The sequence below is a fragment of the Leuciscus leuciscus genome (genome assembly GCF_965113295.1).
Source record: "Leuciscus leuciscus genome assembly, chromosome: 5".
Classification (NCBI taxonomy): Eukaryota; Metazoa; Chordata; class Actinopteri; order Cypriniformes; family Leuciscidae; genus Leuciscus; species Leuciscus leuciscus.
Window position 1 is genome coordinate 16,087,596 of NC_138729.1, and position 72,089 is coordinate 16,159,684.

The window sequence follows — 72,089 nt, forward strand, 5'->3', positions numbered from 1 at the left end:
TTTAACCCAGCATAAAGGGTTGATTTTATAAAAATAAAAATATATATATATTATAAAGCTTTTTTAGTACTTACAGATTACAGTTTTTTCCAATTGCTAACACACAATTTTGCAAACTAGGCTGGTTTTATCAAAATACTTCACATTTCACAAAACCACACACCCAAACTGCAAAATATCTAATATATCCTGCAAAATGAAGTACTGCAACTAAAACTACATATAGCATTATCAAAATCAAACTTTTGCACGAAATGGCACACACTTCATTCATATTACCAGATTTTTGTCTAACCAACTACACACTGTTGCTGGGCATAATGAAAAGCACTCTCATCTTTAGTAGGCTATACTTTGCCATAATAATACTAAAATAGTTCAAATTGTAGAAAATTCTTCAGATGGTTTACATGCACAGAAATATTTGCAGATACACACATGCTGTTAAAACATTTAAATTTTTTATTTTTCACCAAACAAGTCAGTGCAACATATGCACAGCAGATATATTAACATTGGACTGAACAAAAATATGCTCACAAAAAAACAGTAAACTGAAAAAGATTGGTGTTTGGCCAGGTGGCAGATGTATTGGCCAATTAGCTCATGTAGTGTCATTTTGAATGGCGGTGTTTTGAAATGGGAAACATGTGACTTCATGTCAGATTGTTGTGTCTTATGCAGAAAACCATGTTCAGTGCATTTAAAAAGTGTGAAACACTTTCAAAAACATGCAACGTGTGTAAAGCAGTTATGTGTGCAGTTATGTGTGTTATGTAAAGTAGTTATGTGTGCAGTTAAATGTGTTTAGATTTTTGGAGACTTGAGTAGAGGTTTTGCTCTCTGTGTGAAAAAAAACTGTAAATAATCTAAAACAGTGGTTCCTAACCTTTTTAGCCTCAAGTACCCCCACAACCACATTAATAAGGTTCAAGTACCTCTTCATCAACACCAAACCAAAGTAAATGCTGTGTTTATATTTTAATGCAGTTATCATAATTACCTAATTTGCCAATTAACCAGTTTTATTGATTGAAATTCAGACTTTTGAATAAGAAACACAATATTTGAAAATGGACATTCCAGCACTTCAAATTTTATTTTGAATATGATGACGAAAACATTATTTATTAATTCGGTAGAAATTGTCCCCATTTGTAAAACTGAAAGTTTCAAGATGTAGGAAATTAAATATTTGATGGAAAACACTTTTATTTAAAAATAAAAAGACACGAAAACTACCACTATAACCAGTAGATGGCAGCAGAGTAGCACTTATTGGCTCATATTAGCCACTTCCACTCTCCAACCCGTTTTGCGTTTGAATTTATTATTAGAAATCATAAAATCACTAGGATTAAAAATCAGTTGTCAGTTAAATATCTGATCAATAAGCTTTTTAAAATAGAAAGGGTCACATCCAATTAGTCACTTTATTTAACGTCACAGTCAGTTATGGTGAAATAAAGAGTGGTCACATAGCTTTATGTTTGACCCGTCAGATTCTGTGACCCTACTGTACTACTGTAGATTTATCAATAAAATAAATAAAATAGAAAATAGAAAGGGGAGATAGTCACAGATCAAATTAGTCCCTTTATTGAACTTTACAGTCAGTTATGGTGAAATAAAGAGCTGCCACATATTTCGGTAGCTATGAATTTGACCCGTAAGATTCTGTGACCCTACTGTATCTATAGATTTATCAATATATGATCAATATGCTTTATAAAATAGAAAATGGGGGTGGTCACACATCACATGAGTCACTTTATTGAACATTACAGTCAGTTATGGTGAAATAAAGAGCGGCCACATAATTTGGTAGCTATGAATTTGACCCGTCAGATTCTGTGACCCTAATGTATCTATATATTTATCAATATCTGATCAATATGCTTTATAAAATAGAAAATGGAGGTGGTCACACATCACATGAGTAACTTTATTGAACATTACAGTCAGTTATGGTGAAATAAAGAGCGGTCACATATTTTGGTAGCTATGAATTTGACCCGTCAGATTCTGTAACCCTAATGTACTTATAGATTTATCCATATCTGATCAATATGCTTTATAAAATAGAAAGGGGAGGGGATCAAACATCACTTTTTGGTCACATATTTTGGTAGCTATGAATTTGACCCGTCAGATTCTGTGACCCTATGTATCTATATATTTATCAATATTTGATCAATATGCTTTATAAAATAGAAAATGGAGGTGGTCACACATCACATGAGTCACTTTATTGAACATTATAATGTGTTAATTATAAGTTATGGTGAAATAAAGAGCGGTCACATATTTCGGTAGCTATGTGTTTGACCTGTCAGATTCTGTGACCCTAGTGTACCTATAGATTTATCAATATCTGATCAATATGTTTTATAAAATACAAAGGAAAGATGGTCACACATCACATGAGTCCCTTTATTGAACATTACAGTCAGCTATGGTGAAGTAAAGAGCGGTCACATATTTCAGTTGCTATGTGTTTGACCCATCAGATTCTGTGACCCTACTGTATCTATAGAATTATCAATATCTTATTAATATGCTTCATATAGAAAGGGGAGGGGGTCACACATCACATTAGTCACTTTATTGAACATTATAGTCAGTTATGGTGACATAAAGAGCTGTCACATATTTCGGTAGCTATGTGTTTGACCTGTCAGATTCTGTGACCCTAGTGTACCTATAGATTTATCAATATCTGATCAGTATGCTTTATAAAATACAAAGGGGAGGTGGTCACACATCACATGAGTAACTTTATTGAACATTACAGTCAGTTATGGTGAAATAAAGAGCGGTCACATATTTCAGTAGCTAATAATTTGACCAGATTCTGTGACCAATACTGTATCTTTTCACAGAGTTATATCCATTTACATTTACATTTACATTTACATTTATTCATTTAGCAGACGCTTTTATCCAAAGCGACTTACAAATGAGAACAATAGAAGCAGTTAAACTAACAGTAGGAAAACAATATGCAAGTGCTATGACCCTTCTCAGTTTAATCCAACGCATTGTTTTCTTTTTCTTTTTTTGTTTCTTTTTTGTTGTTGTTATAGAACAGAATAGAATAGAGTAGTAGAGAAAGTGTTAGTATTACTGGATCAAGTGCTGTCGAAAAAGAAGCGTCTTCAGCCATTTCTTGAAAGTGGCTATGGACGCAGCAGCTCGGGTTGAGTTAGGCAGATCATTTCACCAGCAGGGAACAGTCATGGTAAAGGTCCGAGAAAGAGATTTTGTGCCTCTTTGAGATGGCACCACAAGACGTCGTTCACTTGCAGAGCGCAAGTTCCTGGATGGCACGTAGGTCTGAAGTAAAGAGTTAAAGTAAAAGGGAGCAGAACCAGTGGTTGTTCTGTAGGCAAATGTCAGTGACTTGAATTTGATGCGACTGCATCAAATGATGCGAATTGATGCGAATTGCAACTGGCAACCAGTGCAATTTTGTGAGGAGAGGAGTGACGTGTGCCCTTTTCGGCTCGTTAAAGACCACTCTAGCAGCGGTGTTCTGGATCAGTTGCAGAGGTTTGACTATGCAAGCTGGAAGACCAGCCAGGAGAGCGTTACAATAGTCAAGTCTGGATAAAACAAGCGCTTGGACAAGGAGTTGAGTAGCATGTTCTGATAGGAAGGGCCTGATCCTCCTAATGTTGTACAAGGCAAATCTACATGACCGGGCAGTTCTAGCAATGTGGTCTGTGAAGTTTAATTGACCATCAATTACCACACCAAGGTTTCTGGCTGACCTAGATGGATGACGAGTCTAGCTGAATGGTGAAGTTGTGGTGAAGTATTGGGTTGGCGGGGACCACGAGTAGCTCTGTCTTCGCAAGGTTGAGTTGAAGGTGATGGTCCTTCATCCAGCCAGAAATGTCTGTCAGGCAGGCTGAGATACGATCAGCTACCGTCAGATCGTCAGGCTGGAATGAGAGGTAGAGTTGTGTGTCATCAGCGTAGCAGTGATAGGAAAAGCCATGTTTCTGAATCACAGATCCTAGTGATGTCATGTAGATGGAGAAGAGAAGTGGTCCAAGCACTGAGCCCTGAGGCACTCCAGTAGCTAGATGTTGTGTCTTAGACATCACAGACCCCTCCACGATACCCTAAAGTACCTACCTGAGAGGTAAGACTTGAACCATTGGAGTGAGGTTCCCGAGATGCCCTTCATCTTTAGGATTGACAGGAGGATCTGGTGATTAACTGTGTCAAAGGCAGCAGACAGATCCAGTAGTATGAGAACTGAGGATTTGGAGGCTGCTCTTGCCAGTCTCAGAGCATCAATTACTGACAGCAGGGCAGTCTCAGTTGAGTGTCCGCTTTTGAAACCAGACTGATTGTTGTCCAAGAGATTGTTCTGTGTAAGGAAGGAAGAGATCTGGTTGAAAACAACTCGTTCAAGTGTTTTCGCGACGAATGGAAGGAGAGATACTGGTCTGTAATTTTCCAGATGTGCTGGATTTAGACTGGGTTTCTTAAGCAATGGGGTTACACGAGCCTGCTTAAATACTGTGGGAAAGGTACCAGGTGTGAAGAGAGGTGTTTATGATGTGTGTGAGTGTGGGTACAACCGAGGATGAAATGGCTTGAAGTAGGTTAGTGGGAATAGGATCAAGCGGACAGGTAGTAGGGCGATTGGAAAGAAGGAGATTGGAGACTTGGACAAATATCCATTTGTAAGGCACAAACTATAGGATCTCCAAAATGTTTTGGTAAATATAGTAATAGGAATAAAGATTAGCCTACGTATATCAGACAATGAGAATATTTTATACAAAACGAAACCATTCGGAGTATTAAAACTAGTCTCACTTTAGACTGAAGGCAGAAGGTCTTGACTCTCATGTAATGCAACCAATCACAGTTTGTTTTGCTCCACGTCGTGTTGAGGGGTGTGAAAATGTAAAGTTAATAATGTGCAATGTACAAATAATGTGCATCTTATAAATCAGTGGTTCTCAACTCCAGTCCTCGGGACCCGCTGCTCTGCACATTTTGTATGTCTCTCTTATCTGACACACTCAAATCAGTTCATGGAGTCTCTCCTGACGAGCTGATGATCTGGTTCAGGTGTGTTAAATAAGGGAGACATACAAAATGTGCAGAGCAGCGGGTCCCGAGGACTGTAGTTGAGAACCACAAGAACATTGTCCAAGTTTACTGCAACAATGGTGCTGCAAACTTTACAAACTTTTGAAAATCCAGCTTTAGTTGATCCTGGTAAGCGAACATTGTCACAGTTGTAAACACGACAACTTTCTTCTTCCATGAGGGGGTCTGGCGTCACAGCATTTGTTTCCAGTCAGACCATTAAAGAATGCGACACACACTTCTCCCGGACATATCCTGTAGAATTCAACCAACCAGATGAGGACTTTGAAAATCCTGAAGTGTTTCTAGTTAAGTGTGCCATAGCCTATGTATCAGACGTTCAGCCAACGGTCTGTGGGCGTGACTTCTGAGGCTGAGACTATAGCGCCTGTATGAAACTACCAATTAAATCAGTATCAACCCATCTTTGCACTGCAGAGTTAGCAAAGAAGTTGAAGTTGCTTTTAGATTACACAGTTTAATGCTGCTCAGAGGGCAGTAAATATAGCCTATTTACACAACAATTGCACAACTAAATGCCCATACGCAGCCTACTTGCGCCTAAAGCGCAACTTATGACGAAAATTGTGCACATTTATACGAATTTGATTCTGGGCACTGCTTGTAAATCAATATCCCTTTAACGATGCACCGTAACAGTAAAATAAAATGTTTTCTTTTCTAAGGTATGTTTATAAAAGCTACTTAAATGTCCTGATTGAAGGCCTAATCCTGGCTTACTCTAAGACCTGGGGCCCGTTCTTCGTACGTTGCTTAAAACATCCGAGATCAAATGAGACATCCAAGATGATATCATCGTGGTAATCATGATCTGGCTAATTAGGTTCTTCGAACACACCTGCCGGCTATGATTAGTATCGCTGGATTGAGTTAGTGAGATAATTGCGCGTTCATGCGCTGGTTTAAAAGGGGATATGTATCGATAGTAGAAACATTGATCAGCAACGCCAAAGCGCCAAACATTGGCTGCTCAGCGTGGCCAAAGAGCGCGCTAAGTTTTTCTCCTCAGCAGAGCAAGAACTAATAGTCGAAGTTTATTCCGAATTTTAATGTTTAATTAAAACGCCAGGGAACACCTCAAAGTCTGCAAAAGCCAGGAGAGAGGGCTGGCAAAAAGTAGCAGACAATTTAAATCCGTTAGAAGTGGCCATGTTAGATGTCTTTTATCACTTAATAGCCTATATATTTGTATTTTAATAATTGCATAATTACTTTGTTCATTGTAATGTCAGAGTCACCACACTAGAACATGGAAACAAATAAAAGTGAAGTACAAAAATATTCTACATAATGGTAATTATTTTTTGTTATATTATAGTCTCTTATAGGTTGTCTGTTTATAAAAGCAACCAAGAAAAAGGCAAAAAAGAAAAAAAAAAGAAAAAAGAAGATCTTAGTAGCCTACACTGTAAAATATTTTTTGCTGCATTAAATTAAGGCTGTATAGTCATTTCAACTGTTAAATCTTGAGTAATGATGAATTGCTTTGACTTGTGAAAGTGAAAACTGATAAACTTATGTTAATGTACAAATATTTTGCCATGAGCATTTTTCCCGAGTGTAGTTCATTGTAATGACATTGTGTTTTCCTCTTTTGTGCACTTTTACATAATACACCAACACTTGTATCTGTTCCCAAGAAAGTGGTGGCTGAAATATGTGGACATTTTCTAACTTTCCAAAGGAAAGAAAGTATAAGACTTTGTAATGTCCATTTGTTTCCATTGCACTGGACAGTGAATAAACCCTCTCAGATAACTGTCATGGACGAACTAGCCTACCTGCAAGTGCATAAATAACTTTACTTAATTTATACTTGTATACTTTATAGCTGCAATATAAGTTGCAGGATTCCACATCTACAGAAAGGCCTACAGAAGAGTCTGCACAGACAGAGGAGACATAGGCCTACAGGTGGGCAGTGTATAGCCAACTTTTCCTTTTTATTTGTTACATGAGGCATGTGTCTAATGTCTCTTGTTGCAGGCACTTGACCACTGGCTTTTCTTTACAAAGAACAATTGAAATAAAACTCAAGGAACTAAGCATATTTGTCTTTTATTAAACATTTAATGAAAAGTTTTTTTTTTCTATATCAATAGAAGTTCTCGCAGAAAGTTTGTCTGTTCACAGACACGTCTTAATATCCCGGCTCTCTGGTCAGCAACGCGAAATGTCGCTCCACGCACACGTCATCAGAGTGCTGTCTCTTACCGGATAAGTAGTTTGGATGTCTCCATGGCAACACCTCTCAGTGAGCTGCATGGAAAACGTGGAGTGGACTCCAGTCTTCTACGGCCAGTGCAAAGATTTGTTGCATCATCAAGTAGCAAAATCGAACTCTTAAATGCACAATCTATTACAAACAAATCATGCCTCATTCATGACCATATCCTGGAAAAATCTCTGGATTATATGTGCATTACAGAGACTTGGCACCAACCAAATGCCTTTTCTTCTTTAAATGAGAGCTGTCCCCAAGGATATAGCTACCTCCAGAAAGCTCGCAGCACAGGGCGTGGTGGCGACCTGTCAGTCATCCATCGCAGCGATCTGGAGCTATCTCTGCAACCATTACCTGAACTATCTTCATTATGCCTTGCATTTAAATGTAAGTCCCCTTCCCCTGTGCTGTTCCTCCTCATCTACCGACCACCAAAACCAAACCCATCATTTATCACCGAGATGTCAAATCTCCTCACAACTTTCTGCACATCCTCAGCCGATGTTATAATTTTAGGTGATATGAACATCCATGTTGACACTCCCTCCTGCCGTTTTGCAGCTGAATTTCTTCAACTACTGGACTGTTTTAACTTAAAACAACTTGTTGGTGTCCCCACACACACCAGGGGGCATACCTTGGACCTGGTCATTACTAACTCTGCCCCTCTCACCAACCTGCAGGTGTATGACCTAGGTGTCTCTGATCACAAGGTCATTTCTATGGATTTGCCATCCCCATCCAGCCTCTCCAAGCCTAAGTGGAAAATTTGTTTCAGAAACCTAAAAAACATCAACCCAGAACTCTTGGCAGGAGACTTTCAGCATCTTTCGACACACTTTTCATCAGCTGACGAAGCAGTGGACTACTACAACAGCCATCTAAGCAGCCTCCTGGACCTCCACGCCCCTGTTAAAACAAGAACAGTCACCTTCACCCGCTCAGCACCCTGGTTCACAGATGGGCTTCGTAAGATGAAGGCAGCAGGGCGGGTCCTCGAGCGGCGTTTCAGAGCCTCTGGCCTCACTGTCCACAAACAAATCTACCGGGAGCAACAACAAAAATATGCACAGTCCCTCAAAGAGGCAAGGTCACAGTTTTACTCCAGTGCTATCAGAAACAGCCCAGGAAATTCCAAGCAGCTTTTTTCCACTATAAACCACCTTCTCAAACCACAATCTCCCCCACTTACTGCCACTACAGAAGAGCAGTGCAATAAATTCATGGATTTTTTCACGTCAAAAATTGCACATATTCGCTCTGTCCTTTCTGGTCCTCCTACCCAAACTGTTCCCCCAACATATACCGTCCCCCAACCCCTAAACTGCTTTCCTGAGGTTTCATCAGAAGAGGTGCAGAACATCATCAGGAAGATGAAATCCTCCACCTGTCCCCTGGACCCTCTCCCAACCTCCCTGGTAAAAACTCATATCACTTTCCTAAGTCCCCTGATCACTGCTGTTATAAATCATTCCCTCAAAACTGGTCACGTTCCCCCTGTCTTAAAAAATGCCATTATCACACCACTGCTCAAAAAACCCACTCTTGATCCGGAAGTCCTATCCAACTATAGGCCCATCTCCAATCTCCCCTTCATATCAAAAGTACTTGAGAAAGCAGTTGCCACCCACCTTCAGGACCACCTCAAACAAAATAACCTCTTTGAAAAATTCCAGTCAGGTTTCCGCTCTGCCCACAGCACAGAGACTGCCCTCGTTAAAGTCACAAACGACCTCCTCATATCATCTGATGCTGGCTCTCCTTTCCCTCCTCATCCTCCTGGACCTTTCTGCTGCATTTGATACTGTCAACCATGGCATTCTTTTAAACCGGCTCCACCTCACTACTGGACTAAATGACACTCCCCTCAGTTGGTTCAGATCATACCTCACAAACCGGACAGAATACATCTCCCTGGGCCACTCCAAATCAAATTCACACACAGTTACTTGGCCCCATCCTCTTCATTCTTTACCTCACCCCCCTTGGCCAAATCATCAGCCGTCACAAAATCTCGTTCCACTGCTATGCCGATGACATACAGCTCTATGTACATGCCACAGCTGAAACCACACCCTCACAGTCATCCCCATCAAAACTCAACACCTGTCTGGAGGAGATAAAGGTATGGATGGAGCACAACTTCCTTCAACTCAATAGCTCTAAAACCGAAGCCATCCTGGTTGGCACTCCTCACCAGATCAAATCATCATCATTCATAACCAGCATCACCTTTTCTGGCACCAACATTCCCCTCTCATCAACAGTCTCTAATCTTGGTGTAAAAATGGACTCTCAACTCACTTTTGAAGCTCATATAAATAACCTATGCAAGACCTCTTTCTACCACCTCCGTAACATCTCCAAACTCCGCCCCATTCTCACCCTCTCAGATGCCGAAAAGCTGGTTCATGCCTTTGTCTCCTCCAGACTGGACTACTGCAATGCACTTCTCATTGGGATTCCTAAAAAGAGTCTGCAGAGGCTTCAGTACATCCAAAACTCTGCAGCTAGGATCCTGATGAGAGTGCGGAAACATGAGCACATTACCCCCATTCTTCACTCACTCCACTGGCTTCCCATCTCTACCAGGATTGAGTACAAGGTTTCCCTCCTCACACATCAATGCATCCATGGACATGCCCCCCCCCCCTACCTCAAAGAACTTATCAACTCACAAAACACAACCCGTTCCCTCCGTTCCACTCACTCAAACCTCCTCCACATACCCAGAACCAGACTCAGGACAATGGGAGATAGGGCCTTTTGTACTGCTGCCCCACATCTGTGGAATGCCCTCCCTGACTCCTTGAGGGCACCTCAATCCACTGACTGTTTTAAAAAAGGCCTTAAGACATTTCTTTTTAACAAAGCTTTTGGTCCCCTTTAGATGTTTTTTTAAAGAACTGCTTATCTTTTGTTTTAAACCTGTAGCACTTTGAGATCTCTGATGAAAAGTGCGTTATAAATAAAATGTATTATTATTATTATTATCACCTATGAAAAAATGCAGTTCTGTTAGGATCAGCATAAGTGTATGTAGGCTAATACAGTGAGCTTGATATTTAATTGTGGAACTTTTCTTACCACTTTCAAATAATGTGCATAAATGTGAATCTCTGAAAATTCTTAAGTCATGCACAGATCCTGGCCATTTTGCTTTCACATTTGTGATATGGAAGATTTTAGTCAACTGCCTTTTTTTCATTTGATTTAATAGGGGAGACCGGGGACAGTTGCAACAGTTTTTGCATTTCTCTCAATTACTCAGAGACTATTTGGACTAGACCAACCAAATTTGTATATATTAAACTTGCATCTGTCTGCTAATTACTAGGGATGCACGATATGAAAATTTTGGCCGATATCGATATCCGATATTAATTTTTCTGTTATGGCCGATGACCGATATTTACCGATATCGATATGTGTTTTTAAAAAATGTTTCTGAGATGATAAAAGTTTGTACATACTGAATTTCTTCCTTTATTTTCAGAATGTATTTTATTTCCAAATAACAAGGTTACAGGGCTACCATAAAACATAAGTAACCAACTTTTACCACTTATCAAGCATGCCAGTATTCATGGCAACATGTTTTCAGCTCTGTGCACTCCAGTTAAACTCAAATTTGAGAAAAAGGCTAAATCAAAATATCCAACACATATCCTGACTGTTCGTGCACATTTTTATGTAAATGTAAATGTCCAAACCCTGAAACAAGGTTTCTACCAAGCAAACATAAAAAAAAAACAAGTCAATTTTAAGACAAACAAAAATGAGAACTGTGACATAACCGTAATTCAAAAGACATGGTGGTCTTTGTACATTCTCCAACTTAAAGCAGCAACAATTTACTCAAAAGTGAATGTCCCAAACAAACAGGGTTTCCACCTAACACTGTGCAGTAAGTTATAGTCCAGGCCTACTTCATTACCAAAGGCAGGGTTTTTTTTTACAAATAGAAGCATTTCTGCTTTCTCACACTGGATCCTGTTTCTCTTTTCATCAACAATATGTGATGCAGCAGAGAAGAGACGTTCGCTGTCCACACTTGTACATGGAGCTGAAAGGTACTTGCGCGCTGCTTTAGCCAGGGCAGGAAAGCGAGACATGTTGCTTTTCCAATACTGCAGTGGGCTCTCATTTCTGGGGATGAGGGGCTCACTCAGATAGCCATGCACCTACAGGAATGTAGACAAGTGTATTACTATGCATGTCTGATCAATTACCAGCAGTCTAGACATTACTGTCCTCCTCCCCTTAAGAGCTTTGATGAACTTTGCTCTGAGGAGATGATCAGTGCTTAAGGTCAACCTCAAGGGGGCAGAGAAGCATTACTAAACAATATTCTTTATAACAATTAGCTTTTTTATTTAAGTAAATGTGTTATTTTAGTAACTCTATAGAATTCACAGCACGTTAATAATAAAAAAGAACTGCACAAAAGACTTCGTTATTTGAATTAAAGACTGGGTCTGATAATACTATACCTGCACACTTATGTGGCTTGTCAGGCCTGCCTGCTGTTCCATGGTCGAGTTTTCCTCCAGAATTTCATCATGCATGTCAAGCAGCGACTTTCCACCCTCGTCACTTGTTCTTATCTTCTTCTCTTGCGGTTCTTCTGTGTCCGGTGTCTCCGTAGCGCTGTCGCTGTGCGTCATTTTGTTCACTTGCTGCTGGAGCGTCTTTACCGCCGCTTGCTTGGTGACTGTGTCAAAATAACGGTCTTTGTACCGCGGGTCAAGGATCGTTGCCAAGTAGTAAAGCGGCTCAGAGAAGGCGCTTCCAAATCGCTCGTTCACAGCTTCCAGTAGTGTGTGCTTTGCTGTGCGGACCCCACTGTCTGTGTCAGCTGTCTTGCTCAGCAAACGTTTCAGTGCCACAACAGACGGAATCACGTCCGCAGTAGTAGCCTGATGTGAGCTGATCTCCCTCGTTAATTTTTCAAATGGAGTGAGAAGCGTGGTCATGTTTTCAATGAGGCCCCACTGATGTGCACTTAAACACGCAGGCAGCTCATGATCTGCTCCATACACACCAAGCGCGCGCTTCTGATCCAGTAGACTTTTCATCATAAGAAAAGTACTATTCCACCTGGTCGCCACATCTTGTTGTAGCATCATGGTTTTCATGCCTAACTCTTGCTGTATGTCTCTCAGCCGAGAGGTAGCGAGTTGAGAGTGGCGAAAATGTCAGACTATTTTCCTCCCGATCGCCACACAGCCATGCAGCCCAGGCTTTTAACGCCGCACTCCTCCATTGCCTTCTGCATATTCCGCGCATTGTCACGAAGCACAACATGTACATTGTCTTTTTTAATTTTCCACGTAGCAAACATGCAGTCGAATGCGCCGGCGATGGCGACTCCCGTATGCGATCCTGCAAACTCGTGCGCATGTAAAACAGCTCTCTGCATTTCAAAGTTTTCATTAATCCACTGAGCAGTAAGGCTCAATATACTCATCTGACTTATATCCGAGCTCCATATATCCGTCGTGAAGCTAATGTCAGTCACATTGTCCAACAATTTGTGGATATGCGTGGCCACGACTTCGTACAAAGCAGGGAGGGAGACGTCGGAAAAGTAGCGCCGACTTGGCAGACTGTAGCGGGGTTCAATATGCTCTATCAACCGCCGAAATCCCCGGTCCTCCACTATGGAAAAAGGCTGGTCGTCAAGAGCAATCATTTCCATTACCTTGTCGGTTATTGATCTGGCTTTTATGCTGTCCTAGGCAAATTTCTTGGTCTTGTCGAGTACCTGCTGTATCGGACTCCCAGATGCAGCTGCTTTCGTGTTTGCCTGCTGCTAATGTTAGCTGCATTATTTTCCTTCAATTGTTTGTGTAGGTCTGGGTGGCGGTTTTTCAAATGACATATTAAATTTGTGGTGTTGAATGACTTGACGCGGCACCCTCCTCGCATTACCTCGACTTTGCAGGTGTTGCAAACTGCTTTTCGAGTGTCTTCTTTCGACACCATGAAAAACGCCCACACCGCTGACATTTTTTCTCCTCTTCAGTTCAACATCCCACAATCATGTGCTGCCTTTGACACTAACACTGTCACGTCTCACGTGCCCAAACAAATTCACACGACCAAATCCCCCTCCCCCTCCCTCTCCCGACACAGCAACTAGATGGATACATCGGTTGTGGTTATCGGCCCAATTTTACTCATCGGACCGATGCCGATAGGTTAAAAAATGACGAACATCGGCCGATATCGATATTTATGCCGATATATCGTGCATCCCTACTAATTACCCATTCCATTTAAAGATGATTATATATGACATATCGTTCACAGTATTTATTTGAATGGAAGAAGTCAGATGTTGCAACTGACCCCAACCCAGGGGACGGTTGCAACACAACCCAGGGACGGTTGCAACATGTTAAAAATACCTTAACTTTCACTAATTAACTTAAGCTTTTTGTCTCAATGAGCAAAGAATTCTGAAAATATTAACTGTTTTAGGCCTACTATAATATTATAGTATTATTTATTTCAATAATATTATTGTAGCCTATTATTTATTTATTTAGTCATATTTATCAAATAACAGTTATTGAGTTTTGTTTGTTCATGTGTAGAACATAGGCCTACATAGATTCAGTGTGCAGGTGTTACAAATGCTATTCAATCTCTCCATATTTCAGTGTCAGACAGGAAGAATTTAACAATTTGCAATGCAACAAACTTTTATTAAACATGCAATTTATAACATGTTGCAACCGTCCCCAACCCTATCAGCCATGACAGAACATCATACGCCTGCTAGACACACTGACTTTGACACATCCTAACCATGTCACTTAGAAGTCAACAAAACAATAATTCAAACGAAGTAAGTTTTGATTAATTCATACAAAATTTCAGGACAGTATGACAAAAATATATCTCATGAAAAAATTACTTTCATACCTCCAAAACAAGTTTTGTTCAATAAATGCAGCAGCAGATGTTGAATATGTCTACTGTCTTCTTGGTGGGTGGAGGGTCTAACTGTGCATGTGCAGTATGAGTGTCATCACTCTAGCTTGTTTCTGATTGGAGAAAAATGACATGTTGCAACCATCCCCAGTTGCAACTGTCCCCGGTCTCCCCTATTACTAATCTGGAATATTAAGAATCACAATAGTAACTGGGCTGCACATTTACATTGTGACCCCCCTTTCTGTTCACATAATCCCCTTCATTGAGGCCTTGATGGCAGTCTATAGTCTATGGTACCAGTCACGTTAGTGAAGCCTGAATGACATATACTGTAATCGGCATGGTCATGATTGCATGATCTTCATAAAAAATGATGATAGCCTTAAAAAAAACTGCTTTAAAAAAAACTGCTTTACAACATTGGGTCTTAATTAGTGGCTTGGAAATAGCACAAAAAAAACTAAAACTTTTTTTTAAACCTAAAAGCGGCAGGTAAACTCTGAATGACACGACAGACAGCACTTTCCATCAAGTTCTCCGCATCTCCAATAGTGTAAAGGAAAGAGCCACTCGCAAATAATCTTACGCTGCCTTCACACTGGCAGTTGAAATCAGCTCCGTAATACGCAATACGCCCCCAGCGGACGTCGTACACAACGGTGAAAAGCGTCGGAAAGCTTCGGAAGCGAGTAGAACAAAAATGGCGGAAAGATTGGAAAGGCTGATTCTGCCTGTTTCAGAATGTAGATTTCTTTATGATCTCTCGGATGAGGGTTATAGAGATACTAATAGGAAGTCTGCTGCGTGGAGGAAAGTTGCCGAGGAGGTGGACATGTCAGGTCGGCAAAATGTGATATAGTGGTATAATGTGAATAGTTCAATGTATGTGTTGCAATGGAAAATGAATAGCCTAAATAAAATAAAATATTTTAGTTATTTTAGTTATTAAATACATGCAATTGGTTGATGAAAACATTTGTTAAAATTAAGATACAATTTATACAAAACGAAATTCACTTTAAAGAAAGGCTTTTTACGAAGCAAAAAAACGATATACAAAACTTGAGTGGTAAAAACCATGTCTTACCGATATATTGCGCATCTTATGATCCTATATATATATATATATATATATACTCACTCTATATGTTTCTTTTGTCAAACATTTTTGGGGCCAGTCAATGGGTAATAAAACTTCACGATTGGTAATGATACATTGTTTATTATTGCAAATGTTTATTATTGGCTGAGAAAAAAAAATTACATGCAGTACATTATTGAAAAAAGATTGAGAAGCACTGCTATAGGCTGTGTAATTTTGTTTAACTTAAAATGGGCTGAACATTGTCTGTGCTTTTCAGTGGAGGAAGTGAAAAAAAAGTGGAGGGACCTCCGTGATGCCTTTGTGCGGTATAGGAGGGAGGACCAGTCCAGGCGGGTAAGCGGGGCTGCTGCCTCTCAAAAGAGGCCCTGGCGTTATGCCCAGATAATGTCCTTCCTCCTGCCGTTCATCACGCCACGGAGGACAACCTCCAACCTAACTGAGACAGAGGTAGAGTCCCAGGAGGGAGAGGGAGAGACCCAGGAAGGAGAGGGAGAGAGCCAGGAGGGAGAGGAGAGAGAGGGAGAGAATCAGGAGAGAGAGGGTGAGAACCAGGAAAGAGAGAGAGTCATGAGCGTGTGCCCACGTGAAATAGAGAGCACACCAGACCTGTCAGGGGAGCGCAGGCGTAGGCGACGGGTTGTCTCTAGCCCCTCAGCATTTGAGCAGAGGATTGCCACTGCAATTGAATCTGCCAATTCACCACAGGAAAAAGAGCCAGACCAGGCCTTCTTGGACAGCCTGCTCCCCGCCCTAAAAAGGATGTCTCTACAAAAAAACGCTGCTACAAAGCTAAAAATACACCAGCTGATTTATGAAGCTGAATTTGAGTGTAAGTATTTATTCTTACACTGGCATTGATAATGTGTAACATGCTGCCATCTCACCTTTTAATTTTTATTTTGTTTTTCAGAATCTGGTGCATCTAGACACAGACAGACACAGACAGACAGACACACACACACACAGACACACACAGACACACACACACAGACACACAGACAGACACACACACACACAGACACAGACAGACACACACACAGACACACACCATTAGTATAATATCATATCAAATAAAGTTCACTTTAACTATTATTCAGTACTGTGGTTTATTTTTGCAAGAGAGAGAGAGAGCTAAAAGGGACAGCGACACACACACAAACACTAATAGAAAGTGTTTGTAGAAAGTGCACGTGATTATTTGAATTGCAATTTATGACATTGTGGTTGGCCCTTAAAAGGGCCTTTTGGTCATTATCAGCATTTATGATACAGGATCATGTCGGTGGACACCTCCCGCCTCAGAGGAAAAGTAGGTAGTATAGGCCTCTCTGACACGAACTGCCTCCGCGGTGGAATTATTGGCACCTTGTCGGATGACACTGGGCAAGACAACACTGGGGGGTGGGTTGGGCGCTCGATTCTCCCTTGGTCTATAGGGGCGTGTTGGGGCATCACGGCGAAGAAGGTTGTGGAGGACACAGGTTGCCTTCACGCACACCTCCACATTGTGTGGATGCTGCCACATCACTCTATGATAGATCCTGAACCTGGCTGCCAGCACACCGAAGGCTTGCTCTACCACCATTCTTGCCTGAGACATGCGGTAGTTGAACATCCGACAGCGTCTGCAGAGGTTCCTTCCAGGATATGGACGCATCAGGTGACGGCGCAACGGGAAGGCTTCGTCCCCCACAAAGGTGTGAGGAAGTGGCCCGAGATCCTCTGCTCCAGGGATGATGGCATCTTGTGGGACTCCCAAGGTGCCTTCCTGGAGTGCGCGACCAAAGGCAGACTCCCTCAGTGTGCCTCCATCACTCCCGCGACCATAGGCACCCACATCAATAATGCGGAAGCAGAGGTTGGCATCGACAACCGCAAGGAGCACGATGGAGAAGGTCCCCTTATAATTAAAAAAAAGGGAGCCTGAATTGGGTGGTGCGACGATCCTCACATGTTTCCCATCAATGGCCCCTATGCAATTGGGGAAGTCACGGTTAACCAGGAACTGCTCTGCAATTTCACTAGCTCCTCCCAGATAGCCTTGGCCACCTCAGGCACAATGAGAGACACAGTGCTCCAGCCCACTCGGAAGCGGTAGGGGAGGGAGTGGTAGGAGTCACCAGTCGCCAGGTGTCTGAAAGAACATAATTAAAATATTCATAATAATTATCATAATAATACATATATACATTTATTTGGCGGAAACCTTTCTAGATACAGAAAGATTTTACATGTTTATGGGCGAAAAGAAGAAAATGCAATAGGTTTTAGCTTCATAGAAATACAGTTAACAAAATAGACTATAACAGTATTGAAATAACCAAATGACTTGATGATAAAAAAGTCTAAATATTTTCCCATTTATACAATTCCATCATGTAATCAGTTCTGTGTGGTTTTAATTGGTTAAGTTAAAAGAAAAAAGAAATACTGCGCTATGCATAGAACAAGAAAAAAACGACAATATGCCTATTATCTATAATGATGTGATTATGTGTAATATCAAGGAGACAAACTAGAAACTCACCTTAGACAGATGGCTAGGCGTTCTGCCGGACAAATACATCTCCGAAGCCGGGTGTTGATCCTCTTGATCCGTGGACCAACACGGGGAGGATTTCGTCAAACTGACAGCGCGACACCCTGAAATACTCCCTGAAATCCTCACCGTTGTTCAGACGCAGCTCACCCACCAGGCGGTGAAACTCCCCGTACTGATTCCTCTCCGCCAGGTAGTATTTTACCCACATAGATCTCTTTTTTTTTTGCTTGCGTCTCCAGTATAGGAGAGCAACAGCAAGAGCATTGACAAGTCTACGATTTGCCATAATATAATTTTCTGGCTGTATGTGAATGAGCGGGATGATGGAAAATGGCCACAATATTGAATTGTACAATATTTAAATATTGAATTATTTAATTGTATTAACTGCACAAATTACGTTATAAAATCATTAAAATAATAAAATGACATGACAACTAATCGTTATAAAATCATTATTTATTTTATTAAAAGTTAAGAATTCAGGTTTGTTTATCAGTACCATAGCAACGCTAACTTCCGCTGGAATTGTCGGATAGGAACCGTCCGTAGCCTTTCGCAAGAGTTCAATTTTTTTAACGCATCCGGATGGCCAACGGACACGATTTTTTTCGCACCGCACTCGTTCGCACCCGGTTCGGACCCATTCGCATGCGGTCTGCGAATCTCCATAGGAAATGAATGACTTCCGGTCGTTTCGCTGCCGTATCGGAGCTGATTTCAACTGCCAGTGTGAAGGCGGCGTTAGGGCAATGCAAACAGTTTGTGCTGTAGTTAAAGCCCGACTCCGACAAGTCGAAAATAAATGTGCGTTTCCAACAAATTAATAATGTAAACGACAATCTCACGAGTCACGAGAAAAAATATATATCTCAGAAAGTGCACTATCGCGCTGCGCTGGACTTCCCGCATCAGCTCTGCTTATGAAGCCGCAGTCTAATCCTGTTAACATGAAATAAACCTGCTCCCGAGCAGGTTTAAGATTGCGCACCTGTTGCTATGACAGCAAGTCCAGGATGAGCGTTGAAGAACCAAACAATCCAAGATCATGCCAAATCGCCAACAATCAAATCCAGCTAACTGAGTTAGCGACGTACGAAGAACGGGCCCCTGTTGATGGCTAAGGCCACACTGAATAAACATTTCATTTGAATGGTTCTAGTTTTCTCTTTATAAAATTTTTTGTAAGATAAATTGATATTTCGTTTGCTCTAAGAGATTGTTTTTTTGGTCTGTTTATTTATACATTTCTATGTAATTATTTTGTTTCTTTAAATAATATTTACCTAAACATTGGAAATGGAAGTGCTACTTTGTCTCTTTAGCGCGCGTTAAACATAAAAGAGCGACAAAGCCAATAATCATTCAGTTCTAGAGTGCACGCTACTGAGTAAATGAAACCACAACATAGATAATGGGTTTGACATTTTATTTAATTTTGTTTGAATGTGTACATCTTACCCGTGGTTCCGCCAGCATCCATGACTGCAGCATGGAACAATTTTGGAATTAAAAGGGGGTGGCCTTTCCTGGTGTCCTTTATATATTCAGTTGGGAATTATGGGAAATGTAGTTTTAGGGACAATATGTGTTGGGGTCGTGTGTTAATTCGAATGTGTTTAAAGGATATTTTTTGTGTGTGTATGTTTAAGTGTATTTTCATTATTGCTTTATGGTAAATGTGATTTTATGTTTATTTGAGTTTATGTGTATATATAAATAAATATATATATTTTCCCCTTTAAGTTTGATGTAGCCTAATGGAATTAGAATATTTGTGAGACCCCTGTAATTATAAAAATGGTTTGGTCTGGTTTGTTAAAGGATTCATTTTCTGTGGCTGGGTTAGTTCTGGTGAGGGATCCCTAAGAAACATCTGAGACCCAGAACTCAGAATGATGTCCCATTTATTAGTCAGTGTTTTTTTTTTTTCCTGCACAATGTTTGATCAGTGCTTAAGTGTTGCAGTCGATAAAATAACACTTTGTTGACTCTATGAATGTCTCCTGAAAATGTTACACCTGTCTTTGAAACAAGGTCTACAAGTCTTAACATTATCTTTGGTCTCTTAAAGCCACACTAAGTAGAAATTGTGTTTTTGTCAAACAGCGACCCCTAGAGTCGCTGTGGAATACTTGCACTGTCGTAAATTATATTATAACATTTTTACATGATTGCAGCTAAATTACAAGTAAATAGTCTATAGTCTAGGCCTACTGTATAATTTAATTTGTGTTGTTTTTATTGGAATGTAAACATTACAAAATGCCAGATAACATCAATTAAGTTAAATGTACGTCGCATTATTTCATAACATTGGCCGTTATGATGTCATTAGACATGATTATTGCAATTTATCATAATAGTTTGCAAATTGTGCTCGTTTACACTATTTACAACCTCTACGTTAGGCTTATTTATGATAATTATATGAGATATTGAAAGCTGTTCTCATGATAATCGCTGGCAAACTAATTCGTGAGGCTTAGCTATCTGATTTATCAAAACGATTCCATTTACACCTGGGGCCTATACCATGAAGCCGGTTTAGGTGGCTAGCCAGCTATGTTTCAGTTTAGTTTCCGCCAACCCTGGGTTTTAGGTACTATGAAAGTAGCTTGGCTTTAATCGGTGTTCGTTGCCATGGTATCTTACGCTGCACGGCTAACCTGGGGCTCGTTCTTCGTACGTTGCTTATTACATCCGAGATCAAATGACACATCCAAGATAATATCATCGTGCTAATCATGATCTGGCTAACTCGGTTCTTCGAACACACTTGCCGGATAGGATTAGTATCGCTGGATTGAGTTATCTGAGATAATTGCGCGTTCATGCGCTGGGTTAAAAGGGGACATGTATCGATAGTAGAAACATTGATCAGCAACGCTGCTATTGGCTGTTCAGCGTGGCCAAAGAGCGCGCACAGTTTTTCTCCTCAGCAGAGCAAGAACTAATAGTCCAAGTTAATTCGGAATTTTAATGTTTAATCAAAACGCCAGGGAACACCTCAAAGTCTGCAAAAGCCAGGAGAGAGGGCTGGCAAAAAGTAGCAGACAATTTAAATCCGTTAGAAGTGGCCATGTTAGATGTTTTTTTATCACTTATTAGCCTATATTTTTGTATTTGAATAATTGCATAATTACTTTGTTCATTGTAATGTCAGAGTCACCACACTAGAACATGGGAACAAACAAAAGTGAAGTACAAAAATATTCTACATAATGGTAATTTTTTTGTTATATTATAGTCTCTTTTATAAAAGACAATGTTAAATAAATGGTTGGCTGTTTATAAAAGCAACCAAGAAAAAGGCTGAGCAAAAAAAAAAAAAAGAAGAAAAGATCTTAGTAGCCTACACTGTAAAATAATTTTTGCTGCATTAAATTAAGGCTGTATAGTCATTTCAACTGTTAAATCTTGAGTAATGATGAATTGCTTTGACAAAACTAATAAACTTATATTAATGTAAAAATATTTTTCCAGAGTGTAGTTCATATAATGACATTGTGTTTTCCTCTTTTGTGCACTTTTACATAATACACCAACACTTGTATCTGTTCCCAAGAAAGTGGTGCTGAAATATGTGCAGTAAGTGGACATTTTTTTTATAACTTTCCAAAGGAAAGAAAGTATAAGACTTTGTAATGTCCATTTGTTTCCATTTCACTGGACAGTGAATAAACCCTCTCAGATAACTGTCATATGGAGGAACTAGCCTACCTGCAAGTGCATAAAGAACTTTACTTAATTTATACTTGTATGCTTTATGGCTGCAATATAAGTTGCAGGATTCCACATCTACAGAAAGGCCTACAGAAGAGTCTGCACAGACAGAGGAGACATAGGCCTACAGGTGGGCAGTGTATAGCCAACTTTTCCTTTTTATTTGTTGCATGAGGCATGTGTCTAATATCTCTTGTTGCAGGCACTTGAACACTGGCTTTTCTTTACAAAGAACAATTGAATTAAAATTCAAGGAACTAAGTATATTGGTCTTTTATTAAACTTTTCATTATATTATAATGAAAAGGTTTTTTTTTTTTTTTTTTTTTTTTGGGCAATGTTGTGTAATATGGCACATGCAGCAATGTCACAGGCCCTGTCAGGTGTGCAAACCTCAGACTTATCAGACACTGAAATCTTCCCTTTAGTTAGCCAAAGTTCATTTCATTGTGTGCCCTTGTCCTGGCTAGAGCTGCATTGTAACTGGTTTGGGTCAGGGAATGGGGTCATAAAACACCTGTCTGCAGGCAGGAACATGTCATAATCACCTATGAAGAAATGCAGTTCTGTTAGGATCAGCATAAGTGTATGTAATACAGTGAGCTTGATATTTAATTGTGGAACTTTCCTTACCACTTTCAAATAATGTGCATAAATGTGAATCTCTGAAAATTCTTAAGTCATGCACAGATCCTGGCCATTTTGCTTTCACATTTGTGATATGGAAGATTTTAGTCAACTGACTTTTTTTATTTGATATAATATTATTAATCTGGAATATTAAGACTCCCAATAGTAACTGGGCTGCACATTTACATTGTGAACCCCCTTTCTGTTCACATAATCCCCTTCATTGAGGCCTTGATGGCAGTCTATGGAAGCCTATAGTCTATGGTACCAATCACGTTAGTGAAGCCTGAGTGACACATACTGTAATCGGCATGGTCATGATTGCATGATCTTCATAAAAAATGATAGGCAAAAAAAAAAAAAAACTGCTTTAAAAAAACTGCTTTACAACATTGGGTCTTAAAAACCTAAAACTGTTTTTTAAACCTAAAAGCGCCAGGTAAACTCCGAATGACACGACAGACAGCACTTTCCATCAAGTTCTCTGCTCCAATAGTGTAAAGGAAAGAGCCACTCGCAAATAATCATAGGGCAATGCAAACAGTTTGTGCTGTAGTTAAAGCCCGACTCCGACAAGTCGAAAATAATGTGCGTTTCCAACAAATTAATAATGTAAACGACAATCTCACGAGTCACGAGAAAAAAATTTCAATCTCAGAAAGTGCACTATCGCGCTGCGCTGGACTTCCCGTATCAGCTCCGCTTATGAAGCCGGGATCTAATCCTGTTTACATGAAATAAGCCTGCTCCCGAGCAGGTTCAAGTTTGCGCACCTGTTGCTATGACAGCAAGTCCAGGATGAGCGTCGAAGAACCAAACAATCCAAGATCATGCCAAATCGTCAACAATCAAATCCAGCTAACTGAGTTAGCGACGTACGAAGAACGAGCCCCTGCTCCGGGGCAGGTTATGTTCTGGATTCAAGATCTCAGACTGAAGTTTGACCAATCAGCTGAGAGCAAAGAAACATATAGGTGACGTAACTTATTCCCAGTGTCTGTTGCAATGACTTCACCTTTTCTTCCAAATCCGGTGGACATCTCAGCGCAAATTGTTTGACGAGCACTTCGTAGAGAGAGTTTTTTTCCAGACAAAATCCCCTTGCCTTTCCTGATAGTTATTTGTATGAAAGATACAGATTTTCCGCGGAAGGAATGTCTTATCTTTGCGAACTTCTTGAGCCGCACAAAGAATTTAACACGTCGAATTCATGCACTTACTGTAACGCAAATGGTATTGTGTTGCGTTTTTTTTGCATGTGGTAGGCTACATACTTGCACTGTGGGTGACGCACAGTGATATATTTACGCACATATATATTTTTATATTTTGTCTTTATCTGCTGCCAAGAACATTTGGAGTTGGGGTTGCATCTAAAAATCAATGAATATTAATCTTTCTTAGTACATACATGCACATTTTTTATATATTATAAAAATAGGCTATAGTACACATATAGGCTACACATACATATATACATAGGCTACATACATTTACATAAATATAGAACGTATTTGTTTAACTTACACATTAACGATCAGCAATCTTTCTCCAACAGTTTTCTCTTGCTTTGGCAGCAAGAGACCGTATTGTTTCGAGCTTGAAATACATATTTAAATTCATCGTAATTCTGAATGATTATCTCTTGCTCCTCCGCGGAAAAATATATCGCTCTACCCGCGATTGGTTGTTGAGTGTCGACGTCACTCTTTTATGTGCACGCGCGCATGGAGTAATCATAGCTTTAGGATCAAAGCCTGAGTTGACAGAGAAAGTTGATGAGCTGCATCATGGTACCAATAAAACCTGATTGCATCGGTTTGGTTTTGTCAACTCAAAACTAATACTGTAACCCCGAGTTTGTTCAGCTACCTTCATGGTACAGGCCCCTGGTTCATTTAATGGAGTGCACGTCACCGAGATATGAGCTGCATTTTATAGATCATCAGCTAAAATTTCTAAATCAAAGATCGCAATAAGAGAGAGCAGTAACAGCCCTGGTAAGATCATTTCGTTTCTTTACTTTTAATGATGAAGATTGTGTGATAAGCGTCTGCGACTTACTTTCACTTTGATTTGCGATAGTTTGCACGTTGGCTTGATGCAGTTGCTCATCTGCGGTGATGCGTGTTCCAGCGCGTCGTCATATCTGGATATAACATAATAGCCTATACAACGCTCTCACACGTTTTTATTTTATTTTTTTTTAGCATTTTTGGGAGGAGCACAATTTACATATGTGGTTTCAACAACCATATGCATTTACACTTGTCCAGTTTCGTCTGGAATGCGTCTCAGATCTCCTCCTGAAGTGGTTTGAGGGATCGGATTCAAATCCGTCTCAAATGCGTTTCGGAGGGCAATTAAACCTGGACTTTTGCGAAAATGCATGAAGTGGCCAGGTGTAAACAACCCCCATGACAAAAACATACGCACGAAAGCCGAAAACAAACGCTGGTTGGCCTCTCACGTCCAAATTTGACGAAGTGGTGGGGGAAGTGACGTATGCCGTAAAGCAGTCGAATTTTGTAGTTCTTTTTGTGCTCTTGTTACTACCCGAACACCGAAGTTACATAGTGCTTGTAAAAGTGATACAGACCCTGTCAGGCTATGGCAGACGTGTCATTCAACCTATTGTAAGTCGATGTACCATCACAAGGATCTTGGAAATATATAATGAAGGTTGAAAAGTTACATAGTGTCGCTTTAAAGCCACACTAAGTAGTAATTGTGTTTTTGTCAAACAGCGACCCCTAGAGTCGCTGTGGAATACTTGCACTGTCGTAAATATATTAGCCTATATTATAACGTTTTTACATGATTGCAGCTAAATCACAAGTAAATAGTCTATAGTCTAGGCCTACTGTATAATTTAATTTGTGTTGTTTTTATTGGAATGTAAACATTACAAAATGCCAGATAACATCAATTAAGTTAAATGCACGTCGCATTATTTCATAACATTGGCCATTATGATGTCATTAGACATGATTATTGCAATTTATCATAATAGTTTGCAAATTGTGCTCGTTTAGGCCTACACTATACAACCTCTACGTTAGGCTTATTTATGTCCTGATAATTATGTGAGATATTGAAAGCTGTTCTCATGATAATCGCAGGAATCAACGTCAACAGCGTCGTCTGATATCCCTCAGGACTACGTGATAAATACACCTCACAACACCTGAGTTCAGCTGGCAAACTAATTCGTGAGGCATATAGTTATCCGATTTATCAAAACGATTCCATTTACACCTGGTCACATAAATGTATTTTTGCGAAACGGATTTAAATTCGATCTTCAATTCTCGTGCTATATGCAGATTTAATGGAGTGCACGTCACCGCAATAAGAGAGAGCAGTAAGCCTGATAAGATAATTTCGTTTCTTTACTTTTAATGATGAAGATTGTGTGTTAAGCGTCTGCGACTTACTTTCACTTTGATTTGCGATAGTTTGCACGTTGGCTTGATGCAGTTGCTCATCTGCGGTGATGCGTGTTCCAGCCATTGACTGTAAAAAAATAGGTTCCAGCGCGTCGTCATATCTGGATATAACATATAACCTATAACACGCTCTCACACTTTTTTTTATTATTTTTTTTTTAGCATTTTTTGGGAGGAGTACAATTTACATAGGCCTATGTGGTTTCAACAACCATATGCATTTACACTTGTCCAGTTTCGTCTGGAATGCGTCTCAGATCTCCTGAAGTGGTTTGAGGGATCGGATTCAAATCCGTCTCAAATGCGTTTCGGAGGGCATTTAAACCTGGACTTTTCACGATCGGATAGCTATCCGATCTGAGAAAACGCATAAAGTGGCCAGGTGTAAACAGCCCCCATGACAAAAACATACGCACGAAAGCCGAAAACAAACGCTGGTTGGCCTCTCACGTCCAAATTTGACGAAGTGGTGGGGGAAGTGACGTATGCCGTAAAGCAGTCGAATTTTGTAGTTCTTTTTGTGCTCTGGTTACTACCCGAACCCCGAAGTTACATAGTGCCAGTAAAAGCGATACAGACCCTGTCAGGCTATGGCAGACGTGTCATTCAACCTATTTTAAGTCGATGTACCATCACAAGGATCTTGGAAATATATTATGAAGGCTGAAAAGTAACATAGTGTCGCTTTAAGTTATACTTTAAGTCACTTGATGAGCACAACATTTTATTCCATACTATTTACTTTCTAAATGCATATTATGGACCTTCTAGGGAACCATATGCATATTGTGCATAGCATATTTATATATATATATACATTTGCATTTGCGATTTGTGAAAAAAGCAGAGGGGGGATGTTTTTGCTTATATTGCAGCTGTTAAAGTATATTTTATAGAATAATTATAAACTTTAATGAAACGATATCTGAACATTTTGACAAATAATTTTTTAATCCATTTTTACATTAATTCAGAGCGAATTACATTTAAATAGAGCAAGATTTTCACTCTAATGCCCTTTCCTTTCCTCATTGGGAAGTACTCAATATTTGTTCCCTCAAGCTTTCTATTGACATTATTCGTATCGTGACTGAGGCAAGTAGCCTACAGAGTTTTGGTTCATTTCTGTGACGCGCTCCAGTTCATGGAGACCAAGACAGCAGAAAGCGCATCCTGTTTGTTTTCTTTATTTTACAAAAGCACAACGTTTTGTTGTTATTGTGAAGTTACACAAATAAAAGTAGACCTTTTGGGAGAAAATGTTTTCGATTTGAATCCCATTTCCTGCATTTACATACATTTAGGGACTATGGTGATACAAAATCCAGGAAACAATTTGATTATAATGATAAATTCTACCAAAAAGAATAGTAGGCTACTAAACTATGTATAAGAAAAAGATGTCTTACTTACTTTATTGTTTAATAGGGGTCGATCGCCAAGACTTGAGAGAATCATTTTACAAAGTCATAAATGTTTGCCATTAATGTGTTGTGTCTAACTTTTAATTAGCCATTAATGTGTTGTCCAACTTTTAATTTAAGTGAACTTAAAACAGTCCTCACATAAACCCATAATAATGTCATATTTACCTGTGCCTTGCCCTTTCCTGTCTAACAGGTATGAACTATACAGAAATTGAATAAGGTTATAAAACAGTCTGCACTGCATAAATTACAAATGAAATAAAGATTAATGCTTATTAAAGCTACAAGCGTTCTTTAGTCAAGATCAGTTAGTCATTTTCTCTGTTCCCTTAGTTCTTTGGTTATCTTTACTGATGAATTAGTGGCTGCTGTCACTTTAAAATATGCCGCTGACAGGATCTCACACGTCTCATTCTCTCACTACTCTTTACTTACATTTAAGATTTTATTTAACTCTTCTTGTGATGATACTCGACAAAACGGACATTTTGGCATTAATGTGCGTGTTATTGTTCGTTCAAGTGCGAATGAGAACTCGAGAGAGACATGTCCCCATAGGAAATTATGCCTGTGCTTATGTGTAAACTTACCCTGATTTGTTGCACAAGCTGCTTTCTGGAATACCCCGTCGGGTTCTAACTTTATTGAGAACAGGAATTTTAAATTGTGCTTGGGTACAGTACAAGGCAACTGTGTCTAATGTGAGTATGCCCAGTGTTGCAAGTCTGTCACTAGCAAAAAGTGTCAAAATTCACTTTTAGGAATATTCTAATAGGCTAATTTCCCTCTGAAATTAATGTAAAAATTTAGCTAATTGAAATGGCTTGAATAGTAAGTACAAAATGTAGAGATTGATTTATAGATTGACTGGATTGTGAATTGTTGTCAATCCTCTCAATTATAATTTCAAGACTTATTATATTTATTTTATTATTCATCAATATAAAATGGTCTGAGTAACAAAGCAAATTAATTATTTGCATTTTAAATGCTTTTACAGCATGAAAAAAATCAGAACTGTCAACAGTTTAATCGCGGCCAACATTGTGTGTCTCTGTGGGTCGGTCGATTCGGTATAGGAGCTCAGCAGGGAGGAAGTATCCTAGGTACTCCACTGTGTTTGGGGTGGTATCTGTGTAGTAATGGCCCCCCTCACCATGGTGACTGAAGCCATGGGTATGCTCCACTCTCAGGTCAAGACCCTGTGAATTGTGCACAACAGAAATTAAATTGGGTACTACAAACTTTAGCTAATATGAAATATTTAGCAAAGATTAAAAATAATATTGTCAGAAAAAAAAAAGGAAGGTATGACATTGCTACTGGGTTGGTACTCACTGGGTCTCTGGACACCATGACAGTTTGAAAGATCAATGGTGCACTGACTTCAAAATGCCTGAGCCAGTTATCGACGTCCTTATTGGTGTTAAGAGGGCAGGTAGAGAATTCACGTGGCTTAAAGACAGAGCAGTGAAAAGTTTACGCACACATGTAAGGAACTTCCATAATTTATGTTGTAACATTTTAATAAAAAAATTAATCATAGTTCAAGTAGCTATATAAACGTGTACAGATTTTAACAGTAACTGCTTTCACCAAAAAAAAAAGAAAAGAAAAAAAGAATCACAACATTACATCTGAAAACGGACTATGTCCAGTTTTCCATTCAAAACTGTTGATCCATTCAACAGTTTGGGATCAATACGATTTTTTTTATGTTTTTGAAAGGTCTGCTCACCAAAGCAGGATTTTCTCGTGTTTGGAGAATGAATGTGTTACAGTTATCAGAATTAATTTTTTTTCTATTTTGTAGAGTTCATCTCCAAAAAAGATCTCCACTTTTCTTGAGATCAACTCTACGGAAGGAATTTCTGTATCTAATCTTTTGGAAACGCTCAAAGCTTATTTGCATGGAAAATAATTTCTCGTTCTGCTTAAATCAAGAAGTTGCGTAATAAAAAGCTCTGTGAACTCTATGAACAGATTGGTAAATTGGACCAGAAATATGTACAACATCCAACTCCATTATATATTGAAAAGGCTTTTGTTGTATCTTCTTTCTAACTAGCCATACTAAGCAGCTTACTTAAATCATGACACCGTTTCTATAAGTTTGGTGATAATAAGCCAGGAAAAGCACTTGCATTTCAACTTAGACTTCAATTATTCAAACAATAATTTTTTTACTCTTCTTTGTACCAGTCAAACTCCTTTAAATTTTCTAATCTTGACAATTTAAAAAAAAAAAATCTCAACATTTTTATCTCAACATACTACAAATCAATAGTGAATCAAAAGCCAAATTTGATGATCCTATTAGTCCGACTAAAATTCTGAAAGCCATTACACAGAGATTTTTTTCTCCTCAGCTTTCCACACTGTTTCTCTCAGTTTTTGAAGAATCCCTAACAAGTTACACCTCGTCTGGCTTTACTTGTGCCAGAGGCCCTGATCTCTCTCGATGAGGAGAATGCTTTAGACTTTTTTGAGTGGGGCTATTTATTTTATACGTTTAAAAAAATTGGGTTTGGTGATAAATTTGTGAGTTTTTAATGAACAAGAAAAATCCCTCCCTACCCAGCTAATTTCATTGGTTGTGCAGACCTCCTGCAGTTTATTCAAATAGAAAAAAATAGATATACAAAACTTGGCAATACAGAACAAGCAATTAAGCAATTTGGCAACCATTTCTTTCATGCTTAAAAAAAATTCAGTATGTACTGTAACCCTTCCCATAGCCGCCGATTTAGGTTTCTGACGATGGGTGCCCACCCTCCACAACCCCCAGCCCATTTAAAAAAACATTTTAACATGCTCATTAATCAATACTTTGTACTTGTTCATTTTTCAAGAGTACAAGTCTTTTTTTCGGTGTGATGGCATGATGGCGGTGTGTCTCGCAAAAAGAAACAGGCAGATTGCAAACACATTACCTACCAAACTAAAACTCATCTTCATTTACATGAGGGTTGTCGCAAGTCACTCGCTCGCTGATATACACGATGAGTTTTTAGTTAAATTAGTATACTTAAACTGCAATTTATCGTTGTGAGAAAAACAGACAGCACAAGCTTTTGAGTCAGGTTGAGTCAGGTTCTCATCCCGTTCTCCTCCCAAGGCGTCATATACTGACGCTTTTGACATTTCGTCTACATCGAACGCACATGGCACCCTTTAGCGTCAATATGAGACGCAGATAGATATGGGCCAGAAGGCGCCTCCTAGCGGTCTAACCCTAACCCTACCCCAGACCTAAACCTACCCATAACCGAACAAAGCTCTGTGCGTGTCATATTGACGCTAAAGGGTGCCATGTGCGTTCGATGTAGACGAAATGTCAAAAGCGTCAGTATATGACGCCCTAGGATGAGAATGCGTTGGTTTAACACTAAATATAATGGTAGAACTGTATAGAGTGGTGCAGGTATCACATTCGTGCCGATGTCAATGGTTCTTTAAAAATAGGTTTTTGGTTAAAGGGTTCTGAAATAAGGTCTGTGGTGAACAAGCTCAAGACAATTTCACATTTTATTCTACAACATAAAATACATCAGTATTACCCCACTCATGATTTATTAAAGTTGTTAAGTGTCTTGAAAAAGACGGTTGCTAAGTGGCTAAATGTGACTACAGAAGCTGTCGGGGACATTAAACGTCATCACGCCAAACAGGTATACAGCCTCGTTAAGCTTATAGTTGTGGTCTTATAAACAATTCTAACTCAAACTGTCAGGGAAAATGTTTTAAATAACTGAAAGAGTTGTCGGAAGCTTAGTGATAGTGACGTTGAAGTCGTAGGACCGTGGTGTAGTTCATTAATTGCCTACCTTTAGCATTTTTACTTCTGGCGACTGCATTTAGGATTCAAAATTCATACAAGTTGTGTTCATCTGTGAAAATTATCTTGATGGACAAAACACGTAAGTATCATAAACTTTTGTTGATCAAAGAGCTTGTTTTTGCGATAATCCCAAAGCCTATGTAAAAATCCTATTGGGTTTGTGTCAAGGGAACCAGTGTGATGCTAACTGCTGATTGGCCTACAAAGTGACGTCATACCTGCACCACTCTATTATGACCGTAAGGTCCCAATGTGAGATCCACCAATCAGAAAGGTTCCCAAATCTCAATCGATTTTTTGATTGGTTAAAATTAATGGAGAATATTTCGTGTTTTTCTGTGGGTGCTCGGCCATTATGCGCTCGAGCTCTCGTGCACCCAAGGGATCAGCCCCTATGACCATTCTCTGCATTTGGTCCCTTCTGTTCTCTCTCTCATCCCTGATCTATTAATAAACAGAGAGAAAAAAGAAAGAATTTTTTTTTAAAGAAATTGTATTCTGTTTTCCAACTATATGGTAATAATCGTTTACATAGGTGCATCATGCATATGTCTTTTTGTTGTTTTTCTCAGTATTGTTTCAATTACTTCTTAATTTTGTCTATATATATTATTATTTATAATTACTGTTATTTAAATGTATATATTTTAATTTACTATTATTATTTTCATTAATATTGTATTTGAGTGTCTTGGTGCAAGCATTCATAATATTTTTTTATTGTGCCTGACTCAACAAATGTTGTATTGTCTTTTTTATTTTTGTAACACTTTGATTGAAAAGTATCAATAAAAAGAGTTTTTACAGATGTGTTATAAATTAAACCAAGCTAGGATGTTCAACAAAACTCAAGTGATCTGCAAATTATCAAAGCTCATAAAAAATTATTCACAAGTGAAATACAGTTATTCAAAGAAATGCTAACAACTCCCTAAAATCTTAAAGGGTCACCCAAAAATATTAAATCTGTCACCATTTACTCACCTTCATGTTGTTCCAAACCTGAATAACTTTCTTCCTTCTACAGAAGACAAAAGTTGATATTTTTAAGAATATTGGTAACCAATCAGTTTTGGTGCTCATTTACTTAAATTGTACAGACAAAAACACTGAGATGTTTTTGTATTTATAATATATATCTTCTTTTATGTTCCACAGAAGACAAAACTCAGGTTTGGAATGATATGAGGGTGGGTAAATGATATCAAAATCTTTAGGTGAACTTAACATATATGTCCATAAAAGTTTAGATAATTTGTTTTATTGTTATTGTCTATAGAATTGACAATGCTGTAAATATAGAAAATAGTAATATAGTAATTTACGAGGCTGTGATAGTCATCCATTCAAATTACAAAATCCAATAATTACTCAAATGCATATTATTTAGAAACTGCATGTGCTAATGTATTATTTTTACTATTTAAATTTCCATAATCTTGTGCATTATAGACCCTACAAATATTACATTTTTAATTATTACCATGATATGGATCTTTGCCTTCCCCTTTTGTATGACAAAAGTTCCCCCCAGGGCCATGCTCTTCTCCCCATAATGTTCTTCCATGGTCTTTCTCATGCAGCTCACAAGACTGTCCTCTCCAGTCCTTCTGCAGGCTCTCACCTCAATGACCTGCAATTGTAGTTATTTCAAACCTTGTTACATTTAAAAGTTTGAAGTCAGTATGATTCATGACTTCTGAAGGACTATGTGACACTGAAGACTGACGTAATGGTTGCAGAATATTCAGCTTTGCCATCAAAGGAATACAATTACAAAACTTTAAAATATACTCAAATATAAAAACATTTATTTTACTGTATTTTAGCTCAACTATTTTTAGCCATGGTGAGCATAAGAGACTTCTTTTAAAAACACTTACTGGCCCAAAACTTTTGAATGGTGGTATAAATATTCAATCAAAACATTTGAAGTGTTTTTTTTGAGGGGGGGTTCCTTTAATAATTATCAGTAGCACACTCCTAATAATCTTTTCATTACTTATAGCCATTATTAAAGGACAATCTCCATGTAGTAACTCAATAAAAGTACTGAGGTTGTACAGAGACGCAAAGTCCCCATGGTTCCTTACCTTTCCAGGTTTGCCCTCACATGCATAAAGGTTTGCAAGGAGGCCAAAGTCACAGTCATGAAACCTGTCACTGTACTTTTCCTGCAGACATTTTCCATCCACTGGGTTGATGGAGGAAAAATAACTGCCATTGACTGCAGGTCTCCCCTCAGCTTCAGTCAGCACCAGAGGCATTAACTAGGAGAAAACAAGACAATATAGTGTTAAAAACCCCATTGAACTCTTTATTAAACCAACAAGAAAAATAGGTTTTATAGTGATATTACTTTTATTTATTTATTATATTTTGCTGGTAGATACAACAGTGTTTTGAATTGTAGCACTACGTAGAAGTAAACATTTTCATTTAAGAATGCCACTGCAAATTAACATCAATTTAAACATATTTGTAAAAGTGCTAAAAGGACCGTACAATTTTTTTTTTTTTATTCTAATGTGGAAAAACGTACTCGGTTACTAACGTAACCTCGGTTCTCTCTAGAAGAGGGAACGAGTACTTGCGTAAGATATCTTACGCTAGGGGAAAACCTCTTTTCCTCGAGATATTGAAGCCAAAAATTATCCTTAATTTTGCAATAATGTAAAACGCATTGCAGCAGCATGCAGACATGGGCGAGACAGCTCGCGCGCCCATTGGCTGCTCTGCGGCAACTGCATCAGCCTATCGATAGAGGCTCCTCATGACGTCAGAACCAATGAGCCATCTTGCATTACGTCATGTCCCGCCAAAATCAGGTGGGGCCAGGGCTATAAATACGGCCCAGAGAGGCTGGTTTGGTCAGTTTTTTCATCGCTGAAGCGAATCAGAACATGACGCATGCACGGCAAGATACGCAAGTACTCGTTCCCTCTTCTAGAGAGAACCGAGGTTACGTTAGTAACCGAGTACGTTCTCTTACGAGAGGTCTCTCGTACTTGCGTAAGATATCTTACGCTAGGGGAACACAATGTAAAACGCCGTGCGTGCTTGAGACATAACACTAAAGTCCCAAGGGCAGGTGCCCGGGGCTCATACAGTGCCTAATCACAAGGGACTCACAGAGAATCCGGGAAGAGGGGCTAGAATAGCATCATTCCTGTAATATGGAGCTCTGATAAGAGCATGTTATATCAAGTGTTCCACACAGCCAGGGCGAACTCGGCCTGGACTGGTAAATATGGGGGACTCACGCACTGCCCACAGGAGTATACAGACGATCCGTGATCGACGCTCTAGCAGTTTCAGCATCCCGAGCCGATAGCATCGGGCGGGCAATACTGAAAAATTAAACCGAGAGCAACCTAGCTTGCAAAGCGGGAACCTCGAGGTTATAAAACCTTATAAATGTAGACGGGGAGGCCCAGCCTGCCGCCATACAGATATCTTGCAAGGCAATCCCACTGGACCAAGCCCACGACGAGGCCATGCCTCTTGTGGAGTGCGCTTTGACACCTATCGGGCATTGCAGGCCCCTGGATGTGTAAGCTAGCGCTATAGCATCAACTATCCATCTGGATAGACTCTGTTTTGACGCAGCTAGTCCCTTAGAACGTCCGCTGAACAAAACAAAGAGCTGCTCTGTCTGTCTGAAAACAGATGAGCGAGACACATAGGCCCTTAACGCCCTGACCGGGCAAAGGAAGCCTGCGTCCCCTTCCTCTTCAGATACCGGCAGGGCCGACAGGGAGATCACCTGTGCCCTAAACGGTGTATTGAGGGATTTAGGAACATATCCGTGCTTTGGTTTGAGTATGACTCTCGAGTCATTCGGCCCAAACTCCATACACGTCGCGCTCACTGAGAGCGCTTGCAAATCCCCTATGCGCTTCACTGAAGCTAGAGCCAGAAGAAACACTGTTTTGAAAGACAAGAGTTTCAGGTCTATTGACTGTATTGGCTCGAATGGGGCACCTTTCATGGCTTCCAGAACCGTGGAAAGGTCCCAAACGGGAACTGAGGGTGGTCTGGGAGGGTTCAGCCTCTTAGCTCCTCTAAGGAAGCGAATGACCAGATCGTTCCTTCCTAATGACTGGCCAAGCGGTGGTTCAGCGAACGCTGCTATGGCCGCCACATAAACTTTGAGCGTGGATGGGGTTCTGCCCTTATCCAGAAGCTCTTGTAAAAAGGAGAGAACCTTTGGCACCCCACAGCGTGTGGGTGAAGTGCCACTCGCTGTACACCAGCTAGTGAACACAGACCATTTGAGGAATAGAGCCGCCTCGTAGATGGAGCTCTAGCCTGCGTGATCGTGTTTAACACTCCCGCTGGGAGGTTAACGGGTACCCGTTGATGGCCCACGCATGTAGGGACCAAAGCTCCGGGCGAGGATGCCAGATCGAGCCGTTCGCCTGCGAGAGGAGATCCCTCCTCACCGGTATCGGCCACGGGGCGGTACTCGTCAGCTGCATCAGGACTGGAAACCAGACTTGGTTTGTCCAAAATGGGGCGACGAGTAGCACTGGGCATCCGCTCTCCCTGATTCGCTCTAACACCTGGGGTAGGAGCGTGACAGGGGGAAACGCATAGAGCGGGCAGCGGGGCCAGACGTGAGCCAGCGCATCCCTGCTCTTGGAGAAGAATTCCTGACAATGAGCGTTCTCTTGAGACGCAAATAGGTCTATTTCCGCTCTGCCAAATGTCCGCCATAGCATTTTGACTGTCTGTGGATGTAAAGACCATTCTCCTGTCGGCAGATTGTTTCTGGACAGTCTGTCTGGTCCCACATTCAGATGGCCGGGCACATGCGCTGCCCTGAGCGAGCGCAGATTGTGCTGAGCCCAGACCAGGAGGCGTTCCGTCAGCCTGTGAAGGATTCTGGATCTGATACCTCCTTGGTGATTTTTATAAGCCACCACTGACATGTTGTCCGAACGGACCAAGACGTGGTGTCTTTTTATCTGGGGACAAAAGCGCCTCAGCGCGTTGTCGACTGCCATCATTTCCAGGCAGTTTATATGCAGAAGCTTTTCCCGTTCCAACCACTGGCCGAATAACGGTCTGCCCTCGAGCAGCGCTCCCCATCCCGAGGTTGAGGCGTCCGTAGACACCACCTTCACACTCGAGGAAGTCCCCAGGCTTACACCTGACTGGTACCAGTCGGTCACTGTCCAAGGTTTCAGAGCTGCGACGCATTTCTGATCGACCTTGAGGCGCGCGAGACCGGAGGTCCAAGCTCTGCGCGGCGCGCGCTTTCAACCAATACTGCAGCGGGCGCATGCGAAGCAGACCCAGCTGAAGCACTGAGGATGCTGAAGCCATGAGACCCAGCATTCTTTGAAACTTTTTGAGCGGGGCTAAAGCGCCGTGGCGAAAAATCTCTGTCATGCGCTGAATACTTAGTCTGCGCTGCGGCCACAGCTGTGCTGTCATAGACAGCGAGTCCAGATCTGTGCCCAGAAAATATATTTTCTGACTGGGACTCTTTGCCCAATTGACTGTGAGACCTAAATTCTCGAGGTGATCGAGTAATATGGTCCTGTGTTCTATGAGCTCCGACTGTGATCGAGCAAGAAACCAGCCAATCGTCCAAATAATTCAGCACTCGTATGCCTCGGAGCCTGAGGGGTGCGAGCGCTGCATCCATGCACATCGTGAATACGCGAGGTGCCAGGGATAGGCCGAATGGCAGGACTGTGTACTGATATGCCTGGCCCTCGAAGGCGAATCTCAAAAATCGCCTGTGACGTGACGCTATTTGTATTTGAAAATAAGCGTCTTTCAGATCTATCGACATGAACCAGTCCCCTTGGCAAATTTGCGAGAGGATTTTCTTGGTCGTGAGCCTTCTGAACCGTCGTTTCAGAAGTGCTTTGTTTAGTCGTCTTAGATCTAAAATGGGTCTGAGACCCCCGTGTTTTTTTTTTGTTTTTTTTTTGGGTACCAGAAAATATCTGCTGTACATGCCCCCTTCGCTCTGAGCTTGTGATAGGGGTTCTATAGCCCCTTTTCTCAGTAACTTCGCTATTTCGGCCCGAAGTAGGTGTGCTACTTCCTTTTTCACCGTAGTATCGATTCGCGCCGCTTTGCGTTGCGGGCGTCGACCGAACTGTAGCGAATAGCCTCTTTCTATAATGTCTAGCACCCACTTCGAAAACCCCGGGTAGCCTTGCCCATGCGTTTGCACGAATGGCTAGGGGTTGAATGCGAAGCGCGCTCTGGTCACTCAGCGACAGAGGGGCTTCAGTGTGCTGCAACATAAGCGTCGCGCTTATGACATTTGAGGCAGGGGGCGCGCTGATAACAGCGGGCAGATTGCCCGCGCTCGACTCCTCTGCGGTGGTCAGCCGAGAGGGGGAGGGCTGGGCGAGTCCCGTAAGACCTGTCATGTCTATGTGTGAATGTGGGCGTGGGAGAGCGGGCACATTTACAACACTGAGAGCATTGTCTGCCTGAGCAGAGCGAATGCATGTTGGTTTCGTTTTACAGAAACCTTGAGACATGCAGAACGTAGTGTTTGTGGGCACTGGGCAGTAGGCACATTTAATGCGCAATCGATCTGGGTCGATTTCATGTGCGCGAGCCCTGTGCGACGGGCTGTGTTTCTGTGTAGGAATGAGCACTGGGCAGTGGACATTTTGTCTACACTCATAACACCATCGGCCGTGGCCGGAACACCAGAAAATACACTCTATGGGATTTATCTGGGTAGCCGTAAAGCGGCGTTTGTGTGCAGGCAAGCGGGCTGTGTCGCCGACTTGTTTACTGCAGAATACACTGGAACAGTCGCATTTACTGGAACTGAACGAGCGAGAAGTTGCCATAGAAACAGAGAGCGTCAACATGCTGGCGTTCGTTTGCAGGCGTGCGTGCATTACAACAGGCTCGCTCACTGCAGTATGACATTTCCAGTCGCCTGAACTTCAGAGGGGAATGAGAAATAGAATTCGGCCCGGCCGCAGCGGGACATTAACACTCTTTTCTCCTTTCGCCAGTGACGCACGGGAACCATAGAAACGGTGTTTGGGTGCAGGTGAGCGGGTTGTACAACGCGCTCGTTGGCTGCAAAATGCACATAATTAATCTGCCGTTAGACCGAGATTCGAACCCCGGTCTCTCGTGTGAAAAACCAAAGATTCCGCCACTGAGCCACAGGGGGGAACACAAAGGCTTTCAGATGCACGAGCATATAAGAGCGTCACCATGTTTTCTTCGGCGTTTGCTTGCCGGCGCTGCAATATTTATATTTCCAGTCGCCTGATCAGGGAACTGAGAAATGTGTGAGAAGATTCAGGTCAGTCCAGCTCGGACTAAAACACTATTTTCTCCTTTCGCTGGTGATTGACGCGTGAATGGGGCGCAGAGGCAGGGTAGCTTTCTTGTACGTAAAGAAAAACTTCCGCTTCCAGCCTCCCCTGTGAACGGCGCATTTTGCGCGGCTCGAAGAGAGGGAGAGAGAAAGCTAGCCCCGTGACCGTCCGCTCCTGACATCCCCTGTGAACGGCGCGGTTTGCGCGGCTCGAACAGAGGGAGAGCAGGTATCATCCTCCAAGCAGGCAAGGCAAGCGGGCGCACCGGCGAGCTTTGCGGGTTGGGGGGGAAAGGGGCGTCTTGAAAAAGACGCCCGGCTCTTTTAGTGCAATGAGAGTGTGTGTCGCGGCGGCGAACACACACACATACACAAAACACAGTGGCAGAGAAAAGGATATGTACGCCGGAAAGCGTCAGCAGGAACGGCGACTGAAGGCGGCGAGTTGACGACCGGCAGCTTCAGATGCAGATTAATCCCGCTGGGTGCTTGACTCAGACGGCGCGGCTTCCTCTCAGGATCCAGCGATGCGTGAGCCCGCTGAAGAGATGAAAAACTGACCAAACCAGCCTCTCTGGGCCGTATTTATAGCCCTGGCCCCACCTGATTTCGGCGGGACATGACGTAATGGGCGCGAAGTAGAGGTCGACCGATTCATCGGTTTTGCCGATTAATCGGCACCGATAGTTGATTAGTGGAACTATCGTTATCGGCAAAAATACATACCGATAGTTTTTCCTGGTTGCGTCCGTTGCTGGAGCGGCTGAGAAGCGCGCGCTGTCATTCATTACACAGTAAGAGAGAGCTGAGAAGGGTCTGCTGGCATCATGCAGTACAAGAGCGGCCTCTAGAGGTGTAATAAAAACTATCGCTGATGCCTCGTGTTGTTTATTTCGACACGTGATGCTGCGTGCTGCACTGAGAGCACACGCTGCGTGGAGAGCGCTGACATCAGATGCGTGTTTAAAGCACCGACAGCTAAAAGGTAGCCTATGTATACAGTACATTTTGTCATATCATTATAAAGCGATTAATTTGTTGACTAAATGCTGCATTAGTAGAGAAAGAACAGCACACCAGTATGTTTGTTTGCCTTCAAGGCTGAGAGGACGCTAACATTAGTAGTACCTCAAGCGGTTAAAACACTGACAAAAATAAACGTAAGTCCGACCCGAATGTTTAATGTCACAATTGTTACCTCTATTTGCATTAGTTTATATCCAGCTGGTCACTTTTATGCATTTAATATGCAGAGAAGTTGCATATTTAAAACTAGAGACGTAAGATAGCAAACTGATATGTTCATACAGCCGACAGAAACATAATTATAAACAAATCAGAAAAGCATTAGATTTCGGTTATTTTTTCGTCATCACTTTAATACGTTTTGTTATTTTGATTAGATAATCATCAAGTGTTTATAAAATAGAAGCAAAAGTGTGAGACTATACATTTAATATTTATGTCATTTCAATGCTCTGACATTGTAGATATTTAAGCATGACTGTTTGGATTTATATGAAATGATAACACTTAGAATAAAATTCCATATGTAACATTAACTAAGGTTAATAACTTCTGTATAAGGATTGGTCATTATTTGTTAATTAACATGTAGGCTACTAATACATTTTTAAATTAAGGTTTTTATTTGTTAACCATAGTTAATGCACTATCAAACTAACATGAATGATCAAGGTGCAATTGTATTGCTCAAATATTATACTGATCAAATTTTGTTACTTTTTTATTCATTAAGTTGGCTTGAAAAATAACAGTTTAATAGTTACATTTTGAATGTAACTGGTTTTATTTGTTATTTAGAGTATTACTTTTTGTTTCAGTTTGAATGAATGTCTTTTATTGACTTCAATATTTATTCATATTATATATTTATTTCATTTAGCATGTTTTCATGGTTCAATACAGTTTTATTATTTTTATAATAAAGTTCAGCACTGTTTTACTTGGAGTGTTATGTTTGTTTTTATCCAGTATCAATTTTAAAAACGATCGGTTGATTAATCGGTTATCGGCAAGTATGGCCCAACCTAGCTATCGTTATCGGTAAAATCCACTATCGGTCGACCTCTAGCGCGAAGCGCCCTCATTGGTTCTGACGTCATGAGGAGCCTCTATCGATAGGCTGGTGCAGTTGCCGCAGAGCAGCCAATGGGCGCGCGAGCTGTCTCGCCCATGTCTGCATGCTGCTGCAATGCGTTTTACATTATTGCAAAATTAAGGATAATTTTTGGCTTCAATATCTCGAGGAAAAGAGGTTTTCCCCTAGCGTAAGATATCTTACGCAAGTACGAGAGACCTCTCATAAGAGAACTGCCACTGGTTTTAGTGTAGCTATACAGACCTCTCCATTTATCCCAACTGTCTTGGAGGAGACAGCACCAGCACCAAGAATAAATGCACCAGGCAGCTCCACCTCCTTGGACACAAGGTTCATGTTGTAAACCTTTGAGGGGAATCGGTTAGTTTTACAAATGTGTTTCTTTCTGAAATTACATTTACAGTTCATTAACGCACCTTGTCCAGTTGGACCAGAGGAATCAGATAGGGTACACCTCCAACATCAGTAATACGTGGTTTGCCACAAATACCTAATACAAAATAACAAGTGTTGTTTAAAGAGCCTGTTACACCTTGACATGTATGGACATACATCTGTACTCACCCTTGACAGGAAACTTGAAAGGCTCTTGTGTAAGATCTGGACAGTCAGCAACAGACACTTTTACATCAGAAAAATTCTTATTCAGTCCTGATTCCAGCACTGTAATACATACAAATACATTAGGTAACTATAAGTATAACTAAGTATGGAAGCCCTAAAAAAGGTGTTGGTGTTTGGGGGGGGATCTTAGATCGTTCCTGAGCCTAGTATCTAGCCTAGTCTCTCTTGGAGCATTGGATAAGGATAATGGCGACACCATGTCTACAGCAGAGTCCGGTTTGGAAGATTGGTCTTGCAGCCATATGAAGGACTCTGCAGCGCATTGCAGCGACATGAGCGATTTCCCTGATGCTATAGATCCTCCACATCATGACCAAGGCAGTGAAAAAGCTCAGCCTGGAATGGTCTTCCCCCACTGAACCCACCCGCAGCCAACTAGAAGAGTGGTTCCCTCAGTCAGGCCGCTGCCAGAAAGCTGGCCCTCTGCAAGCGTTTCAGGCCAAGATGCTGAAACACAAAATAGCCCTGAATATTATAGCCCTGACTCGGAACTGTTTAAAGAGCTCTGCAGCACTACAGACCTGACTACAAAAATGTTGGCCATAGTATGAGGAGTCTCATTGTGCTGGACAGACATCTGTTGATTACCCAGACTGATACTGTATAAAGGACTCTGATAAAGCTATCCTCCTTAATGCACCGATGAACCCTTCTGAGGCCAGTTGCATGAAGACAGTTTCAGTTGCTACCCAGGTAAGTTTGAGATTAGTTTTATCAAGCTCTGGTATTTCTGGCTCAAGAAGGTGGATTGGTTTTTAGCGGTGTTCATCCCCATGATAACTTGCGTTCTGGAGCAGGTTTTATTCTGGGTAAGAGATTGCAGAACAAAACAATCAGCTTTGATATAAGTGACAAATATCAGATGCAATAAAGCCATTCCCTCTGTATCTCTTGTTCCAAATTAAAGCAGTTTATAGTGAAAAAATTTCACAAAATTGCCCACCTTTTCCTGCGAATTATTACATTTATAATTTATGTATAATAATTATGTTTAATTGATATAACATATTACATATAAATTATATCCTAGAGCTGGCCCCCTTGCTAAACTGAGCAATTAATGGAGAAGGGCCTTGGTTAGAGTGGTGAACAAGAAGCTGGTAGTTACTCTAGTTGAGCTCCATGAGAGCATTGTGAGCCCACTGAACCTGATCTAAACCCCGATTTGATTTGTATTGTTTTGTCAACTCTAAACCTACTCTGAAATGCAACAGGCCTCTGGCCTTTTCGGGACTGCGGTGGAGTCTTTCTCTGAGCGCTTCCTTTAGGTGCAAAAATAATCTAAAATATATATGTCCTCTCATTCCTCTTCTGCGCAGTGCTCTTTTAAAAGAATGCCGCCAGCCTCTGCTTCAGCTCCTTAGAGAGAGTCTGAACCCATGATGAGACCTAAGACTCGTGGTATATCCATATCACACCCGCCTGTGATTCAGCCTCGAAACTGATTCAGAAGAAGTGGAAGAGTTAATTATACAGGCTCACATACAAGTCATTATATAAGAATGGTGTGACAGGTCTCCAACTCTTCCTGCTAAGGCTGGCCAGTGGGTGTGGCTAGGAGGCTCATCAAGGGAGCGACGTCCACCTGTTCTTCCCTCTATAAAAGCTCTATATTTTGTTATTGGTTTTGGAGTATTTTGTTTTCTATCTTTGATACACTAATATCCATGCACCAGACAGACATTACAGATGACCATGTTTACTTAGGCTATATTGTTCTGTTTATGTTAATAAATGATTTTTCATATCGACAGACAAATATAATGGGATTACCAGGCTTCTATTGAGACTCCCCTGCTTCAAAGCATAGTAATGATATGCTAAAGCCCACCTGCACATTGACGTGATTGGTTCAAACATAGTTTGTGACGTAGAGAACACATTTCAAACCGCGTTTTTTGGACAGTCGTGTGGATTTGGATCTCGATTAGAGCATAGTCTCTGGAGGCCAACTGCTTCAAACTGACAGCTCACATCGGGAAACTCCATGACTACAATAATATATGTATATACACACAACAGTTCTTTCTGGTTTTCGAATCTGATTGGCTGAGAGCCTTTTCCAGCCATACAATATTCCCCCTGTATCATAACAGGAAACAATTTCAGGGGGATGAAAACTTTGGAACAGGATGAAAATGTCCAAATTTTTCTTATTTTGTTTAAATATTCTTCTTTTTTTTTTTTTTTTAGTACTGCCCTTCGGAAGCAACAGAAGATACTTATTTCCCAGACGACAAATTATATACAAATTACGTTGATCTTCAAATTCAAAAGGTTTTCACCCCCCTGCTCTTAATACATTGTGTTTCCTTATGTTTCCTTAGTGAATGTTTGAACCTTTCTTAATAAATTAAAATATTTTAATGAAAAGATGGATCTCGAAATCATACAGTCACTGCTGAAAAGTATGCTGTTCAAATAGGCAAAGGATGCTAGAAAAGCAAAGAATTTGCAGGACCTAAAGGATTTTTCTGAAGAACATTGTGCCATTTAAATGCTCAGGACAAATCAGGGACTCAAGAACAACCATAAAAAATAAATAAATAAATAAAAAAACAGTCGTGGATCATCCAGGTAATAACACACAGTATTAAGAATCAAGGGTATGTAAACTTTTGAATGGGGTCATTTTTTCCGAGCCCGATTCAGTCCCTCGTCCAGAATGGATTTCGTGCACAGACTTTGCAAGCACGGATTTCACAGGACATTTCAGTGTGGTATGTTTTTTGTAATTTTCTTATACATTATAGATACGATGTTATCCACCATTTAATCATGATATTTGTCAGAAAACAAAAGGTAATACAAACAGTAATAGATTGTAACAGTAACACAAAACCATTGTTCATTTTCCTAAGGAGCGGTGAACCATCTTACAAAAGCGAGAGCTTATAAAAGCAACAGAATATAAGCTGTTCTCCATAAAATGTGCAGCACACAGATAAACGTTAAATTATAATGTTCATGAACAGTGTTTAAAATAAATTAACAACTCTAAGTTTGTCAGCCTTATGAGGGTCAAACAAATTCGTTTTGGAAACGTGGGGAAAAAAGTGTCTCTTTTTTGCCTATTCCGTGGGCGAAGATATTTAAATAGAGTAACATTTTGACTTCATGAGATCCAGAAAAATCTCTTTGTAGTCCAAACATACATTGTTCATTATAGTTTTTGAAAAGGGGATTCTGAAATATCTCCCTTTGAAGTGGACTTTGAGTTTTGTAACCTTGCAGATCTTTTTTAATGCTCTAATAGCGACATTACACACTAACCAAAGCTGAAAAAGTGGAAAAGCATAATAAGACTTCTTTAAAAACATTAAAATTTTTGCAGATTCTGCCATTTGTAAACTTTTGAGCACAACTGTATGTTTGATTTATGCTGAAGTGCTTGGAACATGGCTTTTAATGGGGAGCCTTTTGTTTTTGTAATCAGGCTCTCAAAAGTTATATCAAAATTTGGATTAAGATTTATCGGCCAATATACACCGGTTATCGGCTTTCAAATATAAAGAATAATCGTATCGGCCAAAATTTTCATATCGGTGCATCCCTACTAGTTTAAATTGCTTTATTATTATCTATTATGAATTTCTTAAATAGCGAAACTTAAAAATAACAACAACATGAGGGCAGGACGATCAGGTGATCAATAATTTTCCAATATTAAAATAAAATTTTTACAAATTAAACAACATAATATCATAAATACAATAAATAAAATAAACATTTTATAAAATTCAACTTAGACAAAAAACAAAACAAAAAACAAGATAAGCTGATGGAAAAAATTATTGTAAATAGGCTAATTTATGTACTTGACTTGTAAAAAAGATTAAGTACATACGTGGGTGAATGACGGATAAGGATTAAGATGTGAAAAAAAATAAAACTGCCCCAAAAATTCTAATTTTAGGACTTTCTATACTTATTAGAGTGTTGTGTATGTAATGCAATGACATGTACACATTTCAAGAATGTAATTAACCACTTTTTTTGGTGAATCATATATTTTTCCCCATGAAAATGTCATTCCTGGGTAACGTAATGAATTTTTAAATTAATTACATTTCTACCATTGTTGGCATATACAAATGTACTGATATCCATAATTGGAGCTCAACAAACAACCAGTGCTCGTAAAACTACATTTTAATCACAATTAATATAATCAATTTGGGATTTCATATAGACATGGGTTCAGTTTTGGCTGCTGATAACTCAAAATTCAGAACCAAATTTTTAAAAAAGCTGGAAAATTTTTAAAAATGTTTTCCAATAAAGTAAATAAGACTTGTTTTATCATTAACTCAACAAAAAACAGAATTGTGTAATCTAACACACAAATATGGGTTAAATGAATTGCCTGTGTCATTGTTAGCCGGAATGACATACTGTTAGACAGAAGGACATTCTGCAATATTTTTCAGGATTACCATAAAAACCATCCTCAGTATCATTTTTTCCTTTCCAACACTCAAACTTGAAACAAAGTAAGAGACACTGACAAGTTTTTAATGATTTAAAAAAGTTAAATTCATTGATAATGACCCATGTGACTCATTGAATCATATGAAATCAAGATGAATGACAGCTAAAATATGGCAAAAAAACATACAATTATGTAAATAATGTTAATGTTAATAATATAACAATAATAACTTTGCCTAAAAGTTTACAAATGTTAATTAAAAACTAGATGTTGTGCATATGTCATTCTGGATAACGGATGACATGTCCTGGCTAACAGAGGTTTTTTGTTATACAAGAATGACATGTTGTTATCCAGGAATGACAAAAACCAATATTTTTTCTTTATAATCAGGCACTAACTTAACCACCTATGGAAAACTACAACTTAGCTATCATCACTTAAGGTAACCTTTTAGATCAAATAGATAGTTTTTGTATATAAAATCATTATAAATGTTTTATTAGTGTTATCCAAAAGGTCACATGATATTGCTACAAAGTGCACCAGTGACCGAAATATCAAAATATCGACATTTTAAGAGACGCTTCCTGACCTTTGCACATGTTCTAGTGCTCCTTCAGGGTCTTCTTTTTGATACAATATTATGTCACATGACATACCAAAATGCATTATGGTCCAAAATGGTCATTGATGTCTGTTATCCAGGACTGACATTAGAGAAATCACAATTTGGGGACAAAAGTCGTTCTGTCATAAAAATGTAAATAAGCTTAGTATTATCACTATATTTGTAGGAATCATTGAAAACATCAATACAATTATGCCCAAGTAGATTTTAAATACTTTTATTTATATTTTTTAAATTTTTGTTGTATTTTTGTATTCAGATTTTAAGCCGGGACAGTTACCCGGAATGACATTTTGAGACTTTTGAGCTCAATAGTTCCTTAAAGATTAATTATTTATAATGAATTCTCACATGAGTAATTAAAGAGGGGGAAGTTGAGTCACTTAATGAAGTGCATTTAAAAATGTATACATTTTTATATTATGAATATGCTTGGGACACCAGAATTGACACGCCACGTCATTGACCCACGTATTGAAGCAATTTGCGCTACTATCCGAATGTTAAAAATGTAAAAACAGCTCTTTATTTAATGAAACACACACAAAAGACCTGAACATGGAAGCGATGCAACCTGTTTCACAGAATATTTGTTGCGCATAACCCGTATTGGAAAGAAAAGACTAGCAAATTTCGTTTCATGCCGATTTAAAAAGAAAATGTTTAACATTGATTCTTCAATTCCTCTGCCTTTTATTTAGTAGGATATCAATAGAGAAATAATATTTGATGCCCTTAATTTCTTTAAAATACTATCAAATATGATAGTAGCCTACTGTCTCTACACACAGCAGAATTTTATTTTTTTTACTATTACGCCTTGAATTTTGCTAGTCTGCTTTAAATGTGTGTAAAGATCAAAATGATTTAAAATAGTCATGTTGAACTTTGGACTCATGTCATTTGGTTTTACTCAAGCACAATGAAAGAAAAATAGTTAGCCTACACATGCAGCAGCAACAGCCATATAAATGTTGCACACATTACAATGAAATGCGATTATTACCCTGACATAATTCCTCGAGATTTGGAACATGCAGCTGGAACTTTTCGGTCTTGCTTGTGTTTGCCATCCGTCTTGGTGTGTGTATTAATCTCTCTGACTGACTCAGTAGTGTTCCAAACTCTATGGTTCCAAACGGCCAAAGTCACATGATTTCAGTAAACTATGCTTCGTTACGTCATAACTGTTCTTCTTCTTCTTCTTCTTTTTTGGCGGGTTGCGAACCAACTTAAAAGGTGCATACCGCCACCTACTGTGATGGAGTGTGAAAAGAATGAATTAGGGGAGAGCGGGGCACAACCTAACGCTTTTTGACTTTCTCAGTTTGTGTAAATCTACTTATGGTTCAGAGTATTTATTTTTTCCCACATTAATTTCCCACATGTCTAGTACAATTATGTGGTTTTGTTTTATTTATACAGTAGGCTATATACTTTTTTCTTGACATACCCCGAAAGAATGGAAGTGAAATATGACAACATGCCCCATAGGTGGCGTACATTGTAACATGTGTGGGGCACATTGGAACATAACATATGACAGCTTAAAATGTTATCTGATCTAATAAAAAATATATACAAAACAAACTAAAATATTTTCTAAATAAAATACAATTAAAAAACTTTTTCATATAAAATAATGGCAATTTTTAATAATTAAATATTTTTTTTTTTTTTTGAGTTTTGACTACTAACACATGAAAACAGCTATACAACATAGTTCAAAACAAATAAATAATTAGTCATTTCTGAACATTGACTCTCAGTCTTTATTCACCTTTTTCTCACGTTTTCCCAATAAAATTAATAAAAGTATAGAATATAATAGCATATTTCTAATAGGGGCACATTGTAACGCATTGTTACAACATGCCCCCGCCTGCACAACTGGGATTTAAACCCTGCTAGTGTCTTCTGCTAGTTAGCGAAGCATTAAATAACTATCTCAACTGTTAAATAACATCTTGGAGATTAAAATAATATCAGATTTGTCTTATTTTAAATAAACACAAAAAATAGAGATGAAAAATTAACTTAAGTAAGAAATTTACTTTTGCTATGGTTTAATAAATGTCTATGGATATCTTCCAAAAAAATAATAATTTCGGCGGAATTTTTTTTTTCTATATGTTGATATGGCAACTAGTAAATACACAAAGTTTCGTCATCCAAGCATGTGCGGAAGTATTTAAAACAAGCGTGTTACAACTAGCCCCGCGCTCCCCTATATACTCCTATGTCCTATTATATAACCTATAACCTTTATATAACTTAATAAATCTCATGATTGCATTTATTTGTTTTCCTGAATTTGGACCATCATTTAATAAGTTGGTTATAGTGAATTCCTGGCACCCTACTGCTTGTAATTCTTCCTTAAGAATCCTCCTTTCTTTATTATAAGCCTTACATTTCTTCAATACATGTTCTACTGTCTGCTCTATTAAACAGACATCACAAAAACCTGTGTTATGCTTCCCTATAATGTGTAAAGTATGATTTAGATTTGAATGTCCTGTTCTTAAATGTGTGGAAATAACTTGTTCTCTTCTACTTAAGTTGTGAATTATATTGCCTCTCTTTATGTTTTTTGGACCTTGTAATAGTGCCGACCTGTATGACACGAGTCCCAAACTGTCTGCCATTTCTTATTGCACGCTTTTAAAATAAAATGTTTTCCTTCTGATCTACTGAGTGAAATGTTAATATTTGTTTTTTTTCATTTTGAATGATTCTTTGGCTATTTTGTCTGCCTCCTTATTACCTTGAATTCCCACATGTGCTAGAACCCACATAAATCGAATTATTATTCCCACCTGTCGTAAACTGTATAACCTGATCATGATTTCTGTTAAAATGTCAGTTCTATTTGTTTCCAATGATTGTAAACTCCCAAGAACTGCCACTGAATCAGAGCATATTATTCCTTTATCAGGTCTAACTTCATAAACCCACTGTAGTGCCATTAGAATAGCTGTCATCTCAGCTGTATATACTGATGTGCCATCTGTTATCCTTCCAGCCTTCCTCACCTTAAACTCTGGAACATAGAATGCAGTCCCTGTCCTTCCAGTCTCTATACTCTTCGAACCATCTGTATATATTTGAAGAAATGAGAAAGTGTGAGTTTTTTATATACTCATTAACATATTTGTTTATACTAACAACTTCATCCATTTCCCTTCTATTCTCGTGTAATTTTATGTCAATTTCAGGTTGAGTTAGTATCCAAGGTGGAATTGGGGATATTACTACTGTTGGTGCAATTCATTATGAGTCTAAACCATCTTCATTAACCCACCCCTTTATTTTTCATGCAAAGCCTTTACCTGTTGTATTTAAAATTTCCCAGCTTCAGGACTTCCCCTACAGGATGATTATCTCTTTTTCCCTGTAAATGTATCCAGTATGCCATAGCCAATTTTTGTCATCTTATAAATAATGGCATTTCTGATGTTTTTACTTGCAATGCTGCAAATGGGTGTGGTTTTAACTGCTCCTAAAATGATTCTTAATGCCTTAGCTTGCATGACATAGTTTCTTTAACAACGTTGACGATGCTGACTCATAAACAATGCAACCATAGTCTAATGTTGATTGCATAAGACCAATATAAATGTCCTTTAATGACTGTTTGTCAGCACCCCAATCTTGTCCTGCTACTGCTCTCATTAAATTTTAAACTTTACCATTTCTTTAATATATAATCTATATGGTCCTTCCAGATTAATTTGTCATCAAACCACAATCCTAGATAGTTAAATGTTGTCACTTTCTCTAAAGAAGACCCATATAATTTTAGCATTTTATTCTCTTTAATTTTCTTCCTTGTAAATATCTGGTAACATGTTTTAGATATTGAGAATCTGATACCCTATTCTAATGACCATTTTCCAACTACTTCTATAGCTTCTTGGATTTTATCCATATTAAAAGATATATTCCTTCCTCTTTTCCACATTATTCCATCGTCTGCATATAAGTCAGTGTTAATTCCCGGAGCCACTTTTCCAAAAATATCGTTAATCATAATATTAAATAATATAGGACTAATCACACTTCCCTGAGGCGTTCCATTTTCCACACTAAGGCCCTGTCCCAATATTCACACTACGCCCTAAGGTCTTCCTCGAAGTGGACACTTTTTGAAAGTGCACTTAGCGGAGTAAGTGCGCAAGTGTCACGGTTCATAGATCCAATGTCTCTCTCTAGTCTCGTGCTTTGTTGTTTACATGTGTGTGTGTGTGTGTGTGTGTGTGTGTGTGAGAGAGAGTGTGTGAGTGGGTGTGTCCGGATCGTTACGGTTGATCAGTATTCAGCTGCAATCACTCATCATCACCAGCTGCCACTCATCTCATCTCCTATAAATGCTCACCACTTTCTCATCTCCTTTGTCAGATCGTTGTATGAAGTCTCTGTGTTGTCTGATCCTGTTCCCGTGCCTCGTGTCCTGTCTTGAGTTCCTGTGTTCCGGTTTCGCGTCTTGTTGGATTACGTTTCATGTCTGGATCAAGTCATCACTCATCAGAGCACGCTGCACTTCATCCATCACTCCGTGTCTGACCATCAAAGTCCCTGCGCCACCGCCTGCATCACCCGGATTAATTCATCATCATCATCATCAACATTATTGACTATTAATAAAGAGCTTTTACTTGCATATTGTGTCCTCGTTTCTGACGTAACAGAACGATCTGACCAAGAATGGATACAGCAAGTACATCAGCGCCGACCATGGAGGACTGTTTGAGTAACAGTATGGCTCGTCTGGACATTCAAGAGAAGAATTTAAACGATACTGGTCGCGCTGTTCAGGCGTTAGTGGCGCAGGTGTCCGAGCTCACCCGGCAGATCCAACAGCTACGAGCTCCCACTGCGCCGCCCACACCGGTCGTTCCCCCCACACCATCGGAGAGCCCATCCCAGTCGGAGCCACGCCTACCAGCCCCAGAGTCTTATTCAGGTGATCCAAAATTTTGCAGAGCTTTTCTAACCTGGTGTTCCATGCATTTTTCTCTCCAACCCAAGACTTTCCAGACCGAGCGATCCAAGGTCGCCTTCGTACTCACCCTCCTGACTGGGAGAGCGGCGTTATGGGGAACGGCGGTGTGGGAGAATGAAGATCCGTGCTGCGCCTCGTTCCAGGAGCTCTCCGCTGAGATGAAAAAAGTTTTCGACCAGGCGGCCAGCGGAAGAGAAGCTGCTAGAATGCTGGCTGATTTACGTCAAGGAGAGAGATCAGTGTCAGACTTTTCGATCGAGTTCCGGACCCTAGCAGCGGAGAGCAAATGGAACGAGGAGGCGCAGTGGGACATGTTCCTACATGGGCTGGCTGACCGCGTCCAAAGAGAGATCTATGCTTTGGACCTGCCTCAATCTCTTAATGAACTCATCGCTTTAGCCCTCAGAGTTGATGCTCGACTATCCCGAGTTGGAGGTCACACCACGAGTAGACGTCCTCTGGCGGGTGCCGAAGGTCCTCGATTTGGAGGTGGGGACGCGGTCAGCCCCGTCGACGATCACGAGCCCATGCAGGTGGGTCGAGCTCGGCTTTCCCGGGAGGAGAGGGAAAGGCGGAGGTCCCAGGGCCTTTGCCTATACTGTGGAGGAGCCGGACACTATGCTTACAACTGTCCGGTAAAAGGGCCAAGCCCGATAGTGAGTATGAGGCTACTATCGGGTGGGATCTCCGCCGAGAAGACCTCATCAACATTTACCCTCCTTCCGGTAAGACTGAGATGGTCAACACTCACGACTGTCAAGCACTCTTGGACTCCGGGGCAGAAGGCAATTTCATGGATCACTCATTCGCACGTCAATTCAAGATTCCCCTCAAACCCCTCACACATCAGATTGCTGTACACGCACTTAATGGACAAGAACTTCCCACCATCACTTTTGCCACAGAAGACATCACCCTCATTTATATCCTGGACACTCCCCTTGCACCCATTGTCCTTGGCTCACCCGTCACAACCCTAAAGTGGACTGGCAGCTCAAGTCTGTGTCTTCGTGGAGTAATCAGTGTCATAAGTCTTGTCTATTGTCTGCCTGTCCGTCTGTTTCTGTCCCTGTGTTGCAGGAGGAGGCAGTGGATCTGTCTAACGTGCCCGCGGAGTACCTGGACCTGAAGGAGGTGTTCAGTAAGTCTCGGCCTGCTTCTCTCCCTCCGCATCGTCCCTATGACTGTGCCATAGACTTATTCCCAGGTACGGCTCCGCCCAAGGGCAAGTTATATTCACTATCGACACCAGAGAGGGAGGTTATGGAGAAATATATTTCTGATTCTCTAGCAACAGGGTTCATCCGCCCTTCCTCTTCTCCAGCGGGGGCGGGGTTCTTTTTTGTGGGGAAGAAGGATGGATCTCTGCGACCTTGTATTGACTACCGGGGGTTGAACAACATCACGGTAAAGAATACTTATCCTTTGCCGTTGATGTCTTCAGCCTTCGAGAGGTTGCAGGGAGCGTCCATCTTCACAAAATTGGATTTACGTAATGCTTATCATTTGGTCCGCATCAGGGAGGGGGATGAGTGGAAGACCGCGTTTAACACCCCCAGGGGACACTTTGAATACTTGGTTATGCCTTTCGGGCTTTCCAACAGTCCAGCGGTCTTCCAGGCACTCGTCAATGACGTGCTGCGAGATATGATAGATCAGTTCATTTATGTCTACCTGGACGACATACTGATTTTTTCTTCTTCTCTCCAGGAACACGTGCAGCACGTCCGACGAGTGCTTCAGAGGTTGCTAGAGAATGGGCTTTTTGTCAAGGCGGAGAAATGCGATTTTCATGCATAGTCTGTTCCATTCCTAGGGTACATCGTGTCGGTTGAGGGAATGCGCATGGATCCTGAGAAGATCAAGGCTGTGGTAGAGTGGCCAAGTCCAGAGTCTCGTAAGGCCCTACTGAGATTTCTGGGGTTCGCCAATTTCTACCGGCGTTTTATTCGCAACTTCAGCCAACTAGCCGCACCTCTGACCGCCTTGACCTCCCCCAAAACGACGTTCAGGTGGTCAGACGCAGCCGAGGTTGCGTTTGCCAAACTGAAGGGTTGCTTCATTTCAGCCCCCATTCTGACAACCCCTGATCCATCACGTCAGTTCGTGGTGGAGGTCGATGCGTCAGAGGTGGGGGTAGGAGCAGTGTTATCCCAGCGCTCTCTCTCAGACGACAAGATGCATCCTTGCGCGTTTTTGTCTCATCGTCTGTCTCCTGCCGAACGTAATTATGACATTGGGAACAGAGAGTTGTTGGCAGTCAAGTTAGCATTGGAAGAGTGGCGGCACTGGTTAGAAGGGTCGGGGGTACCTTTTATCGTTTGGACCGATCACAAGAACTTAGAATACATTCGGACTGCTAAAAGATTGAACTCCAGGCAGGCTCGGTGGGCACTTTTTTTCGGTCGTTTTGATTTTACTCTCTCGTACCGCCCGGGTTCTAAAAACATCAAACCCGATTCTTTATCGCGCATTTTTGATCGTTCCGAACGCCCGTCTACTCCCGAGTGCATTTTACCGGAGACTCTATTCATCACACTCGTATGGGAGGTCGAATCGAAGGTCAAGAAGGTGTAACGCCCCCGGTCGGTTGCCCACCGAATCGTTTATTTGTGCCTGAGGGTCTGAGGTCCAGCGTCATTCAGTGGGGGCATTCTTCCAATGTGGCTTGTCATCCAGGAGTCAGTCGCACTAGATTTTTAGTCAAGCAACGATTCTGGTGGCCTCTCATGGCTCGTGACATTCACAATTTTGTTTTGGCTTGCTCAGTTTGTGCCACTGGTAAGACTTCCAATCGACCTCCAGATGGGTTACTCCAACCGCTGCCGGTCCCTTCGAGACCCTGGTCCCATATCGCTCTAGATTTTGTTACCGCCCTCCCGCCCTCTCAGGGTCACACGGTAGTTTTGACCATGGTGGACCGGTTCTCGAAGGCGGCCCATTTCATTCCCTTGCCCAAAATACCCTCAGCCAAGGAGACAGCGGTGATTGTCGTTGACCACATCTTTCGGTTACATGGCCTCCCGACAGACGTGGTTTCTGACAGGGGACCCCAGTTTGTGTCCAAATTTTGGCGAGAATTTTGTAAGCTTCTGGGGGCGACTGTCAGTCTGTCCTCAGGGTTCCACCCCCAGAGCAATGGCCAAACTGAGAGAGCCAACCAGGAATTGGAAAGAACGTTGCGATGTTTGGTTTCCAAGAATCCTTCCTCGTGGAGTCAACAACTTTCTATGGTGGAGTACGCCCACAACACGTTGCCAGTGTCATCTACGGGCCTATCTCCGTTTGAGTGTAGCGTAGGGTACCAGCCACCAATTTTTCCTAGTCTGGAATCCGAAGTCGCGGTCCCCTCCGCTCACGCCTTCGTCCAGAGGTGTCACCGCACGTGGACTAGAGCCCGTGAGACTCTACTCCAGGTGGGGTTGCGCACCAAGGCCAAAGCCGATCGCCACCGGTCTAGGCCTCCCGTATACGTCGCTGGTCAAAAAGTGTGGCTGTCACGGTTCATAGATCCAATGTATCTCTCTAGTCTCGTGCCTTGTTGTTTACGTGTGTGTGTGAGTGGGTGTGTCCGGATCGTTACGGTTGATCAGTATCCAGCTGCAATCACTCATCATCACCAGCTGCCACTCATCTCATCTCCTTTAAATGCTCACCACTTTCTCATCTCCTTTGTCAGATCGTTGTATGAAGTCTCTGTGTTGTCTGATCCTGTTCCCGTGCCTCGTGTCCCGTCTTGAGTTCCTGTGTTCTGGTTTCGCGTCTTGTTGGATTACGTTTCATGTCTGGATCAAGTCATCACTCATCAGAGCACGCTGCACTTCATCCATCACTCCGTGTCTGACCATCAAAGTCCCTGCGCCACCGCCTGCATCACCCGGATTAATTCATCATCATCAACATTATTGACTATTAATAAAGAGCTTTTACTTGCATATTGTGTCCTCGTTTCTGACGTAACAGCAAGGGCCCGAAGCTGTGAAGAGCAGAATTGGGACAGTTTTGCACACGTCACTATCTACGTCACTTCTGTTGTGATCAGGGTAGGGTTGCACCAGCCGTTCGTAAGTTCTTTCTTAAATTGGAACGTAAAGTCCACACTAGAGGCTTAGTAACTACTAGCTAGTTTGTAACTAACTCTGAACTTTATTCCATTGCACCATTTGTTCGTAAGGCAGAACGTAGCTAGTAGGTCGTAAGCTCTCCGTAAAGTAATGCGTAGTCGCATGACGTTTAGCCTCGATGATCCAATAGCAGCCTTCAAATACGTGAGCAGATGTTGTGTTGAAATGCTGTGAATTTCAGTTTATCCTTCATTCTTTTGCCTCACGTTACTAACGGTAAAAATAAGTTTCCATTAAATATGATACTTGATCATGAATAGCATAAGTGTTTTTATATGTAAATCACATCAGAAACTGTATTTGAAATGAATAAGGACCAATAAATAAATATTGATACGAAAAAGATAAGAAATTACGTTTATTGATTATGACTGATATTTGACATGCACAACATGGACCGATGCACACAGCGGCGCGCTGTTTAGGATGGGTTCGTGTTAAAGACAGCCGCTAACAAAGTAAGCTTTTCACATAATGTTCTCTCTCTTAAAATGTAAGCGAATGTAAATGGCAGCGTAATCATATAACGTTATGTCTAAAGAATTGAAGTCTGTCAGGTAAAAGAAGAGCTTATTGATGCAGTTCAGTCTGTCTGATATTTTATTCCATCCGTTAGACTACTCCTGATCGGAGGCTGCCGTAAATATTTAGTTTATACGTAGAGTTACGCTTCAACTAAGTTTAATGGTGCAACGCAAAAATATTTAGAAGTGCGTAAGTCGTAACTTAGTGTCCATTTACGTAAAAACTAGGCTAAGTTATAACTTACGCACAGCTGGTGCAACCGGCCCCAGGAGAGCAAACATGGCGCTGGCTGCAGTTGCAGTATTCGCAGTACTCCTGCTAAAGTTGATCACAACTCACCACCAGTTTCTTACCAGAAGAATTAGAAACCGCAGGAGAAGAAGGCTTCTACACCGGATCCAAATATGTAAGCTGATGCCCGACCAACAGGTAAATGAACTTTATTTTACATTTCAATGTACCGTTCATTTACGAGGCTAATGTGTGTGCTGCTAATAACACTGCTGTTATTGTGTCACGAAATGTAGTTTTAAGAATTTTTCAGTCGAGAATGTAGTTGATTAAAGCTCAAATATGTGGTTTATTTATAAAGATAGCGCCTATTTAAAAATTGTATCCGACGTTTTCGGAGTTGTGAGGGTTTCTCAAACTCGGTCCTGAAGGGCCACTGTCCTGCAGAGTTTAGCTCCAACCCTGATCAAGCACACCTGAGCAAGCTAATCAATGTCTTCAGAATCACTAGTGCTGCGTTCCAGTCCACTTTTAGACACGCACTTGCAAACTTCCCTAAGCACTTCCCCTCGGGGGAATCCCTGCCGCCATTTTGAAGTGCGTTCCACTTCGTGAAGTGGACGAGGGAAGTTTATATGGACAGACCCTCGTTCCCTCGATTTTGACAGAGGGAGCGAGTCTACTTCAAATGTACACTTCAGGCACCTATATGTCCCACAATGCAGTACGATTGTGACGTCACCACATATCTCGTCTAATCACCACCACAACAGACAACTCTATGATATATTAATTATATATTTTTTTATTTAAAACAACCCAAACACACCTATAAACATTTGGGTGCTGCATTAAACAAATTCTTAAAGAAAAAAATAAAATAATAATAGATCAACTCCTTAGCTGATTCCAAGTGATCAAGGGCTTAGGATGTTCCAATTCAGCCCATTGCAGTTTCCGCCAGTAGTGGGCACTCGTGCAACGTAAGCAATGACGTACATCCGAGTGAACGCGACGGAGGGAAGTTAGCGAGTGAAGGGTATGACAATTTTGGACTGGAACGCAGCATTGAAACTCACAGCTAAGTGTGTTTGATCAGGGTTGGAGCTAAACTCTGCAGGACAGTGGCCCTTCAGGACCGAGTTTGACAATCCTTTGAATGAAGAAATTAATATATTTTTTTACTCTTAGCTACCAACCTTTCTTTTAATGTTATTCATATTAAAACAGTTTTTGGCTAAGATAAATTGTGATATAACCTAAACTATGAAGTGATGTAAACTATACTGCATTATACTGAGAGCTGTTCCTAATATTTTGTCAAAATATCAAGTGTGGACAAAATATCAAGAACAGCTCTCAATATAATTCAGTATAGTTTACATCACCACCACCACCACAAGTGAGTGTCCCAAATTACAATGAAAATAGATCAACTCCCTTTAATAAATTCAATTATAAAATGAATAACTTTTTCATGGTGTGATCTGTTTTCCTAAATCTGTCATTCAAATATTTTTTTGTCTTTTTAAGTTTGGCAGACTGATCAGGTATGCCAGGCTGAATCATACCATGCCTGTCCTTCTGGTGTATTTTGATGTTGAGAGAGACCTTCGTCACGACTACTGCCTTTCAAGAAAATCAATGGATGGCTTGATGGATATTCTGCACAGGCACCAGGACCACGGCTGGGGATCTTATTTGGAAGTCCTAATATTTGTATATTGGATTGCACATGGACTGTCTTACAGAGTCACTGCCCGGGCGTTCTCTGTGCCAAAATCGACAGTGTGCCGTGTGGTGCACAGAGTTGCTCAGAAAATTATGGACATTGCAGGTAAAGTGATTTGCTATCCACATCATGATGAACTTGAAGAAGTTGGCCTGGGATTTGGACGCGTTGCTCAGCATACAGCATTTGACAAGGCTGTAGGGGCAATAGATGGATGCCATATTCGTATCAAGCCTCCAAATCGTAACAAAGAGGACTATTTTAATTACAAACAATTCTATTCTATCCAAATGCAAGCCATCTGTGACTCTCAGGGACGTTTCCTCAACATCTTTGTTGGTTTTCCTGGCTCTGTACATGATACCCGTGTTCTAAAAACAGCCCACTTTATGTTAGTGCTGAGTACCCCCCACCTGGCTTTTTCTTCTTGGTGATGGGGGATATCCCTGCATACAGTCCCCCATAACCATCATCACACCCTACAAACTGCCACTTCAAGGAAGGGTCGAGGAACGCTTCAATCACAGCCATTCACGTGCGCGTTCAATTATTGAACGAGCCTTTGGTATGATGAAGGCACGCTGGAGGGCAACACTCTTCAAAGCCTTAGAAGTAAAGGTTGGCTTCTGCACAGAGGTGGTCACTGCCTGTGCATTCTTACACAATGTCTGCCTTACCCATGGTGATGTCCTGGAACCAGAGCCAGCTCATGATGCCTTACCACAACCACCAACAGCAGATTCTGGACAGGAGACAAGTGGCAAGCAGCTCCGGGCGAGACTCGCTGCACATGTATCAGCACCCCTTAATGTTCAAGGGCACCTTTTGGAACATGACTACATAATTTAATTCAAAGTACCTCATACCTCAACACACACATTGTTGTCATGAGTGTAGAAAGTTAACACCTTAAAGGTTGTATCAGCGATTTCAGGCCCAAACACAAATGATCACATTCATCTAATCTTTCCTAACGATTGTTGTGGCAAAAACAATAACTAACAAAACAGCATCAGGCATAAGAAACATTCAAAGTCAATTTGTATTAAAGAGAAGAAGTTGTATTCTCTTTAAGAGGTTTGTTCACAAAAAATACCACGACAGCTACCTCGCGATAGGAACAAGACCTGTCACACAGAAAACAGACAGTCTTTTTATACCTATAGTCTCTTCTCCTGTAATTTCCTGCTGCCCCAGTAAACCAGGTCTAACTGGAAAAAGAAATACAGTGGTCTTTCTAGACCCCCCCCGCCCCAGAGTTTTACTGTTCTCCCACCTGCGAGGCCGAAACCAGATAACCCCTCTGTCTTTTGTAAAACATTGGCCCTTCTGACCCCTCCCGTGTTTTACTGTGTGTTCTTTTGTTCCCGTCACGAGCATACATACATACATCCATCCATACATCCCAGGAGGGAAAAAACATGATTGAATTGAAAGAAAACCCACTCAATGTTTAAGAAAATGAATAGGGAAAAAGTAAAACTATTCATTTTTCCATAACACGATCCGCTAGCTGTTTTTTTTGACGGCATGCTTATGGGGCGGGCAGCTAGCGGATCGTTAGGAAAGATTAGATGAATGTGATCATTTATGTTTGGGCCTGAAATCGCTGATACAACCTTTAATTATTCCATTGGTCAGACATTGCACATCAACATGTACCTATCTATTTATTATTAGTTATTGCTATTATTATTTTGTTATAAACTTGTCTTGAAGTACCTTGTTTCAGTAAAAAAAAAAAGTGATTTTTCTAAATGATAAATGTTTCTCTTTATTTGTGACACATATCAGACTTTTACTGATAAAAAGAAATTATAATAATAAATTATAATAATAATAATTTGCATATATACAGAATTACAATTTCCAAATGTCTTGTACAAACCAAGAAATACAGCCAAAGTCCTCTGAAACTTTAAATATAAATTAAATCACTCAATAGTGTTCACACAGTGAACACTTATACAGGAACATCAAACAACAAACAGAACAGAACTAGATGCAGGAAGTTATTACTTCTCTGTCATATGGTCAACCAGCTTTCCAAATAAATCTAACATCCTGTCCATTTGCTGCTGAGACTTTTAGAGCCAAGCATTATCCCTTTCATTTTCTTCCTTCTGTGTTTTCTCTAGCCGCTCACAGAAGTCTTTAAGATAATCTACACTCTCCCTCTTCCTCTTTCCTGGTCTGACATCAGTTGATGTACCTGGTTGATCACTTGGGGGTTCTGCTGTCTCAGTATCCGAGCCTGTTGGAGAATTTACTTCAATCTCAACCTCACTGACAGGTGTCTGGACTCTCTCTACGCTACTGTGTCCAGATGAGAATAGATAGACTGGCCTGACTGAGGGTCTCTGGCCAATGGCTTCATGCATGGCTGCATAGAAAATCCATGAGGCAGCAGTGACCTCTCCTGCATCTGTCCCTGACCCAGTTTTTGGCAGTGTTAAGTCCTTTGTAAATTGTAATAGTTATTAATGGGGAAATTAACATTATTTACATGGGTTTACATTCTAAACAGTCATTAAGTAAGGGATAATGTATAGCAGGGCGGTTGTTATAGCGAATAACAACCCCGACAGGCTGAACTGGACTCCGACGCGAAGCGGAGCTTGAATCAGCCTGAAGGGGTTGAAATTCACTATAACAACCGCCTCCCTATACATTATCCCGCTTATTACATGGCTACCTACAAAATAAATCAATAATTTGACACAAAATATTGATTTAAAAAGGAGTTTATTGATTTAAAAACGATTGTTGTATTATCAATACAATATAAGAATTACAAAACTTGTGAAAGTGCAATTACCTTGTACTTTTTCTTCAGATTTTCCCACTTCTTTTTACACTGCTGCTGGGTCACTTTCCCCTCCAGCCCCATAATTTTGATAATTTCACTGAAAGACACGCATTCATCCATTAGATCACTTTGCAATGAAGCCCTTACTTTCAAATAAAAAACTTGTCTGCTCATGTTTATGGTCATGTTAACTTACTCATATCCCTGGCTAGAGGGATTTCTGTGCCCCGTGAATAGCCGCTCATTCTCTCCCCTGAACTTTATAAAATTGAAAGTCTGCTCGTCGGACCCTGACAAAAGAAAGTGAAATCATTGTATCATAATGTATTATGTTATTATCGCTCATTTTCTGATAAAAAAAAAAACGATTTTCACTTACATTTAAAAAATAAATTTCTTCTCCATTTGTTTTTCCTCTTGCCGGCCGGCTTCTTTTTTCTTCTTAGGCCCCGTTTACACGTACATGGTTATTTAGAAAAACGGAGACATTTCCCTTCGTTTGCGCCCTTCGTTTACACGCAAACGGAGGATTCGCCAATGAAACCGATTCTTTCTAAAAACTCCGGCCAGAGTGGAGATTTTGAAAATCTTCGTTTGCACGTTTGCATGTAAACTGAGAAAAACTGAGTTTTAGGCCGCGACGTCACAGAATGTGACTATTTTCGGGATTCTGATTGGCTAAGGTGGGCTTGAGCTTCTCGTTACACTGCCACCTACAGGTTTGGCATGCTCTTGATAGCATATACACAGGTTCGTGTGCACAATGTTATTTTTGAAAACGAAGAGGGGTGAAATGTCCGTTTATGAAAATAGCCATCCACGTGTAAACGTAGCCTGAGTTTTCCCAGCGTCCGACCATAGCAACCGTTTTGCTCCCTCATTGGTTAGCTGTTCGAAACGTCACGACACTACTCAGTCAGACTCCTAGCATTCATTGTACTATCCTGCGTGTCATATTATTCGTTTAACCTTAGTCTGTCTGGGGTTTCCTGAGAGCTAAGCTTGCATTATTCTCAGATTGCCCTGGTCTGAATTTTCTCAACTGATAGCCTACTTCAGTTAGCCTATAGAGACAGAGCGTATTTAGGCCACGCCCACACCCAGGGGGAAAACAATCAAACCGTCTCCATTGACTTTGCATTGCGAGAGGCTGCCTCCTTGTCATTTCTTGCTTCTAACAAAAGACAGACAAATGCCTAAAAGCTGCTGTGTGACAAGGTGTACAGCAAACAAGCTAAAAAAACCAGAAATAAGTTTTTATTAGCTCTCGACCCCAAAAAACGAGTGTTTTTAGGACATAAAAGTGGATACAGGCAGTTGAGACAGAGCGTCTCATTACTATGAGAACTAACGTACACCCGCTGGAGGAAACCGTAATCGGCAACACAGGATAGTTTATCTTACAGAAATATAATATATAAAACTGACATTTGGATATTTGACTCACCAGTGACCAAATGTTTAACTTACTGCACACGTAGTGTATTTTTAGTGCATACTGAGTGTCAGGATCCCACAATTGACCCATTCGTTCCAGCCTGTATCCACTTTTATGTCCTCAAACGCTCGTTTTTGGGGGTCGACAGCTTATGAAAACTTATTTCTGGGTTTCTTAGCTTGTTTGCTGTACACCTTGTCACACAGCAGCTTTTAGGCATTATTCTGTCTTTTGTTAGAAGCAAGAAATGACAATTGTTTATCAATATTTTTTTTCTTTGATACAGACATATGTGTTTTTATTTATTTTCTTTTTTTATAAAAAATTAATTGCATAACCCAAAGAGATCGCACTGTCAGATAGTTTGGGAATATTCACACATAACATATACACATAAAACCTGATATTAGAGTTTTAAAATCAAACATTTTAAAAGAGAACAATACATCACAGTTGTTTAAACCAATGAGCATTAAGCTGTGTCGTCAGCAAGTCGTTTCCCATCGTGCTTTTGATCAGCGCAGTCGGTGGAGAGCAACTGCGCTCGACTGCAAAATCCGACACGTGCGCCTTGCGCTCGCGAGAGATTTTTGACATACGTCAGCATGACATCAGAGCCAGGCGGTCCGCACTTATGGAAGGCCAAAAGGGCCAAAACGTGTGAAACTGTCGCGTTAACGCGTATTTACGTGTTAACACGCAATTTACGCGTTAACACGTCTTTACCATTAACGCGTATTTACGTGTTAACGCGTAAATTGCGTGTTAACGCGTAAATGACGTGTTAACGCGTACCTAAATTTGGGACATTAGCACCACCTACTGGTTTGGAGCTGCTCTTGCTCAAACACAGAGAACCTAAATTAAGCTTGTAAATAGCAGCTTTTAAGGTGAAAATACATGTTCAACAATGACTTTTCAGAATATAGGTTACAACTAGGCCTACATATAATTACAGCATATTTTAAATTGGCCTCTGAAAGTCATGACCATTTTCACAATCACAATAGAAGTTGTGTTAGGATAATATTACACATTTCCTTCAAATAGTATTTTCATGTAGCCTACACTCCTACTGTAGCATATTTCTAAAGCATCTTTTTATAATTTAACTACTATGCATTATTTGTTAGAGAGCCCCTTCTGATAACACATTAAGCCTTGTGAATCTGACTGATATATATCGTATATATATCAACACACACTTTGCACATTATACATTATAATGTGTAAAAAAAAGCTACTTTCAATCACCTCGCGCCCAACGACCTACCCACTGTAGATATTTAGTGGCAGGTGTCCTTTTGTCATAAACACAGGAATTTTGTGCAAATATACTGTCTGTTATTGGAAATGTAAAAAAAAAATTCTTCCACTTGCTTGGGTGAGAAAAAAATCTCTTGGTGTGACTAGGGCTCTTACTGGCGCCCCCCGGCTGTTTGCGCCCTAAGCAACTGCCTAGTTTGCCTATGCCTAGAAACGGCCCTGGCTACATGTGTGTGAGTATCTCTCTGTTCTGGAAATTATTTTGAGTATTAAAGAAACTTTCTTCATCATCCTTTTCTAGTCTGTCTTCCACTCAGCGCGTTGTGACAATAGCCAGAACTTAGAGTTGTTTATTTTTTTACAACATTGTGTTATTATTTATTTTATTAACGAAATGTCAATCTTCGTGTTTATAACAGATCATGGTTACTACAGTGATGGTTACTATGGTTTTACTGTATTGATACAATAGAACTGTAGTAAAACCATGTATCTATCTATCTATCTATCTATCTATCTATCTATCTATCTTTACTTATTTGTTGTGTTATTCAGTTTATAATAAAGTTTATAATAACTGCATCCAATTTCTAGATTTTTTGTAATTGTGTCATCATTTTATTTGATTAGTTGTGCCATAAAAGTAAAAGCCTTAAAGTATTTATTTTTTTATATATAATTGATATCGATTATTTAATTATCTTGTAAATACCATACAAATGTGGGGAAATTCTGGGGGAAAAAATGATTAAATGTGTTAAGACATAGGCTAGCCTATTCTAGTACTATAACTCGCTGTTAATAGACATATCACAGGGGGTTAAATGACCAAATATGTGAGTCGAAGAAAATGCATAACTCTGAAACATCAACTCTTATGGATTCCATGCAACGGTATTTTTGATGTATTGCATATAATGGCAGGCTGTCGCGCTAATTGCGAAGCAACAATCTCATGACAAACTTAAATAAAGTTAAAAAAAAAAACTATTTTCAACCCACCGTAATATGTTTAACAGTGTTTATTATAACCGAAAGCTAGTTTGTTCACAGTTACCTGTAAAGAAGTGTAATATATAATTTGGAAAAACGATGTATGGATTCCCGTCTCTCTATACGATTCTCATCACGGGCGCGCACCGAACGGAAGATGCCAGGTGACGTAGGCTCATCGTATCCATGAGGTAAGCGCTTTTTCGCAATCTCATGAATAAATACAATAAAACGAAGGTGTGCGTCACCAAATTAATAGTCATGAGAATGATTACAAACAGTAACGACAGGCGGTGTCACCGTGACACAACACCTTTATTTTATTTGAATTATTCATGATAGAGTGACTCAAGCACTACGCTGAACATACCTCATGAGCCATCATGAGCAACGACACTGATGGAAGGGTAACTTCCAGGAAACTGAATAGATAGATCACGAGTGTATTAGCACTCCAAATCTATCCAACATTTTGGCGAGAATATAGATTAATCTCTTGTTCTGTGTAGTATTAATAAAATATATATTATTACTTTTGGTCCTATATTCATGATTTCACAATGTAATATCCATTGTAAAAAAAGAAAAGCAGAAGTTCTGTTTCATTTCATTTATTAAAAATTCAAGCCAATCACTTTAGATTATTATTATTACGCATGTGTGTGTGTGTTTGTGTTTGTGTGTAGTGTGTGTTGTAATATAACTTTGTAATATAGCATATATTGAGAAGCACATACAGGTGCTTCTCAATAAATTAGAATGTCGTAAAAAGTTCATTTATTTCAAGAATTCAACTTTACAGGTGAAACTAATATACACTTTTTACATGCAAAGTGAGATATTTCAAGCCTTTATTTGTTATAATTTTGATGATTATGGCTTACAGCTTTTGAAACCCCCAAATTCAAAATCTCAGAAAATTTTAATATTACATGAAATCAACAAAAAAAGGATTTTAAATACAGAAATGTTGGTTCTCTGAAAAGTATAATGCATATGTACTCAATACTTGGTTTGGGCCACTTTTGCTTATGGACAGTTTCACCTGTTAAGTTGAATTCCTGAAAAAATTTACTTTTCCAAGACATTCTAATTTATAACCACCTTTATAGCCTATATATATATATTATTTGTTATATTTTATTGAGCTTGTTATCTTCGAAAAATACTGCAAAACAATGCATCTCAAATCTCAGATTCTTCTAAATTCTCAGATTCAAGGCTTAATGGTGTTAACAGAAGGGGTTCTCTAACAAATAATGCATAGTGGTTCAATTATAAAAAGATACTTTAGAAATATGCTACAGTATAAGTGTACATGTAAATACTGTTTGGAGAAATGTGTAAATATATTACACAATTTCTATTGTGATTGTGAAAATGGTCATGACTTTTAGGGCTTGAACAGTTATAGTTAACTGTCTAAATATGCCCATTTAAAATATGCTGTAATTATTCTGAAAAGTCATTGTTGAACATGTATTTTCACCTTAAAAACTGCTATTTACAAGCTTAATTTAGGTTCTCTGTGTTTGAGCAAGAGCAGCACCAAACCAGTAGGTGGTGCTAATGTCCCAAATTTAGGTACTCGTTAACACGTCATTTACGCGTTAACACGTAAATACGCGTTAACGCGTAATGACGTGTTAACGCGTAAATTGCGTGTTAACACGTAAATACGCGTTAACGCGACAGTTTCACACGTTTTGGCCCTTTTGGCCTTCCATACGCACTCGGACACATTTCTAACCGGCATGCATCTCGCGCTGATCACCGGTGATCGGTTCTGCGCAGATTTTGCTCATCTCAAACAAGCCTAATGGTTCGTCGCTAGGCTATATGGCTGCAGACCTGGAGCCGGTAGATCTACGCCCCTAGCAGTTTTACGCCCCTGGCAGTTTTACGCCCCTGCTGTTCCTGATGCGTCCAGTAGGGGGATATGCTGCGAAATAACACCATTAAATCGATGCTCAAAACTTACACAATAATAACCGTCCAGTTCATAGATTTTGCCCGAATTTGTGGTTTTTGTTCATTTAAATATTAAACGTTTTAGTATAAATCTGCACTGCACTATGGATTAAAATATCTCTAGATATTAGGTTGGGCTTCACTCAGCCTATACAGAAGACTATTTGTTTTCATGAATTAAAAAATAACACACATAGTTGGATCAGATGACAAGTAATGATATATGACCTACTATAGAATAGTTAATTGAATATTGAATACATTAATATTGAATAAATAGTAATAATAATAATACTAATTAATAATAATAGAATATTCACTGTATGTTTTTATACAGGAGACTGAGTGAAATATGTTGTTGTGAATTTATATAAAGTTACAATTAGATATTAAACATATTTAGCCCATTAGACATACAGCACCGTGTAATCATATGGATCCTGGATTAAATATCTGCTGTACTATTCACTTAGTCATCATACTACAAAACAGTGTCCTTCATAGCATTTTATGAAGACAAACACAATTTATCCCTTTTCTAAAATTCCAAGGGCCATTTATAAGAAAGAGACAATAATTTTGTTCACAAAAACATTATTTATCAACACCATTTATGAATTATGATGACTCCCCTATGGCTTGCCACTCTGCTTTAACTGTTTTTCTATCCTCCTGTCAAAGTGCTTCTGCTCACTGATTAAACAAACAAATGTAAAAAGGACATCCATGGTGAATTTTATTTTGTCAAATTCAAAAGCAGCAGGACTCACTGTTAAATTTTGTATAAAATTCCTGAATCCTTAATTTTTTATCACAGTTGCTTTTGTACATTTCATCATTATTCATTATATCAATTCATTTTTTCCTTCATTAGTGAAATTCTAAATACACCTCCGCAATTCATCAATTCAGGACACATTTACAAAATAAAGTGTAATAGAAATGTATTGAAAACATGCTTAACAGTTTATGACAACTAGTCAGCCATTTTGCATTTAATGACTTATGCAAGGAACTAATGCCTAGATGTTTTGAGGAGTATGACAATTCAACAGAGAAATAGTATAATAGGCCTATATTTTGATCAACAAGACATAAAGAGTTGATAATGTAGGAAACAGCAGACAGTTGTACATTATGAATTGCATGAATGTACCAAAGCATTTGCAATTTGTATAAAATGAGAAATTGCTTTTATGATGTGCACAAGTGAAAGATGATGTGATTTCAGGTGTGATCTGAGAAATGCACCAAAGCAACTGAGATAAACTATAATACTTATTGGAGACCCTGCAGAATCACTGACCCCATGAGTCACAGACCACATAAAAGAAAGTGTTACGAGAACACAAACTGCCTTTTTAATTTGCATTTCATGTGTGTATTTCATAAAAAAAAGGTAAACTTTAAAAAAATATAAAAAGGACATCCATGGTGAATTTGATCTAGTCACAGTGTGTGTGTGTGTGTGTTGCCCAGAATTTATGTCAGATGAGTGTGGATTGCATCAATTTGCTCCTGATCTTCAAAGTACAATGGCACAGGTACTTGTTGGTGGAACACTTTTGGAAAAAGTGTCAAGACACTTTGATTTCTTTTGGCCACTGATGATGGACTGTGCAGAGAAAATTTAAAAAATGACATTAAAAACATGTCCTTGTATGTCTCTGTAAGTCATTTATTTACTAGAGAAGCTATTGGTTTGGAATGCAGTTAAAAAAGAGATGGGTGTTTATAGTTTATAAAAGTTTCGAGAGAGAGAGAGAGAGAGAGAGAGAGAGAGAGAGAGAGAGAGAGAGAGAGAGAGATTTCCATAGCTAAAGCAAACACACTGGGATGCATCATGCAAGTTACTTGGCAAAGAAAAATCCCACTTTAAGTGCACACAGCCTACATTTTAATCCAGATCAGTACGCTATTTTAAGAAAAATGTATATTTAGATATAAATGAGATAGTTAGATCTCATTTTATAAGAAACAACTCAAACCAGAAAGGAGTAAAGGAGTCTTACCAGAAGAGGCAAGATAAAGACGGGCAACAAAAGAACATTCAAAAGAAAATTAATTTTGAAAGTGAGTAGAGAAGACTAGGGGCAGCTAAACTTACACGTGGTAAGCTATAACTTATAAATTTAAGCCAGACAGAACATCAACCTGACCGTCCAGAACTTTTTGTCTCTCGAAATAAATGATAGACCTATCCATTGATATAAATAAATGAATTGATATCTACCTAGCTCTATCAAGCTATTCGTTTATAAATAATAAATGTTGCATCATTGCTAAACAACAATAACTTTAGCGGATTATTTATTATACCTCAATCAATTCGTGTCAATGTACAGCCTCCCCCTACTGGACGCATCAGGAACAGCAGGGGCGTAAAACTGCCAGGGGCGTAAAACTGCTTGGGGCGTATATCTACCGGCTCCAGGTCTGCAGCCTCCCCTTACTCTCGCTAGGGGCGATCAGGGGGCGATGATATTTGTAAGCCCCTATGGTAAGCCCCCATGTGTAAGCCATGAACCTATGGTTTTTAGTATTATAAGTTTGTATACATATTTGTATACTAAAATGGAAGAGTTGTAGTTAACAGTCTTTTATTGGCCTGATTAACCAAGCTCTTCATAATTATATATATTTTTTGAACCCTACAAATTCATTAAATAACACATATTGTAAAGAGACTTCATATTTAATGGCATTAGATGATTTGCTAATTGTATTTAATAGATTACACTTTCAATAAAACATTTGCAATAGCTTTGTAAAAAGTGTTTTGCTTGTTTGAGTTTGAGCTGATTATATACCCAAATGATGGCATGCGCATGCGCATGACCAAAAAGTTTAGCTGATGTATTTCCTGGGCGGAACTGCATGGCGCCCGCCATATTAACACGCGTGGATATGTTTGGCATAGAAGCAAACGTTGTCTGATGATACATAATTTTATTTTTTGATCAGTACTTTTGTGTTCAGGCTTGTAATCTTTTGCAGCCCGTGCCTCATAAGCGCCCGTTAGAGGTGCACACATAATCGATATCACGCAAGTCTACGAATACATGACAATTCTCGTGTCATATATAGTATTAAATTAAATTACCATGGCTCTAAGAAGCGAAGACGTCAGAACGCAAATTGAGTCGCCGAACAAGCAGCAGATCGTACCGGTTGTGGCGCACGTTAGTGATCTGATCGACTTGGACCCGCACTCAGAGCTGTTCCTCGAAACTCCTCCGCCTGATGTTGTAAGTTCCATCAATGCTTGTTTTGAGCATTTCACCAGCACCTTTGAAAGGAGACGAGATGCTTCAGTCCACAGATCTTCTTCGGACAGGTAAAAAAAAAGAAAGTAAGAATGGACATGGAAACTAGATTGTTGTGTTGCACATCCTCTTTTACTGTCTCCCTGCAGTCAATAATTTTGATCCCTTAACTCATCTTTGATCATCAAAACGACATATTTAAACTTTATTTTTAAACTTTTTTTCTGTGAAAATAATTTCTTTGTGCCTTAAAATTGCTTGAATTTAACTCTACACCCTTGCTTCATTTAGTTTATGCGGGGCCATTAAATAAATAGTTCACTTTATGAAAGACAGTTGATGGTGTTCATAGTAACTTAGTCTACCAATGAAGTCAATGGCTACCGTTAATGTCTGGTTACCAACATTCTTCAAAATATCTTTTGCTGCGTCTCAATTCGCATACTCATACTACGCCCTAAAAGTATGTAGGCCTGCTCTTTTTGTGAAGAAAAAGTACATACTTTTGACTGTGTAGTAGAAGAGTAGAAACCCTTTGGGACATACTCTCACGTCATAAAATAACGTTAGCGTATTTAACGTTGCTGTTACACGCATCCTGTCGCGTAAACTGATCTGTCAATCATCTTGTCAAAGATAAAATCCTCCACATTTAATTACCTATTGTATTGGAGAGAAATGCTGTAGCACGTTGATCTGCCAGTCGCTGGTTTTTCATGCGGAGAGACTCCTCCATTCATTCAGTCAGTCAGTCAGTCAGTCAGTCTTTATGTAACTAGGTTAAAAACTCATTGAGATTAAAATCTTTTACAAGAGTGACCTGGCCAAGAAAGCAGCTACAATAACATAAACATACAAATGCACATCACAACATTAAAGCACAATCATGGATCACAACAGCAATTTACCAAAGGATAAAACACATAATCTGTTAAAAGTAACTTCAACTTTTTTAGTGATGGAAGCATAATCAGCTTTAAGATGTTTTGTAAAGTATTCCAAGCAGAAGCATTATATTTAAAGCCTTTTTTTCCTAGCTCTGTTCGAACCCGAGGAACTTTAAGATAACAAATCATTAGAACGAAGATTGTAGCAAACATTTGTATTAGAAACGCAGAGAGACAAGTAAGATGGTATTAGACCACAAATAGACTTTTAAATAAAACAATGCCAATTAAAACTTCGAGTATACAAAGATGGCAATTCAGCTTTATCATATAAAGTGCAATGATGTGCTTGATAACTATAACCTGTAATGAAATGTAAAGCGCTATGATAAACGTATACATTTAAAAAAAAAAAAGTAACTGGCCGGGGCATTCATATAAAGAAGATCTCCATAATCCAGTGGTAAAAAGGTTGCAGATACCAAATATTTCCTTGCACTAAAAGAAAATAAAGATCTGTTTCTGATATTCTGAGAAAAAGATGTTCATGCATATATAGCCAAATGGATCTTTAGAAAAGTTCACATTGTTGTTGCAGATGAAATATAACACGGATAACCTTACATATATGCTTTAATCAGATGTTGATACTCAACTAATGTTGATTATTAGTCACTCAAACTTAAATCGAAACACTTTTTACTTGTTTTTGCAGTTCTGAACTGAATCCTCCAAATCGCAATGGGTTGTGGGCAATATTAGCCGTTATAGTGAGCAGGACATCTTGCTGAAACTCGTTCGTGTGGATTTCATATCGTCAATACCAAGACGCTGTGCTCTCCGCCGTGAGAGTAAATTCTGTGTATTTTCACTTCCGAATGAGGCTGTGAAGAATCAGTGGTTAAAATTCATCTTTACCACGATACCACAGCAATATAATTGCAAACTTTTGCTGTGTTCCCTTCATTTTACTGACGACTGCTTCTCAAATCTCGGAGTTCAATGCGAGACTTGCAAAACGCTTGCTCTAGTTTATTTGGACCAACTTGCTCTTAAGTTAAGATCTGACAAGTTAATTTAGGATTTAAAAAAAAATTCGTATTACAGAAGCAAATCTTAAGTTGATTTAGGATTCTTATCCTATCTTACAAAATCTCATTTTATCTGTAGTTAGAAAATCTTAAACCCCTCCATCGAGTTCGGTAATCAACTCTCAGTTCTGTTACCAAGCAACCTACAACGCGCAAAGAACTGCTGTGAAGTAAAATGTAAAAACTCTAGAGATTAAAATGAAGAAACAAAATAAGTGGTTGTAACGAAGGTATATTGTTGTGGGAAGGAGGCGGGAACCGGCGAACATTTAACAACTTTAATAATCATAAAATAAATGAACACACAACGAAAGTAAAGGCGGCAGCCCCCCCTCACAGCCGACTGCCGCACATAAAATAACATAACATAACATAACATAACATAACATAACATAACATAATATAACATAAATAGTTCAAGCCTGGTCCTCTCTCGTCGCTCCTCCTTTTATGCTTCCGAAGCTCCTCCATGAGGGATACGAGACCGGTGCGTCGCGCAGGTGTCTCTTATCATCAATCACGTCACCGGCCTCGCGCCGTTCTCTCACGGCCCTCTGCCTCGTCCTGCTCGCCACAGTGGTGCTTGTCATTAAATTAAG

General features: G+C 39.9%; 3 protein-coding genes and 2 long non-coding RNA genes across 7 annotated transcripts in view; 1 reads left to right on the forward strand and 4 right to left on the reverse strand.

Annotated features, from left to right (window-relative positions):
• Positions 1-11,057: 11,057 nt before the first annotated feature.
• Positions 11,058-15,227, reverse strand: LOC309499944 (zinc finger BED domain-containing protein 4-like). Its single transcript, XM_082171503.1, has 2 exons — positions 11,854-15,227; positions 11,058-11,544 (listed from the first exon to the last, which is right to left on the reverse strand). Exons 1-2 carry the CDS (start codon positions 12,496-12,498, stop codon positions 11,215-11,217), a joined length of 975 nt encoding a protein of 324 aa, XP_082027629.1. The 5' UTR covers positions 12,499-15,227; the 3' UTR covers positions 11,058-11,214.
• A 202-nt stretch (positions 15,228-15,429) lies between these two features.
• Positions 15,430-21,184, reverse strand: LOC309498283. Its single transcript, XR_014205901.1, has 3 exons — positions 16,339-21,184; positions 16,017-16,258; positions 15,430-15,846 (listed from the first exon to the last, which is right to left on the reverse strand). It is a non-coding gene; the product is annotated as an uncharacterized lncRNA (long non-coding RNA).
• A 6,913-nt stretch (positions 21,185-28,097) lies between these two features.
• On the reverse strand, positions 28,098-47,317 carry cUnh11orf54 (chromosome Un C11orf54 homolog). Of its 3 annotated transcripts, none has more exons than XM_082171505.1 (8): positions 47,159-47,317; positions 41,030-41,128; positions 40,882-40,955; positions 40,709-40,783; positions 33,119-33,295; positions 32,509-32,658; positions 28,523-28,639; positions 28,098-28,386 (listed from the first exon to the last, which is right to left on the reverse strand). In XM_082171505.1, exons 1-8 carry the CDS (start codon positions 47,223-47,225, stop codon positions 28,213-28,215), a joined length of 933 nt encoding a protein of 310 aa, XP_082027631.1. In that variant the 5' UTR covers positions 47,226-47,317; the 3' UTR covers positions 28,098-28,212. The 3 variants fall into 3 exon arrangements, with proteins under 3 accessions (XP_082027631.1, XP_082027630.1, XP_082027632.1); XM_082171504.1 differs by having other exon boundaries at positions 40,709-40,810; XM_082171506.1 differs by lacking the exon at positions 40,709-40,783.
• A 12,242-nt stretch (positions 47,318-59,559) lies between these two features.
• On the reverse strand, positions 59,560-61,490 carry LOC309499993. Its single transcript, XR_014206421.1, has 3 exons — positions 61,413-61,490; positions 60,775-61,019; positions 59,560-60,675 (listed from the first exon to the last, which is right to left on the reverse strand). It is a non-coding gene; the product is annotated as an uncharacterized lncRNA (long non-coding RNA).
• Positions 61,491-69,097: 7,607 nt separating this feature from the next.
• pho (phoenix) overlaps positions 69,098-72,089 on the forward strand; it is a 67,794-nt gene continuing 64,802 nt past the window's right edge. Inside the window, exon 1 of the mRNA XM_082171368.1 lies at positions 69,098-69,583. Coding sequence (XP_082027494.1) covers positions 69,351-69,583 — 233 coding nt within the window. The 5' untranslated portion in view covers positions 69,098-69,350. The remainder of the gene's footprint in view (positions 69,584-72,089) is intronic.

Excerpts from the sequence above, each read along its gene's own strand:
- cUnh11orf54 (XM_082171504.1), bottom strand. The coding sequence starts at position 47,225 with ATGGCAAACACAAGCAAGACCGAAAAGTTCCAGCTGCATGTTCCAAAT. Across the intron at positions 41,129-47,158 it reads TCTCGAGGAATTATGTCAGG|TGCTGGAATCAGGACTGAAT; the intron begins GTAATAATCGCA and ends TATGTATTACAG. Across the intron at positions 32,659-33,118 it reads GTGAGGGCAAACCTGGAAAG|GTCATTGAGGTGAGAGCCTG; the intron begins GTAAGGAACCAT and ends CTACAATTGCAG.
- LOC309499944 (XM_082171503.1), bottom strand. The coding sequence starts at position 12,498 with ATGAAAACCATGATGCTACAACAAGATGTGGCGACCAGGTGGAATAGT. Across the intron at positions 11,545-11,853 it reads CAAGCCACATAAGTGTGCAG|GTGCATGGCTATCTGAGTGA; the intron begins GTATAGTATTAT and ends ACATTCCTGTAG.